Here is a 66,741-nt window from a genome sequence, read left to right on the forward strand (position 1 = left end):
CGTGCCTCCGGGTAACTACGCCACTGTCATCTGTTGCTTTGGATACAAAATAAATAAAATTCAACAGCTTCCTTATTAAGCAGTTTAATTTATAATTAAATTGCACATTACATATTCTATCTATACATAGTAACAATATGCAGGTATATTTACATTAAATATGATAAATGATAGCAATTTCAAATAAATAAGTGCATTTTGCAATGTTTACATAGCACTTTTTAATTGAATTTAAATGCACTTTCATTCAATTGAAAATCAATATAATAGTAATCAATTATAAAATATTATGAAAAAGGATGGGAAAATGTTTGTTTTAAGGTGAATTTGATATAAAATTTAAAGTAATGTATAAATAGATTACGTCTATAACACAACCACTCTTAATTTTCATTTAAAATGAATTAAATATGGATAACTATTTCTTAAGGAGAATAATTTTGTTCATTCCAAAAATATTCAATCTATTATCTTTTGTAACATTTTATACAGAATCATTTCGTTCCACATGAAATTACATAGGAAAGCAAACAATCCTGGAAAAATCTATATTTGGTTTTGTTTTCATTACCTTCTGCCATTGGGAGTTAGCAAATAGGATTACAATACATGCAGACATCAACTATATGTTTTTAAGAAATCATACACATCAAGCTCCAGCAGTTTCTAGCTAGGTAAATCTCTCATACTTTCAAGTAAACAATGCTGACACACACATAAGACTTCATGAAAACAATAGCACTCTTTTCAGCAATTTCAGAAATAATCGTTATTATGATAATAAAAATAATTATTCATTCAGAAAATGATAATTCCTATATCATCCATGTTATTTCAGATGAATACATGTTTGGTCTTCATCACCTTAGGTACATTACATCATTTTTTTTCTTTTCTATTTGACAAGAAATTGCACAAAGTTTATGCTACCAGAAGTTTTTGCTATGGCTCTTATCAATCTTCGTCATCACTTTCAATAATGTTTTTCTTCTGAAGAACTCTACGTAATGGAACATGATCATCCTCTTCAGAATCATCTGAATCTAATGGACCTTGACTGTATAGCGTAGCTGGGAACGACTCTGAAACAAGACAAAATGTTATAGTCTATTAGGACCTTGACTGTATAGCGTAGCTGGGAACGACTCTGAAACAAGACAAAATGTTATAGTCTATTAGGACCTTGACTGTATAGCGTAGCTGGGAACGACTCTGAAACAAGACAAAATGTAATAGTCTATTAGGACCTTGACTGTATAATGAAGCTGGGAACGACTCTGAAACAAGACAAAATGTTATAGTCTATTAGGGCCTTGACTGTATAATGAAGCTGGGAACGACTCTGAAACAAGACAAAATGTTATAGTCTATTAGGACATTGACTGTATAGCGTAGCTGGGAATGACTCTGAAACAAGACAAAATGTTATAGTCTATTAGGGCCTTGACTGTATAATGAAGCTGGGAATGACTCTGAAACAAGACAAAATGTTATAGTCTATTAGGACATTGACTGTATAGCGTAGCTGGGAATGACTCTGAAACAAGACAAAATGTTATAGTCTATTAGGACCTTGACTGTATAGCGTAGCTGGGAATGACTCTGAAACAAGACAAAATGTTATAGTCTATTAGGACATTGACTGTATAGCGTAGCTGGGAATGACTCTGAAACAAGACAAAATGTTATAGTCTATTAGGACATTGACTTTATAGCGTAGCTGGGAATGACTCTGAAACAAGACAAAATGTTATAGTCTATTAGGACATTGACTTTATAGCGTAGCTGGGAATGACTCTGAAACAAGACAAAATGTTATAGTCTATTAGGACCTTGACTGTATAATGTAGCTGGAAACAACTCTGAAACAGACAAAAATTTTCTACTTTGTTAACAATGTTAATGCTGATAATTCATTGAACAGTATCATATTTAGAGTTGGAACAGCTTAAGATAGTATTAATTTAGAAGATGAGTGGTTCACTAACTTTTACAAAAATGTTATCCTCTGATCTTCAGGGCTAAATGGAACCAAACTTGGTCACATATTTATACTAGTGTATTGTGTTTAAAAAAATGTGTCCGATGAAACCATCTGCCAACAAACATGGCATTAATACATCCCCACACCAAATCAGATGAAGCTGTAAAATAAAAGATCCTCAACACTGAATTTCCCTAATCATTAGAATAGTTGCCAGGGTTTCTTTTTAGTTCTGTCTGGCTTGCTCAAAAACTGTACTTTCAACACACCAAATTTGACCGTGTACAACCAATCATATCCCTTTTGCGATTCACAAGCAGCAGATAGCAATTTTAAAATTTTGATTGATTGATTGAGGTATAACCAACAACCTACCACACTTCATGTGGTAGCCTTTTCAGGCGCGGATCCAGAGGGGGGGTTCCGGGGGTTGGAACACCCCTTTTTTTTGGACGATCAATGCATTTGAATGGGGACCCCCCCTCCCCCCCCCTTGTCCTGGGTTAGGAACCCCCTTTTTAAAATGGCTGGATCCGCCCCTGCTTTTCACTATAGGATTATAAACAACTGGTGTTTATATGTATATATTTTTCTCAGTATATTGTTTACATTCCCATACTTTAGTCCCTACCTGATTGTTTGATTGTAGCCAGAGGTGTATCATCATCTTCACTTTCCTCCCCATCTGATATCTTCTGACGTTTGGTTGGTTGTACCTCTTCATCACTACTATCCCCAAACACCAGGGGGCGTTTCTGTGACTGTGATTCTTCCTCAACATCAGAATCTTTATTCTCTGTATTGTCCAGTGATATAACTGGAAGAGGTTTTCCATTATCACTGTAAAATTGAAGATAAATGTTTGTATTGTATGATTCCATGATATGAGCCTGTACTTGAAGTATTTTCATTTTCGAATTCAGCTGTTTTCGGTTATTTGAATAGCCTATTTTTCAGACAAAACTAACCAATTAATTATAAGCTGAGTATGCTTCTATCAGAAATGAAAATTTTGTCTAACCAAAAGGTCAATTGTCATGCTATGGAAATAACTGTTTTGTATTTTTATTTTTATCATAAGATAATTTGGAAATGTTTTGTGCTTCTGAAAAAGTCCCTGATGGTGGACACCACTTTGTACAGGTGAATGAATGAAATTTTTCGGTCATCTGACAATGATTGAATAGTACAATTAATGAAGAAACAAGTGAAACTGTATGCTACTGATCACTGATGATACCTAGCCCAAATATTTGGGTAAACAGGAAATTGTTGAGTGATGAATCTGAAAATGCATCACACTGAATAGCTGACTTATATAAATCCAAATTTCAGAAATCCTTATGGGGTAGTTTCTGATAAAGATGCGAAAAAAATATTCATGGAATGGACTGACTGATGGACAGATGGGCAGAGAGACAGATGTAAAATAGTAAACTCCCACTTTTATAAAGTGGGGGGTATAATGAACTTAACAAAAATGTTTGAATAGTACCTGTCGTCACTATCTGAGTCAATTAAACGTTTGATCCTCCTTTTCTTTTTTGACGAAGAATTACTGGACTTTTTGGCCATTTCTGTATTTGGTGTAGTTGCAACAGGTGACTGAGGGACATCTGTTTCCATGGCAACATTTGCTTCATTCTCTACTGGAACATTTTCATCATTTTCTAGAGGAACAATTTCTTCATTTTCCTCATCAGATTGTTCTGACTGCATCTTTGCTTTCCTAATCAAATATATACAAAAAATGTATACCGTCTTTTGGTATGTATAACGCGCACATTTATACCCTGGGTCAAGTTGCTTGTAAGAGGGGTGCGTGTTATACATGACTACAAACATTCTTTAGTCTTTTTTTCAGGTCAAAACTCTGACCAATAAATTTCAAAGTGAAGTGAACAGTACGGAATATTTTTGCAAAAACATCGATTGTTTTTTATGTTTTTACATGCATGTTAAAATTGTAATATGTATCGTATTGTTCTTAATTTGTCATGTTTTATTCAAATAAAATACATTTTATATCTTTGTTGTTACATATTTATCCTGTAAATTTGTCCATCTGTTTTGCAATCCGGAAATTTGCCATGTCTTTATTAAGACACAATAAAGCTTTTGTTGTCGGTTACATTAGCCTCTGTGTTCCTTGTTGTCATAACTTACTGTTTTTGTATGTGTTCATCATAAAGAGTTGAAGAAAAGTGTATGAAAATTGAATAAACCACGCTCGTTTTGAAAAAAATAAACCGCCATTTTTTCTAATGTATCAGGTGATCGCAAGTCATGTGGGTCAGTCATGTGACTTCAAACAGCACTAGAACACACCCGTGATATCGCGGGTCTGTGACTGAATTAAGGTATATAACTATGCGTAAGCCTTATTTTACTATTGGTATAGTCATCTGATAAAGTCATGCTGATTATATAAGATGCACAGTTTTCTCTGCTTTCAACATCATTCTGTTTGAACCCATTGACCTGGAACTTATCAATTATTGGTATTATTATTTATTTGGAAAACAAAAGGGCCTGGAAAGGAGTATTTTTTAATCAACAGCATTGTTCTTTATGAGTTATAAATAAAGTTGAAGTCTTTGATACACTGTTTTACGTCATTCCGGCTAACAAATTGAAAACTGTACCTATACACCTTATTTTAAGTCCAGATTTTTAGTATTCGTATTGTCATCTTAGAAAGTCATACTGATTAAAATACTACAATTGGGAACAATGTGACAATTATTGAATTTAGTGGTGTCAACCCTGTGATTATGACCCTTGTATATAGCAAAATCCTAAATACACTGTTTGGTGGTGAGCCTGTCAGATTTGAACGTACAAATATACAGATAAAGTAATAGGTGAATATACTATTGGTATCGGTATCTGATTAGACCCTGAACTTGTTAATTATTGGCAATATTAATTATGTGGAAAACAAAAGGGTCTGGAGTGGGGGGGGGGGTTGAATTTATTTGATTTTATAGGGAATCAATGAAGCATGACTAGAGTAAGCCCCCCTTAGGTCAGTCAGTGGGCCTCCCTTACAAAAAGTTCTGGATCCGCCACTGAACAATACTAACTAGAAAGTTTGATAGTGTAATATATATTTTTCAAGACTGCATATACGGTCCAGTCTTAATGCAAAAATGAATTTTTATGCAGGAATATACTAAAGTAGATGTGGTTCAATTCAATTTTTTTTATACATGAACATAACACTATTGATTAGACACTACTGCAATATTTCCATTTATTCAAAAGGACATATCTGTTTTAGTCATGAAAAACATGGTTTATTTATTAGCTGAAAATGGTATTTGAACTAGCTGTTAGTTATTTCCAGTACTTTTAGATGGGTACAAAGTGTATTATTTTTTGGTTCTTTATTTGTATGCTTAGTACCAATCTGACCTATGAAGTTTACATCTTTTACCCTTAGTGTGACTCAATGAGAATGCAAACATGATAAACTTAATCATAACCAGTCTGCAAATGTGTCACAGTTAAACAATACAATCTCCTAGTTCACTGAATACCCAGAAAAAGGCTTTAAATAACAGTATAAATGAAATACCTTCTTTCTCCACCACGTTTGGTCTTTCTTTTCTCTGCCAAAGCCTTTAGCATATCATTCTTTTTCTTTGACTTCTTCTGTTTCTCTTCTTTTCGACTTTCATTTTTCTGAACCTTATCATGCTTCTTCTTTTTCTTATCTTTCCCCTTTTTATCTTTCTTTTTATTCTTCTGAGGCTTTTTAGCTTTAATCATGTGAGCATTGATTGCTTCTCCGTTTTCATTAATAGTTATGCCATCAATAACTTCTTGTAACTCCTGACCATGTAATTCTGCCGGTATTCTCCAAAATGCTTCCTATATAATTATACAAATATTGAGAAAACATTGATTGATTGGTGTTTAACACCACTTTGAGCACTTATGTGCTATTTCATGGCGGTCAGTTTTTCTTATTGGATTGAGCTGGAGAGAACTACATACCTTCACAAGGAAAACGGACAATTCTAGTCGATAAAGATTGGAGTCAAACAAAACCACAACATGAAGGATTTGAACTCACAACCCCAGCGTTGACAGGTTAGTGGTACAGTATAGTTCAAATACTTAGATAATTCGGCCACTAATTGAGAAAAAGTTGTTAGATCTGTGTAAAAATTAGTAGCTCTGATTTCAATTCATTCTTTATTTTACTGGATGATATATAAATTCAAAATCGGGTTTTTGTTTCCACTAAAGACAGCTTATATGAATATCAATTTATATACATATGAAAATTTCATTGAGGTCTCTTGTATTGGTGGAAACCATAGTGATAAGGATTAGTTGATGACCTAGAACAAGACATAATAAAATTTGTAAAGGGTAAATGGGAACCCACCGTCTTGTTTGTGATTACTGGTGCCTGTGTTAATTGAATCCTACAATAAACTTGTGAAACAATAATTGCACCTTAATTTTATAAACTTAAAGTAAATATAATCTATAAGCATGAATGAACAAACCTGTGCATTTGAAGGAGGTGAGATACCAATTTGTTGTAGAAATGACAAAAACATCTGATCTTCCATGGCTGTTTCATTCTCTTCTGATAATGGAACAATTGGTACAGACACTTCTGATGCTATACAGGAGGTAAGAATGAAAAGTGCAAATCTTTTTTAATACAATGCAAACATGAGGAAAGAATGAAAAGTGCAAATCTTTATTAATACAATGCAAACAGGAGGAAAGAATGAAAAGTGCAAATCTTCATTAATACAATGCAGCAAGACACTTTTAAATACTTAATCGATACTACTCAAGGAAAACTGATTTAATTTAGCTGGAACTCCTCTGAAATCATACAAAGTTTGAAATATTTGCATACTTGCCGAGTGACATGATATTTGCGTGTAATACACGCTTTTTCAACGGTTTACACGTGTAGATTTTGTCACATGGCGTGTACACGCTTTTCACCACTTTACACGCGATTACATGCTTTTTCGTTCTTTTCATTTTTTGGTTGTAAGTGATATCGCTATTCTCCTCATTCGGCGATAAATACTGAAAATTTCGAAGTAATTGTTTGGCTGCCATATTGTTTGTTTTTCTATATGGACGATCAGCAAAAGGTAAGTAGTCTTAACAATTTTGTGACTTTCTTTCAAATTCACTTTATAAGGAAAATGTCCACAGTAAGAGGTCGCTTTCAGGGCCTGTACCGTTGTCTAAAGAGCCGATTGTTAAAAGTGAAAACGATGTGTACATACATGTACCATGAAATTGACTAGATTCAAGATTTATAAATTATATTTTGGAGTTTAAGTTTAAATGATAGAGTGAAGAGTAACGCATTGTGCATTCTATGTTGCAATGATAATATTAGGCAGGCATTACCTGTGAATGGGGACGAAGCCTGTATTATTTAAATTTTTTTAAAACATGTTGATAAAAGAAACGGAAATACCGTAACGTTTCCGATATTGGTTCTGTTGTTAGGGATTTAGTTGTGACTTTATTTAAGTTATGATGTCATATTCAATGTAAACAAAGAAACGCTGTTATTCAGGTAACATTTTTTTCATATCAAACAATTAATATGAGGCAGGCATTACCTGTGAATGGGGACGAAGTCTGTATGAATTATTTTTTTTGTAGCTTACATATTTGTTTTAAAAAAAAACGAAACGGAAGTACCGTAACGTTTCTGATTTTGGTTCTGTTGTCAGGGAATTTACTTGTGACGTAATTTAAGATATGACGTCATGTTCTATAGTCACTATTAAGTGTTACAACTTAAATTTAGACGCAACACATAAATAGTAATTGGAAAGGTACTGCCATTGCATGTGTTGTGCAGAAACTAATTATAAAATCGATTTGTACCATCGTGAAATTATGAGGTCGTTAAGAAATGAACTTTGAGATAATCTACTCTTTCCCCAAACCTGCTATAATTCCAACGTCTGCTTTCAAAATGCTTTTTAAATGAATGTGACCGTCTTTAGCCTGAAATATATGCCATACTGACATTTTCAGCATGTTAAGATAATTAAATGAAAATTGCGTCTTCCAAACAACTGTTTACTTTCAGTTTGTGTTTATCGTGACTTTCGATGTAAAAACTAGAGACAATCTGAAATCCTGGACTTGTGTCATCTCAGCCAATATAGAATAGCTTGGCCAATACAGAAAAAAATCTATATTGGCAGAGTTTACACCTTATATTGCATAGGCAGTTTTCATCATATTAAGTCCAATAACAGTGTAGTTAATTAATAATCTACTGTAATAGGGGAATTTGTCCCCATAATATGAGGCAGGCATTACCTGTGAATGTGGACGAAGTCTGTATGAATTATTTTTTTTGTAACTTAAATATTTGTTAAAAAAAAGAAACGGAAATACCGTAGATTTTCCGATTTTGGTTCTGTTGTTAGGGATTTTACTTGTGACATTATTTAAGTTATGACGTTATGTTCAATGTAAACAAAGAAAAGCAATGCATCAGGTAACGTTAATTCATATCAAAGACAAAGAATGATTAAAAATGAAATATTGGCATTGTGTCCCTTGAGTTCCTATATTTCACTAGACTACTCAAAGTCTCACGACAACGAGACCGGAAGAAGGAAGTAGATTTCAATTATAAAGAAATTGACACTGAATTCTGATCAGAACTTGACAATGTTACATTTATATTGTGTGCTGTTATAATTATCAAATAAATGTAACTAAACTTGAAACTGACAATTGTTTTGAATACATTGTATGTGCCTAGTGGTGTTGCTTTAAAAGCAACATAACAGACCACTGTTGAATACAATAAAAGTTCACAGAATAATATATATTGCTTTTTTATAATAACAAATTTGTATAATGTGAAATAATGAACATTACCACATTCATATTAAAAAGTTCGCATCTACGTCACACGTTTTCACACGCTTTTTGACATGTCATGTCATGTCATGACATGATTTCCTATTGTCAGAGGTTGGCAAGTATGTATTTGTGATATGACATATAAATGTAATGATTTGTACTTTTTATATTAGTCTTTGAAAAAATCTTTTTTCCACAGAAAATGCCAATTTTTGAGAAAAAAATCCAAATTCAGAGACCATTATCAATCTGCGTCTAATACACTTTCGGGCATTCTCAGTCCATGTACTGTCCGCTAAACACATGTACAACTAAAAATGAAAACAATGAGAAGTTGATCAGGGTAGACACTTGTTCAATTGTTCCACGATTTGGCGGGCATTTTCTAGTATAATATAATTGTATTTGTAGTACCATGCTGTATCAGCCATCTGTGATGTTAATATCAATCACTTTTAAAAAAGCTTTGTTTAAACTCTAATCTGTATGAATTACATCCTTGATATCAGTCACGGTTGCAAAGGCTTTATCAAACCCTAAGCCATATAACATATGGAGCGAGAAACACCTTCCTGAGTACAGTAGGACATTTTCAATATCACAAATTCAAGGCGATGACCAAATACGAAATTCTTCTGTTGAGTAGTTTCTGAGAAAATGATGACAAAAACATTTGTAGGAAGAACAGACAAGATACAAACAATATAGCTTATAAAAGTACTCATAGAATGGGGTATACAAATAATAAACTTCATAGAGAGGATCATGATATAAAGTACTCATGAACTTACTTCTACTTTCTAATACTCTTTTCAGGGCTCTCTGTATCCACTGTATTTGTGAGCTATAGCCTAAACAAAATTAATAACAAAATTAATAACAAAACCTTTTGTTACATATTTTTTTAAAGAAATTTTTTAAGAAATTCTAAAATAAAATTGAACTGATGACATAAAAATAACTTATGCTAAAGTACCACAAATAAAAATTGTTATGAGGCAAAAACAAATATATGTCTATTTCTCTCCTCCTTACAAAATGTATTTGGTTGCTGATGCTGAATTATCATTATTAAGTTGCCTCACTAAAATATAGCTATTGAAATATCATTTTGTTTTGCAAGTGAAGACTATGAATCACATTTCTGACGACTTTATCATTCAAATTTGTAATTATTTACCATGGCAAGCGAAAAAGTTGTCATAACTCTGCAACTTGCACATCATTAATTGTGTATGCACATATAACTGGATGTTAAGTGTTAATGTCATTTTTTTTCAGAATTGGACAAGACATGTTTTAAGAGATTGTGTAGTTCTTATTTCCTTAATAATGTCAATTTTTTTTTTAAATCCAACCTTCCAACCCTATTCTTTTGTGACTGGAGATAGTAGTAAGACATACTTGTTTTTGGTCATAGATTAATCCATATTTTCATAAAAGATAACATATTTTTACAGCTTATTAGAAATTTCTGTGCAAAGTTTGATTGAATTATTAAATGAAAATTTCAATATACCAAAGGCAAAACAACATGGTTGTTTCTATTGCGTCATAATAGTTTGGTTTAATTATAACCATAATTTTTTCCTAAAAATAAAGATAAAAAGAAAAAAAGAATTTTCACCTTTTTGAATAAGATTTTGCATAACAGCAGTCATGTCTGGAGAATCTTGAGGAGTACTGTCATTTTCTTTATCACTGTCCATTTCTTTGTCACTTACATTTGAATCTGAATTTTCTCCCTCATCTGAACTAGAATCTGGAAAACAATGAATCATAGTATAACTTGAATTACTTCCCTTTATACATTAATGCTGATAGCTGTAGAATCCAACATATCTCTGTTATTGTGTGAACTTTTATTTGTAGGTGTTAACAAGGTATATAAACAACACATACATAAATAACTTTTCAGTAAAGGCATTTTCCAATTCTGATTTAAAAAATTAAAACTTTTATTAAAATATGTACAAAAAGTCCTTTTCATGAGTTAAACTTGTGCTTTTTTTCTATGTCATACACATGTGTGTAAGTGACTTCATCGGATTAAACAAGCATTTGTGAAATGCAAAGTGGTTTTATGCAAAATTGTATGAGTGAAACTGTTATTAGTTACATTCAAACACTTTTACAGGTAATAAAATTAAAAAAATATATAATGATTTCCTTTCATTATATCAATTGAACTTGCCTCAAAGATAAATCTGGAATCACAAAAAAATTTATGAATAACTTAAAACTTCCAGTTTATATTTTGTTTTTTACAATAGAAAGCAATATTCGATTCCTGAGAAATTAGTTGATAGAATCATTCAATTCTTAACTGGAAGATTCCTCAAATTGTTCTTGAAACTTTTTTGAAAAACTGCACGAAAAGTAATGAAGTAAATGCAGTAGAACCGTCCATACAACTTCATTGATGCTGTGAATCTAGTATAAATCAAGTGTAAAAAAAGAACCCAAATTTCAAGCACACCACAATGGGTTGAGTTGAGTGAAATTTTACCTGATGCTTGTTCCTGAAATATGAAAGCCATGTGTATTTATTTTTATATTGGAACATACCGCTGGTGTCGACATTTCTCTGACTGACAACAAAACCTCCATCTTCCTCGTAACCATCTCCAGAATCACTGTCATAGTCATCCTTCTTAGATTTCTTCCCACGTTTCTTATATAACTCACTACGATCATTCACAAGTCCTAAACCTAACAACTTTTCAATAACACGCTGTTTAGAACGATGAACTGTCATGGCTGACATAATATTTCCCAATGGATCTAAAACAAAAGTTTTCTGTACAATTTGATTATCAACTGTTATGTGCATAACACAGTAATGAGGCTTTACTCTTTTTAGACTTGATAAAATAAAATATGAAATTCTTTTACACAAGTCAATTAGTCAAAAAAGAAGGAATGTTTCATTTGTTTTTAAATTGCTTTTAACTAGAAGCTATGTTATGAAATTGCGTAGAAATATATTTTTGGGAAGGAATTTTCACAAAACTTTAAAATGAGAAAAAGGGGTTTAAAATCTTTTTTGCATATATAGAAATATATTTTTGGGAAGGAATTTTCACAAAATTTTAAAATGGGAAAGGGGGCTTAAATCCAGCTGCAAGTTTGATCCAAAATCTTACAATGAAACCCCATGCTTTCATCTTAATATTAGAAAACAGTGTTTATTAACACACTGCAACATGTCAAACCAATTTCTGCCTATATTACAATTATGACAATAAGTATAAAATATTTGTCTAGTCTGCATACTGTAGAATTCTGAAGTAATGAGGCAAATCAATTCAATACAAACTATAGGAGACTTTCAATATTGAAACAACACTCTGTTGGAATAAAACAGTTCATTTTGCATTCAGTAAACAAATAAAATCTTAATAAGATCCTTTTCTCGTCCAGTTGTTCAGTTATAATATACATAAAAGACAACAGATTCAGCTAAAGCAAGATCTAGATTTTATTTTTTATGTACAATGTTATATCCTACATTAACATGTAGAATAGTCAAGTATTTAGCTGTAAATGTGTGCATTTGAATCATACACTGATCTGTACTTTGTAAGTAATGAGTAACTTCTCACTATGGTTGACGTTGGTTCATGTCTATTCATGGCTGTGCCTTTTATAGCAAACTATACAGTATCGTTTTGGCCTTTTTTGAAGCCGTAAGGTGACCTATTATTGCATATATCCACCACATTTTAGCTCTGATGAATAGTTGTCTCATAGTCAATCATACCACATCTCATTATTTTTATACTTTTCTGAATAGGAATAACTATTTTACATAAAAATCTCCATTTATTTTACCTGCTGATGATTTAAACTCCTGAAACATATTTGTAAGTTCTTCCTCATCTTCTTCTGTCCATGGTCCTGCATGTTTTCTCCTAAAAAAATTACATCAAATATCTGTTATTTTGTATTTGTAGCTTGCTGTTTGATGTGAGCCAAGGCTCCGTGTTGAAGATCATACTTTGACCTATAATGCTTTACTTTTACAAATTGTGACTTGGATGTAAAGTTGTCTAGTTGGCACTCATACCACATCTTTTATATCTACTTTATTCTGATTTGGGATGAGAGAACTGACAAACACAAAAACCAGTCAAGAATATGCCAGCTTGCTATTGACAAATGACACATTAGCTTCAGTGTTCTCCCCAGAACCTATTAGCATCATGGTAATGTGATCTACATTTCTAAATATGATGCTATCTGAATTGGTTTTCTTATAGATTGTGTTATGGATGTGATGCTATAGTTTTTAGAAATATGATGGTATTTCAAATTTCATGTAACAAGCAATTCAGTTTAACAAATTATCTTAGAAAAGGGACTTATTAAACTTTTGTGAAATATTCATAGAGATATATCGAAAGTATATGTGAAATGATATCAAGACTAAGATATTGACTTCTGACCCCTTACCCTGGTTGTTTCCTCTTCAGTTCTTTAGCACTACCAATCAAATTTTGTTTCTTTAACTCACGAATAATCTGTCCTCTGGTTTTACTGCCGTCTGATAGACGTTCCATAATACATTCAGCTATATCTTTTTCTGTAATGTATTTCTTATATTAATCAGTTTGTGCTAATTTCTAATTATGAATCTCAGTTAAAACTTTGTGTTGGAAGATCTTACTTGTAATTTTAAATAATGAATTAATAGAAAAGATTCAAGGTATCTACAAAACTTAATTTGATTTTGTCCTTCTTAAACATCCCAACAAACAAGAATGTGTCCCAAGTACATGGATTCCCCATCCGCATTATCATTTGCTATGTTCAGTGGACCGTGAAAATGGGATAAAATCTCTAATTTGGAATTAAAATTAGAAAGATCATATCATAGGGAACATGTGTACTAAGTTTCAAGTTGATAGGACTTCCAACTTCATCAAAAACTACCTCGACCAAAAACTTTAACCTGAAGCGGGACAGACAGTTGAACAGACGGATGAACAGATGAATGGACAAACGAACAGACGGACCCACAGACCAGAAAACATAATGCCCATAAATGGGGCATAAAAAATGCCATTTACTTTGACATAAAGTAAAGCCCCAGAACATCAAGAAACTCCTCTAAACTGTCAAAGAATATTTGAATGACATCTTACCATTATCTTCTAACTGACTATATTCCTCATACAGACTTCTCAGTTCTGTCTCTTGATCTTCTGTCCATGATGATGGACCCTTGCTGTAAATAAACAAAGTTCCTCAGTTTCTGGATTCATTTTATTTGTTTCACATTTTGAACACATGAAAGATAAAATATTTCACAAATATGAGATCCGGATAGTTTTGTGACCTAAGTAACTTACAATGTAACTTAGATTTAAAACTAGGAAAAGATACTAATTCAGAATATTTTTTCTATTAACAGAAATGCGTTTACAAATTGTGCATTTTACATGCATCTGTTTCAGACATAGGGATGGACAGAACAATGATCATATGCTCTTGAATTTATTTTCTGGAAGTATCAACAAGAATTTTATGGACACAAATCATCATAACGTAGACAGGAGTAGAATGGTTTTTTTCTATTAAGACAGGGTTGAGACAAGTTTTTAGACATAATTTTTTTTTTATGTTTAAACAAAAAACTCTATAACCAGTGCAAAAGCATTTAATGCATTAAGGTTCTACTAAAGTCAAAATATAGGACACTTTATAAACATCTAAACTCTGCCTGTAATTTTCAACCTATAATGAATAAAGTCCTAAACCATGAGAACATATGTCCATTTAAACAAACTTGAAATTGTTATGTTGTGGCCAAACCGGTTCTTTGGGTGAACACTAATTATTAAAAAAAATCTGGAGGCCTGCGATACAAATTAATTTGTTTAAAATTGGTATGACCGACTACTGTTATATCTAATACAGGGCAAGCTCATGTTGATTTTTCAGAAAATGTATTGATTTTCGAGTTTCATTTAATTTCATGTATCTAGGTGAACGAATATCGAAGGTACAATACAGAAATTGGACAAATATGCCATAAAAACGTATGTATGTGACAAATCAACGTGAGCTTGCCCCGCATTACATGTAAAAGTATTCATCCATACCAATTTTGAGCAAATTAAGTCTTCTCGCAGGCCTCCAGATTTTTTTGAAAATTTAGTTTTTACCCTAAGAACTGGTTTGGCCACAACATAACAATTTCAAGGTTATGACTTTAGTGGAACCTTAAATAAACTGTACCGAAACCATCCTTTGTAATGATGCTATGGATGATATTGAAACTCCTACTTTATCACAAACAACAAATGCACCTGTCATATAAGTTACTTATGACACATCTAACTATCATATAAACTATTTATGAACAAATGCACCTGTCATATATATAAGTTACTTATGACACATCTTACTATCATATAAACTATTCATGAACAAATGCACCTGTCATATAAGTTACTTATGACACATCTAACTATCATATAAACTATTTATGAACAAATGCACCTGTCATATATATAAGTTACTTATGACACATCTAACTATCATATAAAATATTTATGAATAAATGCACCTGTCATATAAGTTACTTATGACACATCTAACTATCATATAAACTATTTATGAACAAATGCACCTGTCATATAAGTTACGTATGACACATCTAACTATCATATAAACTATTTATGAACACATATACCTGTCATAAGATCCATAGCCATCTACACATTCAACTGATTCTTTGCCTCCCTTCCAGAACAGCATCTCCATGAAAATCTTCTTATTGTTCTCAGCACATTGCACAAATTTTCCAATTACAAAGTGGCCAAACTTCACTATTTCCTACAACAATAAATTAAATTTCTTATCTTTTATTCAAAATAGATGTTAATAGTGCACAGGGAAGGCTCAATCATTTAACTGAAGTATGAAACACATTTGATAATACATTACAAACTCCTTTGATAGATAAACCATTGTAAACAGCACCTTGCCATTTTAACTGATATATGCAAAACTTATTGTTTCTAAAACAAAACAATTGTCCTATGCAAAAGTAAAACTTACAGAAAACCAAAACAGAAAAAGCTTGAACTGAGAGTCAAATGGAAAATAATGCAGCTTTTCTCAAATCATCAGTTATACCCACTGACAATGACATACAGTAAAACCTGTATAAACCGGCCGGCTACGGGACCATGAAAAAGGGCCGGTTTGGACAGGGAGCCGGTTTATTCAGGTTTCTGTTTTGACCGGAAGTTAATGACTTGTGACGTCCGACATTTTGCATGAAAAAATTCTCTCTGATTGTAAATTATATCTGATAAATTAAAATACTTTCACTTCGTTTTTCATTGTTTGCATTTGCATCATAATGCTCGCGTTGTTTGGATTGTAAGACGAGAGTTTCGATTTACTCCCATGATCAATAATTTGAAATGTTGGAATGGCCGATTAAAAAGCCAGAATATTATCAAACGTAATGTCATCACTTTCGAAACGTTGTCGTACTGTGTACAATATCCATTGATTGTTGTCATCCGGGTGTTTTTCATTATCAAGGTCATTTGTTTAGGGGTTCACAACAAGGAACCAAGGATTTCGAAATTACGATGTGAACTTTTTACTTCGCGATTTTAATTTGTTTATCCAAGTTAAAACGTAAGTTCAATCCGAGATATATATTCGGTGTGTCTTTTCGTTTAATTGACACGTTTATAATGTTTTAATAAATAATACAGCTCACTACTGTACGATTGTAGGTTCACAGTTTGACACCTGACTAATTGATTATCACGAAAAGTTATATTGTATCAACAAATATGTTTTGATTGCATATCGATCATTGAAATTAATTAGACAAACCGGTTTTGACAGGTAATAATTAATGTAATTAAGAGTATTGGGACTTCAAAATAAGGCCGGAATTCGGAATACACAGGGTCCGGTTTACAAAGGGTATTTTAACAAAGACTTTGAATGGAAAAATATGGGACTTTCATTTTCGGCCGGAATGGACAGGAAACCGGTTTATTCAGGGTTCGGTTTAATCAGGTTTGACTGTAAATCTAAAACAATATGTGTTCTTTCAAAGCTGATATCTATCCCTATAGTTTTACATATTCCAAAATAAGATTTTTATGCTCTTTTTACTATCTGGGTATCTATCATACATTCTATCATTACCTTATAGCGTGCTGCCTTAGCCAGAGGTGATAAAAGTATTTTCTGAAACACTCTGAAGAGTGAAGCCTGGAAAACCATTCCCATATATCCTAAATCTATAGAGATTCTATGTAACATTTTGATGATACAATGATTGGTGTGTGTAGAATTCTTCTGGAAGTCAGCTAACAACAGTACATAAGCTTTTAGAACATCACCTTTGCAAAACCTGGAACAAATTGGTAAGTAATAATAACTAGAATTCACATGCATAAAGCAATTTCTAGTAGAATCTGTCATTGACAATTTTTTTTTTATTAATTCATCTCAGGAATTTTTGATTCTCTTACTGTGGATTCATTAGTATATTCCTGGGATACCAAAATTTTATGGATTTCATGGGTAAACATGGACTGGACTACTAATTCAAATGTTCAATGAAGTAAAAATTTCGTATTGGCTTTGATGCAGAAATAATGGACAAAACCACAAAATCAAATATCCATGAAGAAAAATGAAACCACAGAAAATGCTTTCAATTCTTTTCATGTAGAAAAAACTTTGAAATTCTCAGCATGCTCTTGATGACTTTTTCATGTTTTTTAGTAGCTGTTTCATTGACACCTTCTCCCCCCCTCTTCTATAATGAAAAAAAAATCAAGATCAAACAGTTTTCTATTGAGGGAGGTTGTTTTCACAACCCTGATGTACTGAAAGTAGCAAGAAATTTTATAAGAACTCATCAGACTCATTTACTATAAACTGAATGCACTTGAGGCATGTCAGCTAACAGGCCTTGCGGTCATAAAACTTTCGAGTCTGTTTTTTGTACTCATACTCCAAAATCAATCAATCAAAATGCTGGATTTCATGTTTTGAGCATGATTTTTGTGCTCTGAGCAGAGTGAGTGACTGAGCAAAGTTTTGTGACTTCAACCCCTGATCTCTTTCAATCAATGTATTGTACTTTATATATTTATCCTTTGAAATATTATTTTTGGTTGTGTGTTATATGCACTATCAAAGTTATTTCATCACGTCATCCAAAAATGACTTATTCAACTTTTCCTTAGAAAAGGTGGGCTGAGTTAATATTTGATTAAAAAAACTTTTCTGAAATTTCCTGAGTGGATTTCTTAATATATGAAAACATTTACTTGTTCACGAAAACTTTAAAATCAAATTCTTGCTCTGCTGTAGCAACTGATTCCATCTCTTCCTCTTCAGCTGAAACAAAAATAAATAAAAGATTACATTTAATACTCCTAAGATGTCAGTTTGGTATTGATAGAATCTGTAATATCCAAATCTGCTACATTGTACTATAAAAACTAGGACAAGTATCAGAGGGGTCAGACTCATATCCTATGTTTTAGGAACATGATTCAACGTCAATAGTTGTAATTGGCAAAATCTGAGTCAAGTGCTATATCAAATTTATAACACCCATGGCTAAGGTTGCACAAAAAAATCTTACAACTAAAAATGGTTAAAACTTTAAAGAAATGTTAATGGCTTATCAGAATATATTGTTGTGAGAAATTTTTGTGAAATAAAGGTCTGTTCCTTTAATGATGGTACATCAGATGTAACAGATTTCTACATGTATTTATCTCTAAAAAGTCATCAACTTAGTGTAGTCAGATATAACCATTAGACAATTCCACGTTAAAGTTCATATAAAACATGAGTTTTAAAATAAACACAATCTCATTTCAGTTCGATTGTTACTTTTAAATTCATAACTAACTGAAGTTTTCTATGGTTCTTATAAATCTTATTACTGAGATGCAAATTTAATTATTTGACTGAAAAATATAATTCAAACAAATATTTCACATTGCAAGCAGAATACTATATAGCAAAATTTGAAAAAACATTGTTGACCTCCAACTTAATGTTACTACAACCCTTTGCTAGTGTAACAATTATGCCATAGACTACCTTTGAAGCAAATTCAAATAGCCAATTTTTTGTTAAAGTTATAATGCACTTTACTAATTAGTGTTATCTGCACCTTGTAAGTATATATATATATATATATATATTACCAAGACACTTTGTAAAGGAAATGAAAATCATATTTTAAGAAGAATGAAAAGGAGGTCAAGTGATATAATTCACTACTGACATACATGTATATAAATATATATAACAGTTTTTGAGAAAAAGAAAAACAAAACTTCCCAGCATCATATGTATTTCAATATTTAAAAGACAAATATGCATAAAATTCAAAACAATTATCAAATATGTTTTAAATGATGAACAATAATACAAAAAAAAAGTTAAATAGGTGCCACAAGGAGAATATGTAGAACACAATCTATACAGACTGAAGAAAAGAAAGGAATATTCACATTAACTTAACCAGTTTGCCACTTTGGTGTACTGTAAGTAGTCCAAAATTTGCAAACAGGATTTTTTTCTAATGAAATGATTTTAAAATAAAGTCTATTTTCAACATAAAGTGTCAAAGGACAATTATTTTTTTAACATTATAAATGCTGCCAAAGGAAAAACCCTGCCAAAGTTTTGCTTTTTCAAATTTTTCAAGACAAGACAAGACAAACAAAGAACAGGAACTAGAGGCTCTAAAGAGCCTGTGTCGCTCACCTTGGACTATGTGAATATTAAACAAAGGACGCAGATGGATTCATGACAAAATTGTGTTTTGGTGATGGTGATGTGTTTGTACATCTTAATTTACTGAACATTCTAGCTGCTTACAATTATCTCTATCTATAGTTTACTTGGCCCAGTAGTTTCAGAGGAGAAGATTTTTGTAAAAGATTACTAAGATTTATGAAAAAATGGTTAAAACATGACTATAAAGGGCAATAACTCCTAAAGGGGTCAACTGACAATTTTGGTCATGTTGACCTATTTGTAGATCTTACTTTGCCAACATGTATTGTTTTTTACAGTTTATCTCTATCTATAATAATATTCAAGATAATAACCAAAAACAGCAAAATTTCCTTAAAATTAACAGTTCAGGGGCAGCTCCCAACAACGGGTTGTCCGATTCATCTGAAAATTTCAGGGCAGATGGATTTTGACCTGATAAATAATTTAACTTCATGTCAGATTTGCTCTAAATGCTTTGGTTTTTGAGTTATAAGCCAAAAACTGCATTTTACCCCTATGTTCTATTTTTAGCTGTGGCGGCCATCTTGGTTGGTTGACCGGGTCACCGGACACATTTTTTAAACTAGATACCCCAATGATGATTGTGGCCAAGTTTGGTTAAATTTGGCCCAGAAGTTTCAGAGGAGAAGATTTTTGTAAAAGATTACTAAGATTTACGAAAAATGGTTAAAAATTGACTATTAAGGTCAATAACTCCTTAAGGGGTCAACTGACCATTTCGGTCATGTTGACTTATTTGTAAATCTTACTTTGGTGAACATTATTGCTGTTTACAGTTTATCTCTATCTATAATAATATTCAAGATAATAACCAAAAACAGCAAAATTTCCTTAAAATTACCAATTCAGGGGTAGCAACCCAACAACGGGTTGTCCGATTCATCTGAAAATTTCAGGACAGATAGATCTTGACCTGATGAACAATTAAACCCCATGTCAGATTTGCTCTAAATGCTTTGGTTTTTGAGTTATAAGCCAAAAACTGCATTTTACCCCCATGTTCTATTTTTAGCTGTGGCGGCCATCTTGGTTGGTTGACCGGGTCACCGGACACATTTTTTAAACTAGATACCCCAATGATGATTGTGGCCAAGTTTGGTTAAATTTGGCCCAGTAGTTTCAGAGGAGAAGATTTTTGTAAAAGTTAACGCCGGACAACGGACGCCAAGTGATGGGAAAAGCTCACTTGGCCCTTCGGGCCAGGTGAGCTAAAAAAGCAAATTGTTTTGAGGAAAATTTGATGTTTTTATATTCTGTAATCTAATTACATATAAACAAACAAATAGGACAATCTAAATAGATATACCTTATCACAATTGACAACAAAAATGTTTACATTAAAGATAAGATTTTACCTTCAGCTCCTCCTTCCTCATACTCTTCAACAACATTCTCTGGAACATTATCTTCTCTTGCTGGTCCTACAATTAAGTGGAATTTATAGTTTTAGTGTGATGTAAGTGTAGTTATTTCTAACATAAAGTATGGTTAACGATAAATTGTTGCCTGGAAGATGCATTTCTTTCTCCTAGTTCTCAAATTAGAATTCCCATTCAATTATTGCGAACCCAATGATACTTTTCCACAGATTTACCTGATAGTTAACTGTTCATATCACTCATTGATTAATTCACCTGAGTAAAAATTTATCTGCTAAATAGATAGAAATAACAGGTTTTACATTAACACAAGAGTGCACACGCTGAAGTGTCTCGCCTTCTTTACTAATCATTGATATTATGTTGATAGTCCTAAGTATAAAGCTTTATTACAACTGTCTTATAAACTTAACATTAACCAAGATAACTAAACATTGACCAATGAACCATGAAAATGAGGTCAAGGTTAGATGAACCATGCCAGGCACACATGTACAGCTAACAATGCTTCCATACAACAAATATAGTTGACCTATTACTTATAGTTTAAGAAAAATAGACCAAAACACAAAAACTTAACACTGAGCAATGAACTGTGAAAATGAGGTCGAGGTCAAATAAAACCTACGCGACTGACATATAGATCATAAAATATTTCCATACACCAAATATAGTTGACCTATGGCATATAGTATTAGATAAAAAGACCAAAACTCAAAAACTTAACTTTGACCACTCAACCATGTAAATGAGGTCAAGGTCAGATGACATCTGCCCGCTAGACATGTACACCTTACAATTATTCCATACAACAAATATAGTACATGTAGATCTATTGCATAAAGTATGAGAAAAACCGACCAAAACACAAAAACTTAACTATAACCACTGAACCATGAAAATGAGGTCAAGGTCAGATGACACCTGGCAGTTAGACATGTACACCTTACAGTCCTTCCATACACTGAATATACTAGCCCTATTGCTTATAGTATCTGAGATATGGACTTGACCACCAAAACTTAACCTTGTTCACTGATCCATGAAATGAGGTCGAGGTCAAGTGAAAACTGTCTGACGGGCATGAGGACCTTGCAAGGTACGCACATACCAAATATAATTATCCTATTACTTATAATAAGAGAGATTTCAACATTACAAAAAATCTGAACTTTTTTTCAAGTGGTCACTGAACCATGAAAATGAGGTCAAGGACATTTGACATGTGACTGACGAAAATTTCTTAACATGAGGCATCTATATACAAAGTATGAAGCATCCAGGTCTTCCACCTTCTAAAATATAAAGCTTTAAAAAAGTTAGCTAACACCGCCGCCGCCGCCGGATCACTATCCCTATGTCGAGCTTTCTGCAACAAAAGTTGCAGGCTCGACAAAAACTGCTTGTGATTTCCAATATAGTTCATTGACAATAAAATAAATGCCAAAATAATAATAATGATTAAAAAATATAAACTGACACAAGCACAACTCTAGTTCCTGAGTAACTTGTTAAACAGAGCCATCTTTCACACAAAAAGTTAAATTGTGAAAATGCCTTGTCTAGATCAGAGAGAATATTGGGAAAAAAACTAGAGGCTCCCAGCAGTCATTGCTCACCTGGCAGTATGGCATAGCATTGAATGCAAAAAATTTGTTTCTATTTAAATGGAAACCGCGAGCAAAAATGATGTCTGGATGAAGAGTATACTCCTCTAAGAGGTCCACTGATTATTTTAGTTAACATGTTAATTGTTAGTTGAACTTGTCCAGCTAATTATTTTCCTGTTTTATCTGATTACAAAATAATAGGCACCCTTGTTTCCCTTCTTGCCTGATATCACCACTGTTTTAGCAGGTTTCACAACTTGTGCATACATGCTTAAATGTGCAATTAGTGCACATAACCTCCATTGTGTTACTTTATTTGCCAATTTTGCAAAAAAAGGGGGGATTTTAAAAATCAAACATCTTCTATAGATAAAACAATATTTAGTAATTTTAGTTTTCCACTTTCACAAAATCCCAAGAAGTTTATATTCTCCATATTTGTTCTGTAAATAGATAAACTGATAGTTGCAAGGTTGAACTTTTAGACAAAACCTTACAAGTAATCACTGCGAGACTTAATACATGTACTAACTTGTACTAGCATGAGAGCCACCTTGTCTAGTACGCATTATATAATTCTGAAGTATGATTAATGTAGACCTATGTCACGATTTCACAGTATATGATATTGATAATGTAAGTGTTTTTCTTATAGTTCTTGTGATTTTGGCATTGTTGGGAGGTGTCGTCAAAACAACTTTGAAAGATGATCCTTTAAACATTCATTAGTCCTGTGGTTCTAGTAGTAATGAGTAGTAACAACTTTTTGACCTACAACATCATGTGTACTGTTTAAAGGTCAAATTAGTCTTGATTGTAATCTTCATATTTACTCCCTGGTTTTAAAATATAAAAATATAAAATGCTAGTTCATATTTTATATTTGTGAACTAAATAAGAATCAATATTGAAACTGAAAATTTCCTATTGAGTAAAATAAAACCTAAAAATAATAGCTTCAAAATTGTCAAGTACCTTCTTCAAATGGTCATGAACATCTTAAACCTCTTAAGAAACACTCTTAATTAACACCAGGAAATGGCTTCTCATTTCTCATTAGAAGTACAATAAATGTTTTGTCAATCTACATGTACATTGACATTTAACAATAGCTAGAGAAAATGCACAGGTGTCTTCTAGCCTGTTTGATTTTAATAATTTGTTGCCATGGAAGCGCTGTTAAAAAAATTGTGTGTCCTGATGACTGTCTGTGTGCTGGAAGAACTTTTGACTGCTCAGATAAAGATTTATCTGTCATACCATCAGGGATATCTAATGCAGCAAAATCATTAGATCTGCAGAAAAATCAAATAGCAGATTTATCGTCCAACCCGTTTTCAAAACTTCAATTATTGAGGATACTGAATCTTGGATTTAACTCGCTCACCCAGATAAGATACAACGATTTTAATGGATTAGTGAATCTAAGAACACTCGACTTAAGTTTTAATAGGATAAGTACAATACATAAAAAATCTTTTAGGAATTTGGAGAAAATCAGTGACATTGTTCTCCGAGGGAATGAATTAACAAATATTGATGGAATATTTACTGATATGAATGGGCTGGTACGGTTGGATCTGTCGAATAATCAAATAGACAAGATATCTAGCGAATCTTTCAGAAACATGACAAACCTCCGCTATTTGTTGCTTGGATCAAATAGAATAACATCTATTGAGGTTAAAGCATTTAATGACAATAACTTGATCTCATTTATTTCACTAACTGGGAACCCTGTCATTGATGTTGATGGTCTATTCATCAAAAACAATGGGTTGTCTTTTATAGAACTAACCAACTGTTCGCTGAAAACTTTTCCTAAAGGATTACCACGTATGACCAGATTTTTGTACCTAGATCAGAACAATATCACGTCTATAACAAAAAAAGAAATTGAACCAGTTGAAAGTTTAGTTAACCTCTTCATCTCTGAGAATCAAATCCAGTTCATTGAAAGAGATGCATTTACAGGGTTAAGAGGTTTACAGGAATTATGGATCAATTTTAATCAAATAAATGAAGTACCAATACCACCTATAAATTGTAAAAAAATACATATAGACAATAACAATATCGCACATGTTAAGAAAGATGATTTTCAATTTGGGTCTCAATTGGAGACATTATCAATTAAGAATAATCAAATATCGGTTATTAACGCAGAAACATTTGAAAATTTGACAAATCTTCTAAGTTTATACTTGGGTGGAAACAGTATAACTGTGTTACCAGATAATGCATTTAAACCATTGCTTCTTCTAAAGGATCTCGGTCTGACTGGAATGGATTTTGATTACATAGGAAAAGATGTGTTCAATAAACTTAATAACTTAGATAAGCTGATAATGTCTTTTGTAATGATCGGTGAAAATGCTTTACAAGGAAATATTTTCAAACATCTATCTAATCTAAGAATACTAGACCTACAAGATAGTCCTAAACTTGTCAGCCATGTTTTAGAATCCGAGGATGTGATGAAATCTTTGTTTACAGTTGAGGATATCAATTTAATGGATAATGAAATAAAAACTGTGAATTCAAATATAATGAAGTATTTACCAAGACTACATACTATTCGATTTGAAGGAAACCAATTTCACTGTGATCTCCGTCTGCGATGGTTATGGAAATGGATTGATATGCAAAAATATAAATTTGAAAATGCTGACTCCCTTAAATGTTTTTCTCCTCCTCAGCTACGAGGAAGCACCTTTTTGAGTTTAAAATTCGACCAATTTGTTCCAACAACGCTTAAACCAGTGGTGTTATCAACAAAAGGACAAGTTATTTCAATAACAACTAAATCTCCACACGTTATATTAAATTCTACAAATCTAGGAAATGAAACTTTAACCTTTGAAATGTTAAATGATACTGTTAATGAAAATATGGATAGCTCATCTCTCCCACCAGGATATGTGCCAAATCAAAAAGATTTAGTCCGATCTCAAAACCAACAGGACAAAGACTACGAAGAAAAAATAAACAAAATTCTAATTATAACAGTGGTGACTACTCTAGCTGTTGTGTTATTTGCTGTCATTGTGACAACTGTATCGTGTCTGAAGTGCAACCGAAAGAAGGATTCTTATAATCGTACCGATACCTTCCCAGACAATGATGTAACTTTTTACGTTATAAGTGACGAAGCACCCCCACTACCCCCTCCAAACACCACAAGGAAAGACAGAGGATCTGTGAGTTCAACTCGTGACATTACTAATGACAATGTCTTTATCATTGACAATGACAGTTCATAATTAAAACAGAAGAAAAAATATACAACTATTTCATTTCAACACACTGGATTGGTCATGTTAAAATATGAATGTGAAAAGGAAGTATTTCTTTCATTGTTATGTAGAAAAAAAGTTTATCCTTCACTGAATATAAACTGCTGAAATTGGCAATATATATATTTTTTGCTATTTTGTGCATTTTTTCTTTTGATCTTTTTTTGTGATAATTTTTCATATCATGCTACTCGATTGAGATGGAAAATTATCGCTAGAAACTAAGGAGGCATGTGGCGTTGCTATAAATAAAATTGACGTCGTCGTCAATGGTAAAATAGCGATAAACAGATTATCATTGGTCATCTCAGGATCAAGCCAGAAAGTGAATCTCGTTGAGATGATCAGCAATAATCTATAAATATATTTTTTCAATATTCATTTTTATATCAGCATATCAGTGATGATTCATGTTTATAAATATACAAAACATTACACCCTATTGCATACACCATTCCTAAAAATGGAGATTTTTGTTTGCATCAGACTATTTAGTTCTCATCAGCATTTATATAAAGAACAATCAAAATCTTTTTTGTGTAGGTAAATAATATTTTTCTTGTTTGAGTTGTTTGACATTTTGTCATTTTCAAGCCTTTCATATGTTACTACATGGTATGGGTTTTGCTCATTGTTTAAGTCCACAGAGTGTTTCATAGTTGCTTAAATCCACTTCATTTATACTCTTGTTTTAAAGTTGATTACTCATCTCCTTATTTTATATAGAAGCCTCTACTAGCTGAAATATCTAACCTAGCTAAAATATTCAATTCCAAAAACAATTTATTTTTAAAATACAGTGAATAGATATAAGAAGATGTGGTATGAGTGCCAATGAGACAACTCTCTATCCAAGTCACAATTTGCAAAAGTAAACCATTATAGGTCAATGTACAGCCTTCAGCCCCAAAATAACTAGTGTAAAACCATTCAAACAGGAAAACCAATGATATAATATATATAAAACATGAGAAACAAGAAACACTTGAGAGCCGCATCAACAAACAAAAACCACTGAACATCAGGTTTCTGACTTAAGACAGGAGCAACCATGAAAACAAAAGCTGTATAACAAAGGACTCGCTAGGGATCAGAGAAAACGAAGCTTATAATTGAAGTGAACTTTAAGTTGAGCTTCAATATACATAGATGTTACTAAAACAGGACAAGAGGATGACCTAACAAAACAAATGGGATTGTACATCAAAAACTTGATTAGTTTAAACCAAGGATAACAGAAAACTCTGGTGACTGATCCATGACCTGATCAGGAAATCTTACTATTGAACAATAGACCACAAAAATATGTCAAGGTCTAATGAATCCTGTCAGTTTACATGTGCACAATACCATATAACATATACTGAAAACAATGATTCTCTGGTATCTTTCTCCCCTCTTTTTTTTACCTTTTGTTTATAGTATCTGAGAAACTGAAACAGATACAAAAACAAAAATTAACCTTGAAACAATGAAATGGTGGTCAGTTTTTATTGGCGTAAGAAGACAGAGTGCCAGGAGAGGACCACTGAGCTTCTGTAAGAAAACTATTCAAATCAAATTGGAGTTTAGCCCACCTGCCATGTGTTGGACTCGAACTCAACAACTATTCTAATGTGCATATATGTGTTGTACAGTGTTTAATTGACCTTGACCTCTTTTTCATAGGTCATTGGTCATTGTTAAGCTTTCAAGGCTTGTATATATACAATTATATAGTTGCTTAATTACTTACAGTATCTAAGAAACTGATCTGGTCATGAAAACTTAACAATGATTAATAAACCATGAAGATGAAGTCAAGTTTAATTTAATACTGTGAGACAGACATGTATACCTTATATCATCTTATTCAACAAATAAAGTTGGTCTATTGTGTCAAGTTTAATTTAATACTGTGAGAGAGACTTGTAAGCCTTTTATCATCTTATTCAACAAATGTAGTTAATGTATTACAGTATCTAAGAAAGGGACATAATAATAAAAGCTTAACGTTTACAAAGAAGCTGTGAAAATGAAAGCAAGTTTAAATTAACCCAGTTGGTGAAGTATGTCAAAGTTCTCAAAACTTTAAGTTTTTGCCTGGCAGTCATTGAAACTGACTGCTAAAACTAAAAATTGGTTGCTCTCGTTAAATATTTGTAACCTGTGTTTCCAGTTTTTATGATGTCATTGTAAATTATTTCTATAGACGCCAGTCAAAATTAATTTTTCATAAAATGTATCTTTAGATTCTGAGTTTTTACATAGTTTGTAATTAAATTGTTAATCTATGGATTGTTTTTTGACAACAACTTTTCAGTGGTCTTGCAAGAATTAAAGACCAGAGGGGCAAAGTCCAAACAAAATTTGTTTTACCATAGTTTCTTTACACAAGCAGTACAAAGACGACATCCTCTAACTGTTTTCTTACAAAACATAACTTCCTTCTTCAAGAGATGTCTTATTAGATGATTTGTATGACTTGAATATGAAAAATAAGCCATCTTCTCTAATAAATATGAATCTATCCTCCTTCAAATGATCATTACCATCTGAAACCCCTCAAAACAAACTCATGTTTGACATCAGGAAGAAACTTCTCATTTTTCACCAGGAGAACTATAAATGTTACCTCACCCTTCAAGCATGTTTACATCTAAAAACAGCTAGCTGGAATATGTTCAGTCTTATACTAGCCTATTTTACTTTAATAGTCTGCAAAACAGACATTCTATAAACTGCATTGTCACATACCAGTGAAAAAAAGTATCTTTGATAATAGTACCTTATAGACAGTACAGTCATTCTCAAAAAATGGGTACAATTACAAAATTTCAGTGTCGCCGGCAAATAACCACAAAATGCAAGCTGGACATATGTCACAGATAATCTTTTTCGTGTTCTAAGTGATTAATATGTATACTAAAATAAAATTATATTCTTCTGTGATGTATATCGTAAATATATTTGTGTGATTTTCTATTCAATATACGGAAATCACACGAATTCCGAATGTCGCCAAGAAAAACTCCAAATATCGGTGTGAATTAAAATACTTTATTTCATCTAAATCATGATTAGATTTGCTTTTTTTATTTGACACTATATTGATTTTTATCCACAAAAATATTTTAGAATCAAAAGTAATAATATACACTTTGATTTACCCATTAAACCAATGTCGCCGATAAACGTATAACCTACCGTAACGTATCTTTAGGTACAGTCAAAACATATTTATATGATTGGAAATCATGCCCAAAGTGACTTTAAGCAAAGTTGATACATCAAATTTTAAAATCCTGCCTTTAACTTTTATTGCAATGAAACGAAAAATAAAAAAAAATATTCTCTTTCTCTTTTTTTCGATTGTCGCATATAAGAATCCAACCTATGTAACGCGTATTTTGGAACGCACTAACCAAGAACAAATCAACATGATGATTATTTCATTGAAAGCACCCATAAAGCTTCTCAATAATCAGTTTTGAGAAAGCAACTCAACAATATTGTTACATATTTCCATGTATAATGTAAATAAAACTAACCTCCGTTTAAATAACATCCGTGACGCAGTTATTTATAGTTAAGTTGTCAGACTATTTTTATCAGTATCAGCGGCTGCCGACACTGCCGAAAGTCATTTTTGTAGCAGATATCATTTATTATAAATAAAACAGACAAACAAAATACAGATTTTGAGAAAAAAAATATTGTTTTGAGAAAGGTAGGTTAACTTGTTTTTCCCTATTATGTGAGCAACATTATAACGTTTAATAAACGTTATATCAGCCATTTTCTTAGATTTAAAATAGTCTACAACACAACTTGTGTAATTACGACGACAATCATAACTTTAACAGCGGTTTATGGCAAACATTTTCAAGATTATTTAGGACTCATCAATGTAACGGAGGTTATGCAAATAAAAAAAATCTAAAGATGCATGTAAACACGATCATACCAATTGAAATTCTTGTACATTGTTATAGATACCAAATCAGTTCATCAATTATCACTAATAAAAATCAAAAGGTGATGTCAATCATAGACGACATCATTGATTTACGTTACGGAGGATAGAAATTTAAGGAAAAAAAGTTTTTTTTTCTCTAACAGGACTTTACTCTTTTCAGATAACGATTTACTAAGAAAAATGTTTAATTCTGTTGTCTTGTTTGTCATTTAATTCCAATATTTACATTCATTTATATGTTTGCTGTTGGTAAGAACTGGAATTGTCCGTTATGGAGGTTTTAAATGTCGTTACGGAGGATAGAAATTTTCGAAATGAAACTATTTTGACTCCAAAACTTCATAGTTGAGTATAATACATACATTATGGTGTGAAGGAAGATGACATTATCTGTATAGAGCTAATAAAATTAAGTTGAACAGTATTCGGTTTAGGTAAAACATATTTTTGAGTGAAAGTTCATGAATCGTTACGGAGATTTTGACACGAACAAGTCAATTTGACTAAAAGAAACATATAACTTGATAGAAAACAGTTTTTAAGTTTGTAATGTCAATACATTGTTTAGAAAAGCTAGCATTAAAGAGTTAAGTGTTACTATGTATCAGCATTCAGATACTGGTTTGATAGCAACCTCCGTAACAAAGATGGGGGTGTGGATTAATACAAGCATAAAAAATACATACAAGTGATTCAAAACATAAATAATAGGGTTTTTCCTGGAAAGCTGTATTATGAAACTAAAATATTATACAGCATAACATTTCATTAGTTTAAATTTATTACTAAATAAGTTGTGAAAACTACTTATTTGAATTATTTTTTAAACACTATATTAATTCAGACCTTAAAATTGGTGTTTGCTTTCAATATATACAGAATAATACGTATAAATCAGTTTGCTATGGTGGTAAATGTAACCCATTTCACATGAGCCTGGATTTAAATCTTGTGTTTTTCTCTAATGCAATTTTTAAGATGACTTTATACAACACTAACCTCCGATACGTTCATACTTACCTTGTGTTACAAAAAATGCTAAAACTAGAAAACAACTAAAATGGTGTAAGTAAAAATTAAAAAAATGACAGACTAGATATAGACACAGAAGAAAACAACACTCTCTCTCTGCTCAGTTGAAATTTATTTTTTAACAGTGTCTACATTCGAATTGTACCCATTTTTTGGGAATGACTGAGTAGCTTTAATTAGTGCCTGCATTTTTATGGTTGAAACTGAATCTTATTACAACACATTCAATTACCCTGAACACGATTCTGTGTAGGTGGATCTGATATAGTGACTCCTGTAAGCCTTCATCAATCACATAGCAGTCAAGTTCTAAGATGTTAAGGAATCTCATGGTCTTGAAGTAAAATAATTTTAATATTTTTTAATCAAATTGAGTATGGAAATGGGGAATGTGTCAAAGAGACAACAACCCGACCATAGAAAAAACAACTTAATGTTTAGTTTACATACAGCTTGAATGTAAAAATGGACTGAAAAAAGGGGCCAGATCATTTAACAAATTGAACCATAGTTAAAAGTCCAAAATGGTGACACACAAAGAACCTTCAGTTGGCTGAAAGACACACAGTCAAGGACAATGTTTCCTGTTTGTAGACATATTGGTTAGCTAATAAAATAGAATGGATAGATGCCATTTCACAATTGCAGTTTTTGAAAGTTAATATATATATATATATATGTCAAATTGATTATCAGTGACACTTACTTGGTAGATTTGCCATGAATATTTCTCTCAGTGCCATGAACTCTTCTTCTGGTGATATATCTTCTGACCCAAAATCATCCCGTTCAGGCCATATCTCTCTGTAATATACATATATTCACATAAACATGAGTTGGATGATACAAAGGGACATTCAAAACTTATAAGTTGAAGACAAATTGAAAGCACCATGGCAGATAACAAAACAAGAAAAAGTAAGAGAAAAATTCTGAAAACACTACGAAGAACACTATATTTAGCAACATCAACCAGGTACCCTACAAGGGAATGCAAATTCTGCTCCTTTAGTGGCACTTGTCATGTTGCTCATAAATTAAGGATCTATACAATCTGGCCAACCCTGTAAAAGCATGTATAAATAATTTTGTGAATGATTGTGTGACAACAATGGCTATTCAGCTGATGTTATGTTCTATCAGTGATGTTGGTTTTGTTTTTTCATCTATAGAATAGAGAATGTATCACATTCCTGGCTTCCATAAACTACTTGAAATAAGTCACATTATGAAGAAGCGTGTCTTAGGAATAATAATTTGCTGTAATCAAACATAATTCCAATTTAATACCATCATCAGAACTATTTTAATGTTATAAGATACAAACATCCAGCAGCATGAAGGATACACAGTGAAATTGTGATCACAGCATCATAAAAATTGACATCAGATTTGTACTTGCTATAAATCCTGAACTGAAGGCAACAAAATTATCAAAAATAGGCATTAAATAAAAAAATGATAAGCATAAACATATTTGAACTAATGAACAAACTATCAGTGTTAGTTTCAAGTTTAACTTTTTTTTTAATTATTGTATTTAGGATCACTAGTAACTATAATGATATGTATAGCAATACTGCAATAGCCTCCCCTTCATTATTGTTCTTACTTAGCCAATGATAATAATAAGAGCAATAGGGTTGCCTGCATTTTTCATATCTTACTTGATAGATCTAATATAAAGAGCAATAGGGTTGCCTTCATTTCTTACCTGGCAGATCTAATAAGAGCGATAGCTTCCCCTGGTTTGTTCTCTCTTAATGCATCTTGTATCTTTATCATTGCATCAATTCTGTAATGGAAATATATTTTAGATCAACTTAAAATTGATTCAAATTAGTTAAGTTTTTTTTTTCTAAATCCCTTTCTACACATCAAATTAATGGTTTCCAGTAGCCTAATTTCAAAAACATTCTTTCATAATTCAAAAGGCAATAAAATCACGGAAACCCTCCTCTGATGGCAAAGTTATTGAGTTGATGATCACTGTATCATGAAATGAGGTCAAGATCAAGATGTAGACATTAAAAATTGTAAAACTTGATGAAGACATTGATGATATGAATCTTTGACAAAATTTCATTCAGAATTCTACACTTGACAGCTCTTACAATGCAATTTCTATAGAATAAACATTTCTAAAGGACAATAAACTCCTGTAAAAATAATTGATCAGCAATGATTTTTCCAACTCATCCAAGATTTGCTTTAGAAACATTCAGTATTAGTTTCATTTCAATCCTGCAAGAAAACAAGTCTTAACAACTAACATATGCAATTTTTAATAGAATTTATATTTCCAAGGGGCATAACTCTTTAAAATTAGTAGATACTCAATGATTTGGAACTTGTCAGAGGCATCGCTAATATAAACCTATGATTTAAGATTAAAAAAAAGCTGGGAAGATTTATAGAAGTGATAGCACTGACAATACTGGACGGATGCCCAGTATTTCTATATTATTTTATTTTCAAGGCATAGGGGACAACTACCATTATATGAGTGCTCCTTAGAAAGGAGGACCCTATCACATTCATGGTACTTATTTTGAGTGTTATATAATTCTTACCTTTGTTGATCTTCCTGAACTTCAGAAGCAGCATCAAATGGTGAAATATCAGTAGGAATTTCTCCTCTTCCTTGGAACAAGGCAGACAACTCTTCTGATACTTCATCCCATTTGTCATCTAGTTCTGTCTGAGTAAGGTCAGGAACAGGTTCTGATGCTGCAGAATTAAAGAGAAGACAACTTTTAAGTTACAACTTACATGATTACACATTTATACTTACAAAATATATTTCTGTGAGTCTTTTTGACCTGTTTTTAGATTATGCCAGGTTTTTCTTTTTCATGTAGATTTATAGCTAATGCTTTTCTTCAAGAGAAGCACCAAGGAGATTCACTTTGTCTTTACATAAGTAAAAGAGATTTTCCTCTGGTTTTACTTTTACATTAATATTCTACTGGATTATGAAAGAGACACACACTGACTGATGTTGGAAGGAGTGTGGAGTATCATGAAACTACCTATTTTTGTCAATACAACAGTCAAACAAGACAGATATAAGGTGCTGGTAGTAAGTAATTGCTGTCCACGATAGATCTAAAATGTGGTACATTAGCAAGAACATGTAAAATTTCCATCTAGGATTAAGTTACACTTCATAGAAATTATTTTTGGATACAAATAAACCAAAGGTTATATGTATGTCACTCAGAGGCTCATAAGAGCTTGTAATGCTCACTAGAATATTTGTCTAAATGTTAATAATTTAATTTTGGTTGTAACGCATCTCCTGATTGGATAACGTTGTTTTGTTTATCAGCCCATAGACATAATTTAGTCATGTGACCGTGACGTCATCAACGTTTTTTCATGGTTTACTGTGGTTTAAAATGGAATTTTAGAATTAAATTATAAGTAATGACTGTAATTTTTTTTCTGTCTATTCCAAATAACATAAAAAATGTGGTGCACACTGTTAAATAACCCGCTACGCGCATTATTCTGTGTGCACCACATTTTTTATGTTATTTCTTCATAGACAGAAAAAAAATTACAGTCATTCCTAAAATGTTTGACATAAGAATGAAAGTATTTAGTAAGGGTATAATAGATTGAGTTGTATGGAGGTATGCTATGGATGTCTATGTATGTATGTAAAGTAGGTTAATTACACAACATGGCTAATAATTCTTTCCAATTTGAAATCTTTTGGGTTGACAGTATAACAGATGCAGAATTACTACACCATAATAAGGCAAAAAAAGTTTAAAGTCCTGTAACTCTATCACAAATTGTCAAATCAAAATGGTAAGATAGTAGCATCCATAAAGTGTTATTACGCTTCAACATGGTAAAAAAAGTCATAGTTCCATATCTCCTTCCAAAATCTATCAGATTTTATAATGCTAAAAGACTATCAAAATAGAGAACTAATCTTTGATGCATACATGTAAATAGTGAGTATGTCAGTTATATAATAAATTCATGATTAAAAAAACCTTGTGCTGTTGGTTTCTTCTTTTTCTTTCCTTTCTTTGTCTTTTTCTTCTGCACAACAAGATGGGAATTTGTCTTTGTGGCATTTTCTAACATTTTCAAAAACAAATGTGTTGTTTCAATCAAGTCTTTCAAAAATGCCCTGCAAAGTATTATTGTTTCAAATGAATAAGTGATATCAAGAAATTGATTATAAGAATTGAACGTTCATTACTATTGGCGAACTCAGAATAAAATTTAAACAATAATATGACCCCAGTACACGGATGCCTGATCCACACTATCATTTTCTATGTTCAGTAGACCGTAGAGATGGGGTAAAATCTCTAATTTGGCATCAAAATTAAAAAGATCATGACAGGGAACATGTGTACTATTAAAGTTTCAAGTTGAATGGACTTCAACTTCATCAAAAACTACCTAAACCAAAAACTTTAACCTGAAGCAGGACAGAGGGACAAATAAACAGATGAACAAATGGACAGATGCCCAGACCAGAAAACATTATGCCCATAAATGGGGCATAAAAAAAGAACAATAATAAATTCACCAATGTTGAAGCAAAGCAGGTGAACCAGAAAGTTCATGTACATAGGTCTTTTTATTGTTTGGATTGTGGTTGCCGTCTCCTTTTATTCATATATACTGTGGATTCATTATTATTCATTGGATACAGGTGAACCCCAAATTCAAATGTTCAACCAATTACAAATTTTCTATAGGCTTTGTTTGTAGAGTATGGCAGTACCACAAAATTAAATATCCACAAAATGCAAGTTGTTCCTCAATCCACAAAAATTGATACCCAAGAAAATAAATGAACACAGTTTTTAGTTTACCTATTGTAATCTGATGAAGTCATGGTGGTTATAAGGTGTGCAGTATTCTCTACTTTAAATATCTTTTAGTTTGAACCTGTTCTGGTTTTCTTACTTCAACCAGGAACACATGTGACATATAGTTTTGGCATCCATATCAGATTCAACCCAGAACTTATTAATTTTTCATAGTATTGATTATGTGGGAAAAAGGGGGCTTTGAATTGTGTACTGTTAAAACACCATTGTCCTTTTTTGGTTAAAAATAAACTTGAATTCTTTGATCTGTTGTTTAGTATGTCATGCCAGCTAACCAATTTGATCTCATTATTTTTTAGCATAGATATAAAACAAAACTGAATTTGCATTCATAATGTCTCTTGTATTATTTTATAAATAAATTTGGTGTATTTACTGTCTTCTGATTGGTTAAAATTATTAGTTTTATTTTCAATGTTGTCAATTTTGATGGCGACACGCCCACTCTGACATATGTATTCATACGCCAACATGTGTGTACGTTGTTATTGTTAATATAAATAATATAAAATGTTCCTTGAGCCTTATTTTTGATAGAAATTTATTTATAATGAATGGCAATAATTTATTTTGATTTTATTGAACCATAAAACTAATTTTTGACTCTTCACATTTTACATAATCCGCTTTGCGGATTATTCAATGTGAAGAGTCAAAAATTAGTTTTATGGTTCAATAAATTCAAAATAGATAATAGCCATTCATTAAATGTCTTCTTCCATGTTAGCTAAATTTGTTATAACAACTACAGACACTGCTAAAACCAACAAATACCTGGACTGTTTACTCTGATCAAATTTCTTTAATAAAGTCAGAAATATATCCCGGAACTCCATCATGTAAAATATATTGCCTAAAATAAGAAAATATAAAATAAATTTAGTGGTTGGAATTAATCATCCCTCCAGCTATGACTGATTGCTTCCAGTGGGGAAAAAAGCTTTTAATAATTAATTGAAATCTTTCTCTTATAGTTGTGGCCTGTTTATATATTTTAGATGAAGAGATATTTCTTGTTCAATGCAGTCCGATACAAATAAGAAATACCAAAAAAATATTTTTACTTAGATCAGTGTACTGTAAATTCAGAAATTATTGCAATGTTTTTTTTGGGGGGAAAAATGCAACAGGGATAGAATTGAAATATTACAAATCCGCATTTTGAAAGTTTTTATATGAATTGAACAGGATTTTCAAAATAATTTCCGAATTTTCAGTATCCAGTATCATCAAACAATATTGGCAATTCTTTAGGTCATTGACGATTTCCTAAGATCAAATAGATATGTCATGTCCAATAATATACAAAACACTCATACTTTTTGCCTGAAAATCTTGTTATTATCCTAGGCCTCTTAGTTTAGTCTAATATATTTTGTAGTTTGCAAATAAAATTCCCATCCTTTCATTTTTCAAAATATTTACCTTTGATAACCTTTGAACTCTCCATTAATTGTGTATTTTTAGATCTGTCCATCATATCCAAATAATGCAGCAGTTCTTGGTATGCTTTCAGTGCTAAATGTACCCTATTTATATAAAAGTTAATCATTAAAATTATATATATAATGAAGTGACATATTTCTTTGTAACTGTAAAATTCTCACTGATGAAAATCATGCTATAAGTATTCCTAAAAAGCAGAAGTTGAAAGAGCAATGAATGTGAAATAAAAGGAAATTGTGTACATAAGACACAGAGGAAGCCCCTACTTGCATTTTAAGTTATAAAACGACATAACTCAAGAACAGTAACAGTGACACTACCCAAATTTCGAACTTGATCTATGGCTTTTATTTAACATTTTGAAAAAATTTCATATCATTTGGCTGAGCAAACAAGTTTTGGAACGGCAACTAATTTGGGATTTACAGAAGGACGTACAGACTGAGGTCATACTTAATGCCCACTTTGCCACGGAAAGGGCATACAAAATTTCTGGAAATGTTCATGGATAGGATGTATAGAATGCACTACATTTTGTGTATCAAAAATTGTAGTGATAAGCCTTGAAAGATTTCAGTATCAAGTCAGTCCCATAAGGTTTTGATTGCATTTCATGCAATCTTTACCTAAAAACATCACAGCCACAACATATTTTATGACAGAGGAAAAGGTATGATAAGGTAATTTTTTATAGCCTCTTGAATAAAAAAATAAAAAAATATCATAAATCAAACACATTACATTTTTTAGATGTGCATCATGCCTACACAGTGCATAAACTACCTCATTTATGAGATCTAGTCATTAATAAAAAAAAAATTCTCATAACTTCTTCTAACTTTTATCCCATCTTTTGACCCAAATAGTATTCAAATATAATTTTGATCCCACCTTTTGACCCAAATAGTATTAAAATATACTTGAACCCACCTCTTGGCCCAAATAACTGCCTCTTTCTTCTCCATCATAATCATCTCATAATACTGGAACAACTGGACTTGAATATAGTGAAAAGTCTGCACTGACATTGTTTCACTAAAAATAGAATACAGATCATTCAAATATTAGTTTGTAGTGGTAAAATATAACATCTTCCATTACATACAAAACCTTCAATTTGATTTGATTAATTATGAAAAATGCAAGGGTGCTAATGGCTTTGAAATTATGACGTTACTGATTGTCCACAATGCAACATGAAAAAGATATTTGTATCTTAGTAATGAACCATTTCATTTACCTGAGGAGAAGTGACTTAAAATAATATCATTAAAGAAGTATCTTACAATATAAAAGATTGACATAAATATTGTACTAACATTTTCAGAAAGCCCATAAATTACAATAAAGAAGTCAATGTTAGCTTTCTTGTATTTCTTTTTAAAAATTGCTTTAAAAAACATAGTTCCAGGACTTTTAAATAGTCAAAATGCACCAGATTACAATTATCTTATTATTGCAGGTCTATTCTAGTGAATTGGCATATTAGCTTGAATAACTTGCCTCACTAAATCTACTTGTTTACTATGATAACGACAAAACTCCATGAAGAATCTCATGGCCCACAGGTAATAAGTCTCATCATGATCCTGGGTTTTTTCTCTTGCTAATATGTCCTGAAAACCAGAAAAGAGACCCAATGTATGTCATAAAAGAATATTAAAGTTAATATCATTCTTACTTTGTATAATAGTTTAAGAAAAAAAAACAATTGAATGAATATTTTTTGGTGAAGTTGTAACAAAAATGCAGAGGTTTCCTTGCTATGACTATACCCATTCATAACCCAAAGTATCAGAAAACAAAAAGAATGGGTCTGACAGATCAAAAAGGTGCAAAAAAAATACACCTCACTGCTGTTGACCAAATATGAAGTCATTCTGTTTAGAAGTATTCATTCCAATATTCTATAAGATGTTCAAAAACCTAATATTTCTACTACTATGTATAACAGTGAGCCAAGGCTTTGTGTTGGAGGCCATAGATTGACCTATGATTGTTTACTATATACAAATTGTGACTGGGATGAATAATTGTCTTATAGGCACTTATATCACAACTTCCTATATATATATATATATATGGGTTCGAATCCCGGCGAGGGAAGAACCAAACATTTGCGAAAGCAAATTTACAGATCTAACATTGTTGGGTTGATGTTTAGACGAGTTGTGTATATATATATATATATATATATATATATAACATCTGTATTCACAGAAAAAAGTTATAATGGTTACCTTAACTGCATACATCAAAGGGTTGTAGCAATTGTCTAGAAACTGTGCACAAAACTCCTTCAATCCAAGACGTATACTCAATGTTGATCTTCTGCTAACCTCCTGTCCTTTAATTGGTTGTCTATTTTTAGGTTTCTTCTTTGGTTTTTTAGTGCTGTCAAATGTCATTTCATTTACATCTTTCAGTGGTTTGTGATAAATAACTTCCCTGTCACTAATAGACTTCATGTTGTGTACAACAAAGGTTCCACCAAATCGAGAATGTCTATAAAATAATTTGAAACATGATGAAGATTGTTTTTAAGATTTTAAATTTGTTTTTTGTATTTATTGAAGAAGGTTCTATTTCATGAAATTTCTCACCTCTTGATTGCAAATTGGCTGATGTTATACAATGTATCCTATACATATCCTTAAATTTTGTGAACAGGTTTCTGTTCCTTATTGTAGTACATGATATGCCAAAAAAAAAGTCTTACGCAGACTATTCATGAACAGAATATCTAACTATTCAGGCAATCTGATCCAATTAAAATCAGCAAATGAAATGAGCAAAGTCTTAAAGTCAGAAATAACAGGGCCAACATTAAAAATATCTTTCTTTCCCCTTCCCGACTGAGGTTATCAGGGTATGGGTAGGTAGGTAGGCAAATTATTTTATTTTATTTCTTGATATAATTTTTCTATATTGAATTTTTACAAAATTCAACAGGTAAGATAAGTCAAGAAAAGTGGGGTATTCCCTGTATTCAGTGTATACCCCAGTTTTCTGATGTTAAAAACAGTATACAGGGACCTCCTTTTTCCTATTCATGTTATGGTATGAAATTTACAAAAGCACACATCCTTCATGTGATAACAATGTGTAATGAAAGCAGGTGTTTAATTAGTTAAAAATCAAGCTTATTTCAAGTCTAATTTGATGCATAACTCACAACAAAACAATTCCTGTGTTCACCAATTCATACCTTGATCATCAATTATGAGATGACAAAAAGATATGTTAATGACTTGGGAATTAAAATTTAATGAATAAAAATTTTCAATAGAAGTCAACATAATTCAGTTATGTCCAGTTGCACCTGGATAATGCAGGTTGGTCAAATAATTCCTTACCAAAGATTTGTGTTTTTTCGAGTTCTAGAAACTAGAGGCTCTTTAGAGCCTGTGTCGCTCACCTTGGTCAACAAAGGACACAGATGGATTCATGACAAAATTGTGTTTTGGTAATGGTGATGTGTTTTTAGATTTTACTTTACTTAACATTCTTGCTGCTTACAATTATCTCTATCTATAATGAACTTGGCTCAGTAGTTTCAGTGGAAAATGTTTGTGAAAATCTACAAATTTTATGAAAATTGTTAAAAATCGACTATGAAGGGCAATAACTCCTTAGGGGGTCAATTGACCATTTTGGTCGTGTTGACTTATTTTTAGGTCTTACTTTGCTGAACATTATTGCTGTTTACAGTTTATCTCAATCTATTATAGTATTCAAGGTAATAACCAAAAACAGCAAAATTTCCTTAAAATTACCAATTCAGGGGCAGCAACCTAACAACAGGTTGTCCGATTCATCTGAAAATTTCAGGGCTGATAGATCTTGACCTGATAAACAATTTTACTCGATCAGATTTGCTCTAAATGCTTTGGTTTTTGAGTTATAAGCCAAAAACTGCATTTTACCCCTATGTTCTATTTTTAGCCATGGTGGTCATCTTTGTTTTGGCCGAGTTACCGGACACATTTTTAAAACTAGATACCCCAATGATTATTATGGCCAAGATTGGTTTAATTTGGCCCAGTAGTTTCAGAGGAAAAGATTTTTGTAAAAGATTACTAAGATTTACGAAAAATGCTTAAAAATTGACTATAAAGGGCAATAACTCCTATAGGGGTCAACTGACCATTTTGGTCATGGTGACTTATTTGTAAATCTTACTTTGCTGAACATTATTGCTGTTTACAGTTTATCTCTATCTATAATAATATTCAAGATAATAACCAATAACAGTAAAATTTCCTTAAAATTACCATTTTAGGGGCAGCAACCCAACAACGGGTTGTCAGATTCATCTGAAAATTTCAGGGCAGATAGATCTTGACCTGATAAACAATTTTACCTTGTCAGATTTGCTCTAAATGCTTTGGTTTTTGAGTTATAAGCCAAAAACTGCATTTTACCCCTATGTTCTATTTTAGCCATGGCAGCCATCTTGGTTGGTTGGCCGGATCACCGGACCTTGGTTGGTGGCCGGATCACCGGACATATTTTTTAAACTAGATACCCCAATGATGATTGTGGCCAAGTTTGGTTTAATTTGGCCCAATAGTTTCAGAGGAGAAGAATTTTGTATATAAAAGTTAAAGACGACGGACGACTGACGCAAAGTGATGGAAATAGCTCACTTGGCCCTGTGGGCCAGGTGAGCTAAAAACAAGGCTTCACTTATATATTTTGTTAATCCTAGAATACTTTAAGTATTTACAAATTCAACTGATGCAGTTATAACGTAAAACGTGCCCTTTTTTAAATTTCATGCCATAAATTGAAAAATAAATACACATTTAAACTGGTCTTGTTTACACAAGAGGTGAAAGCAGGAAATTCATGTATCCAACATTTTCTGACTTGTGTCCAACCTGTTCAAAGTCGAAGACAAAGTAGATTGATCTCAAAGCACGATTTAGACCATTTTTAATCAAAGATTTTATTCTTTAAACAGGAACAGAGGTAAAAGACAAAGCCAATCAAGGTGCACTCAGTGGGTTGAAAGATGCTTCAGATTTTTTATTTTCAAATATCACCCATACACAACACAAATCATGTAGCAAGGCAGTTTGTTTTCCTTGATTCCAAATCATATAGACGCTTCAATGCAAAAATGCCTTGATTTAAAACACTTGATGATTACAGCATCAGAAAGGTATGATAAAAAACCAACGCACGTTTACTACAGCATCGGAAAGATATCACCAAAAACCAACATAGCAAAAAAAATTTGGATAAGAATGGCCAATAAAATTTTTCGAGTCGCGGCCATTCTACTGGGTCGGTGGTGGGAGTGGAAACAAACAATATTTTATTTTTAGCCCAGAGTAAAAAAAAAAATTCCGTCAACCATCAATAGTAAAAGATAATTTTTGTTCTGTTTTATTTGAACACAACCTTGATTTAAAAGTTACAATTACAATAGTTTTTTTTTAAAGTTTTAGTAAACATATATTGAAAATTATAAGTCACATATAATTTCTACCTTGTACTAAATCTCTTCACATTTGCTAGTTTTTGCAATTTTTCCTGCTCTCTAACCATCTCCAACTCTCTAAAATATATATGAGTAAAAGTTCATAAATATTGTTGTATCTAAATTAAATCAAAACATATCTACTTCTTTATTTTTATCAAAATGAATAGGTCAAATTCATTCATACCATAATAGTCAAACAAGTATCAATCAGAACAGTTGTAATCTTAACTAGTTTCAAAGTCATTGACATGAATTCAATAAAATTTTTAACCCAGTTACAAATATATCTAATTTTAAAATACAGCCAAGATCTGTTTTTGTACACCTGCAAAGTTTGTGTAATTTTTTGACTGAATATTGAAATATGGACTTTATATACCGTATAGCGGGTTATTTTCCCAGGTGTAAAATTTAGTGATTTTCATTGAATAAGGTATACAAAATATTTTGGCAGTTATTATTTTGGCGGATTCAATATTTGTATCATACCTTTGCATGTGCACTTTTAAATTGGCTGAATTTATTTTGGCGATTTTGTTCTTTCCGAGAAAATAAGTGAAAATTTACACCCCGCGAAAATAACCCACTATACGGTAGTAGAAGTCAAGTTGAATTATTAAGGACACAACTAGTTTTGGGATTTTTTTTATTTATGCCTTTTTTTACGCCTAAATATTTACTAAAATGGAATTCATTTTAATGTGAAATTAGAATGGATATAACTGTGTTTTACTTTAGCTAGGCCATCATAAAACTTGATTTTACGGTAAAAAATATCTGTTTATCTAGCTCAGCCACATGTCACTAGGGAAACTCAATTTGCGACAATAAAATCTCTATTACGAAGGTCAGACTTTAAATACAATACAGTTATCTCCGTTCTAATGCCACATATAAGTATTGTCATTTCAGGGCCTTTTATAGCTGACTATATGTTGAATGGGCTTTGCTCATTGTTAAAAGCCATACAGTGAACTACAGTTGTTAACTTCTGTGTCATTTTGGTCTCTTGAGGAGAGTTGTCTCATTTGCAATCATACCACATCTTCTTTTTTTACCATTATTACATAAATGAAAAAGTGCGTCCAAACTATTACATCTTCCTTGGGATCTTAACAATTTGACGTCATAAGTGCACTCCCTATGTCAAATAAAAACTCTAGACACATTTAAACTCTTGGTAAGCTTCTGAATTGCTTAAATGCTGACAAAAAGAAGATTTTGTGGCACTAAAATTTACTTTTTTGTTTATTTTTTTCATAATTCACAATGGTGGCTTTCCTTAATTCAACCTGGTATAACGTAGAATCTAACCCTTCAAAGTATTTGTCCAATGCAAATTATCATTCAAAACGAAAATGCATTAGAATTGGTGATGACACATCATTTGCCGTCTAAACTTTATACCACCAACTCTGAGCACCAGCACACAACCTTTTAAGATGAATATTGAAGCATTTTATATTACTTTCTACAGTTTTTATTTATTTTGTTCAGTATATAACTATTCAAAGTCTGGTGTTTATTTAAGAATCTTTGAAACAAACTATTTTTATTTTTAACCTGCAAAGTAGTACCTATATAAATCAAAAGATTGCAGAGTAATACATGTAATATATATTTATTTACCTTTCATCTTTCTCTTTCTCAGTCATTGACCTCTGAACACCAGCACTTGCTAAGATTTCTGGGTTCTATAATAAAAAAGCATAAGAAGAAGTAACAACATTAAAAGAGGTACACAATTGATGAACGTTCTGACCAGAAGGCAGAACATTCAGTATCTAGACTTTGACAAATTAATTAGATATTGGCCTACAGCAAATATTAGTTGCCTATTAAGGACAGTATTACATGATGAGACATGAATTTTAATACTCATCTTGTAATAGATGATGTTCAGTAGTTGTCGTTTGTTGATGTGGTTCATAAGTGTTACTCATTTCTCATTTTTTATATAGATTAGACCATTGTTTTTCCCATTTGAATGGTTTTACACTAGTAATTTTTGGGGCCCTAGAAATCTTGCTGTTTGGTGTGAGCCAAGGCTGTGTGTTGAAGACCGTACTTTGACCTATAAAGGTTTACTTTTACAAGTTGTGACTTGGATGGAGAGTTGTTTCATTGGCACTGTGCATTGTATTGACAAAAACAGCCCATATTTGTGTAGCAGAAGCATTCTACTTTCCAACAAATAGGTAAAAGATTACATTTTCGCAATTTTGTAAAATTGTTATATTTTGGGGCCGAAAAGGGGTCTTACTGAACCTACTTCTTTAGTCAAATAATGATTGATGGCTTCTAACTTGAAATCATCAAAATTGACCTTTTCTTAAATACATATGCATTGTGTTTAAAAAAATCCAGTTTGTCAAGAAAAATATGTGTGAAAATTAAAAGTGGATTTGCTATTGAAAGACATTCTGGAAGTTATCATGAGAAATTACCTAAAAGACAGATCAACAATGGTATCTAATAATGCCCCAAAAATATTTAGAAACAAGAATGTGTCCCCAGTACACCGATGCCCCACTCACACTATCATTTTCTATGTTCAGTGGACCGTGAAATTGTGGTCAAAACACTTATTTGGCATTAAAATTAGAAAGATCATATCATAAGGAACATGTGTACTAAGTTTCAAGTTGATTGGACTTCAACTTCATCAAAAACTACCTTGACCAAAAACTTAAACCTGAAGCGGGACGAACGGACGAACAAACAGACGGATGAACGGACGTACAGACCAGAAAACATAATGCCCCTCTACTAACGGAGGTGGGACATAAAAAAATCTGGTTTAATTCAATTTATTCTTTAAATTCTAAATTTAAAGGTTTAAGGTCTTTATTAATGATATTTTCTACTGTGTTCAAGACAGTACAATTAATAATTAAATGCAGATGATAATACCCTGTCTTACTGTGACAATAATGTAGATAATTTAGTAAAAACACTTGAAAATGGCAGTGAAAAAATGATAAAATGGTTTTCACAAAATTTAATGAAAGCAAATCAAGATAAGTTCCAAGTTATTGTTATTGGGAAAAAGACAAAAAATTATAATTTAACTTTTTATTTAGAAGGCAATAAAATTTCATGTGATGAAGATGTTAAACTCCTTGGTGTAATGATAGATTTTGAACTATTTTGATAAACATATCTCACAAATTTGTAAAAAAGCTTCTAAACAACTAAACAATCTTAAATGTATTGGCAAATATCTAAACAGGTTGGAACATCTAACAGCTTACTACTCTTTCATTGTCCGGTAATTTGGCATTTTTGTAGTGAAAAAAATACACACAAAATTGAAAAAATACAGGAAAGAGCTCTCTGCTTCATATGTGAAGACTATATAAGCAGCTATGAAAATTTATTTTTGACTTCTAAACTTCCATCTTTAAAAATTCGCAGACTTAGAACCATTGGAATTGAAACATTTAAAAATGTACACAAGAAAAGTCCCAGTTATCTTCATGACCTAATAAATATCAAAACTCAACTTTATAACTTTAGATCTAAGGATACAGCTGACATACCCAGAGTTAAAACTACAAAATACGGGTTAAAATCATTTTGTTTCAGTGCTGCACAGTTATGGAATGAGCTGCCAAACCACATAAGACAGGAAAATTCTCTTACTCAATTTTCCAATCTAATACAGACCTGGAATAACCGCTCATGCCAATGTAATGCGTGCCATTGGTGCTTTGGGATTTGAGCTTAGCTTTGCTTTTTTTCCTTTTTTATAAATACTAAAATTAGCTAGCTATGATTTTATATTTTATCTACATGAACAGTATTATTTTATTTGCTTATGTCATGTATGTGCTTTTAATATCCTGCTGTAATGTATTTATGTTTGTCTTAATATGTGTGTTTTGTTTGCATGTTACTTGCTTGTGTGTAATTTATTATAAAGTTGATTTTAAAAGCTTGTGTTACTTTGTTTACTTTGTATCGACAATAAATAAATCTTTGATTTTGATTTAATTTAAATATTTGAGAGACAATTAGATTTTAGTCTTAGATACATTAACAGCAATTTCATCCTTAATACTTTTATACTTTTGTAGAAAATTGTTAGAATAGAAATCTAAATCTAAGTCACCAATTTACCTGTTCCCTGAACATTAATGAGACAATTTCTAGAATATGCATGGAGAAATTCCTTTCATCTTCAGAACTGGCTATATATAACAAGAGATCTTCCAGTCCTGTACAATGTATTGCCCATATAACCTGATCATGGACTGTAGCATCATCGTCTGTTCTCTAAATAATAAAAGTTCATTATAAAGTTAATACTTAAAATCTATGGCTTGAGAGGGTACAAAAGACCTAAGGGAGATAACTCATGAAATTAGCTGAACTTTTTATATTCCTGTCATTAGGTTCAGGTAAAAGTTTTATCAAAATTTTAAGAAAATCAAAAGAGCCAACTCTATTCTTTTCAAAGTGTTGGGTACCCCATTAAAAGAGCATTTAATTCCATAATATATTTTTCTAGTTACATATATGATGTAAATCCATAATCTGACTATGAATCATGTTTTCCTATACATAGAATATTCTAATGTACAGAATTCTGATCCAGGGAATAGTAAGCCCCATCCTGAAACAAGATGTGTGGTGCTGGTACAATATAAAGGATATACACTGTAAAATATTGGTTAACCTTTATGATAGCATCATACTTTTAAGAACAAATAAATGGATAATTTGTCCATGGGACAAAGATAATGCCCCTGCGTGTATATAACATTATGAAGGGATATAATTCAAGAAAGGTAAAAGTGATGCAGCCCAAATTAGAACTTATTATGTGTTTTGTCTTAATGATCATGAGCAGTGTGTATATGTTTCAAAACATTTGGTAAAGGCAAACTTAAGTTAGAGAATGGACACTAATTTTGAAATGTCTGGAAAGACAAGGATAACACTATGTCTCCTCCGCTGCTGTGGGGGCATGATAATTGGCTCCAGATCTGCAATCATTACAAGACAGAGAACACATTAGTAATGATCACAGATTTGGAACACAATTTTGTACATCAACCTACAAAATGAGTATGCCTTTGTTTTTGCGTTTACTGGTTTAAGGTTGCAGTCCGGAACATTCATGTTGTACCAACACTATTTCATGTTTTATTAGTTTGCTAACTTTCCTTTTACAGTCAGATCTGTTTTTGACATTGAAATTATTTCCCAAAAGATCATTTAATTATTGTCTACTCTGCGTCTTGTATCATATTCATATTTAACAATTCTTAAAATCTGACAATACAAACTACTGACCTGCTCTCTATCTTCATTAGGAGGAACATGAAGTACATTTCTAATCAATATCAAAATTCTTTCAATAAGAAGACGATCCTCTTCCTGTCTGTGTTCCCAATCCTAAAAAAAAAAAAACATGTCGACTGTGTTTGCTAAAATTTGGCCCAATAAGTTCAGATGTGAAGATTTTTTAAAAAGTTAACTGATAAAGATGGACAATGAACGCCAAGGGAAAAGCTGGCTTAACCATCATGCCAGGTGGGCTGAGAATTAACAAAAAAAGCATGCAATTTATATAAAACTGTATATTTATACAGTAGACTCCACCTAATCAGCTAAACAAATATATCGGCTTTGTAATATTATTTCAAAACACCAAACCCTCTCCTTTATGTTTAATGTTAATCTTATCTTGTTAAAGAATATCAGATATATTAGGAATATATCGGCAAATTAGATAACACTATTCAGGATTTTTTTTGCAAAACCATAAACAATCGGATATTTTCTATGTTTTTCTTACAATAAAAGGACCCAGAAGTTATGAAATTACAATCATACAGAGACGAAAATTCACACAGGTTAAAAGTCAAATATGAATAAATCATGTCATATGAGCCTCTGGAGATTGTTAGTCTTGGTTGGTTTTTTTAATTTTAAGTTCATTTGTATGTTTAGGAGTTAAGTATGACGTCCAGTTTCACTGAACTAGTACACATGATTATTTAGGGCCATCTGAAGCCCCCCTCTGGATTCAGGATTTTCTCACGGTTGGAGACCCATTGGTGGCCTTAGGTTGTTTGGTCACATTGTTGTCTCTTTGACATATTCCCAATTTCCATTCTCAGTTTTAAGTACTTACCAGTTTAAGTAAATCTCCAAGTTTCTGAGTTAAAGCATTAAACAATTCTTCATCAACAAAAGCCTACAAAGTATAAAAAAAACATCACTATACAAAACTGTATAAAATTAAAATGCACATTACGTCTTGTACATGTTGTAGTTAATAAAACAATGTCAGTTGATGATCTGATTGATAAATCACCAAAATATAATGTTGAAAAAAAGAAAAAAATAGGTACTCAATAACATTACACGATTAAGATTCTGAGAAAATTCAAGAAATTCTAATAAGGGGCTTAGGAAGAGTTGCAGACATAAATTTGGTACTCCCAACCACACAAAAAATCACACACTTTCCTTCCAGAATTGTCTTTTAAACTTTCGAGATTGATAGCCGTACAGTGACCTATAGTTTTTAATTTCTGTCATTTTGGTCTCTTGTGGAGATTTGTCTCATTGGCAATCATACCACTTCTTCTTTTATTTATACATCTAATAATGAAATGAAATTTGTTTCCCACTGAAAACTCTGTTAAACAAACCTCTTTGTAGCTTTGTAAAATGGATTCAATTTCTATGTAAATATTCCTAATGGTTTTCTCAGTAGGAACTGTATTGTTGAAACACAAAATAGCTGGTTGTGTTAAGTTTACAAGAAGTCTGAAAAAGAAGAAATGAAAGACAATGTTAAAATTTTCAAGAATATGTACAAAAAAACATTGTTATATAGATACATTTAACTGCTATCATTTATTTAAATAAAGAATTATTATTATTATTATTATTATTAAACAATTGTTAAAGAATGTAGTGATATTAATATGATATTACAAAATGTAAGAAATTTCTATCCAGACTGTACTGGTAGATACTAAATACTCTTAGAATGTGTAATTTTCTTGTAGATACAGAAAGTCTCATTAGAGATATAAAACAAATAAAAGGTAACCCAAAATTAGATATTGCTCCATAAAGTTGAACTTAAAAGACCATAGTCCATGATAGTTGACATTGTCCATGTTTTGTTGTTGTTGGAATGATGTCTCATTGGTAATATAGTGTCGCCTTGTTTATAATCTAGATCTACTGCCTTCCCTAAATTTAAATGATCACCCTGGCACTATAACTGGTTCTTGACCAGTAGAGCTCCTCACCTTATAACAGCATCAAACAGCTTTTCATCATGTGAATACCATTTAATGATATGAAGTAAATCATTCTGTACAATCTGAGCATTTCCTAACTCTCTACGGATCTCAAATGAATCATCTTCACGTTTCAGAAATCTGATGAGGTCCTTGATAGCCTCTGAAAGTATGTTTTACATAATTGAAGAAAAATATAAGAAGATGATGTACAAATGTATGATTGCCAATTAGACAATTATCCACTAGAGACATATTAAAGGACATGGATGAAAGCAACAAAAGGTCACCCTACAACCTTCAATTGTGAAAAAAACAATACTGTATAGTAAGCTATAATATATAGCTATAAAAGGCCATATAGGTGTGACAAAAAGGTAAACAATGAAAAAAATGGTCCTTATTTATCTTAATACAGTAAATTGTAAACATATATGAATGTCGTAATAAGTAACGTTCCCCGGTTGTGTTCGTGTCATATTTACAACATTCTGGGACTGCAAAAAGAAAAAAATCTATCAATTTAGTCACCCATTTTCAACACCCTGGTCAAGGCACCAAAATGTCCAGAATACAGTTAGAAAATATTACATGTTAGTTATAATTTGTTATTGATCTATAGAAATGCCTAAGTATACAAGTGACATGTAACAAAGTCTTTATGTTACAATATAAGAAATAAGAGACATTCCTACATTGTGTTCGAGCCTGATTTACAACATTGGCAGGCAGCAACCAAAACATTAAGTTACAGGCTTTAACACATGTTTCCAGGTTTGATAGCAATGACTAGCAAAACATAAGGTGCGATTTTCCAGAACATTATCATAAGTAAGATAGATTGAATTTCTTGTAATTTTCAATGACAAAACTGTTTGTAATGAAACCTGGTAACCTGAATGTCTTTTATATAAATTAGGAAATTTTTATTGGAAAATTCTTCATAAATGTTTATACTTTTCAAACAAATTTGAAGAATACTTCACTACAAAAGTTGAAAAAAAGTAGTATCTGCTAATTGTTGAAGGCTGTTTTGTGATCTATATTTGTAAATTTCTGTGTCATTTGGTCCTCATGGAGAGTTCTCATTGGCAACCATACCACATCTTATTTCTTTATACATGTGACAACAAAGTCAAGGTTAATGTCATACACTTGACCCTTTTAACATCTTTTTGTATGTATCATGTTCATGTATATATTGGAATTAAAAATTAACAATCACATACAACATAATGCAGTACAAAACATACCTAAGCAGTCTGGTTCCTTGACGTACTTGTTCCCTTCAATATATCCTAGAGAGCTACATGTAGCCTGTAATTCTACATGCATAACCATTATGAACCTGAAAATATAGAAGCTTTCACAATTAACATCTATACTCATTTAGCAGAAAATTTATCACAGTAGAGAAAGAGATGAATCCTTGTGATATACAGATAAACCAGTTACTTTAGTTAACTGAATGCACATAGCATATTTTATTCCAATTTTTTATAGTGAAATTGTAAGTTGTTAAGGGGTTTAAAAATCAACTGTACCCTAGAAAGTCGTAAAATTATAAATATCATTGAAAGGGCAGGATAAATGACATGAATAATTTCAAACAACAGATTGACTTGTTAAAGAATGATTGCAAGTATAAATTTATGTACTGTATCAATAATTAACCAGGTCCTCCGCAGGGCACAGCTTTATAAGACCACAGAGGATCTTCTACTAAGAAGGTAGAAGATCCTAGTTACCGGAAATCAACGTTGATTGGTTGGAATAGTTCAAGATGTCAAACTTTTGTCAAACTTGATGAGAATGAAAATAGAAAGATCGTTGATCCTAGTAAGGCACGCGAAAATGTAGAAAAACCATTTATCTACAAGTGTATACAGGTACCGATGTCTGACAAATACAAAATAAGCGAAAAATGAGTGCAAACAAATTGTCCGTGATCTCCTGTTTTGAATAGGCACTGCTTTCCGTCTCTATATTGCACAAAAAAATGAGTGTGTAGTAAATGTGTAGGACATTGGGAAGTCTGTTATTATGGTGGAGGAAGCCAAAGTACTCGGAGAGAACCACTTGGCATCTCTGGCCAGAAGGCATCTCAGGCCAGAACAGACAACCCGAAGAGATTTCAGAAGATTGATCTCCAGGTCAAGCTGGGAACAATAATATCAATGAACTTGTCCTGACTTAAGTCAAGAGGGCACAGCCTTTGGCTTTGATATAGGTTTCTTTTTCAGTATTATCAACTGAGAAATTCAAGACGTCAAAGCAAACAAATATTAAATAGCCTTTCTTTTTAATATCATTTATTAAGATTGAAGGTGTCAAACAACTCCCTGGAAAAAAATCAAGATTGAAGGTGTCAAACGACTGTGGAAAACAAAAATTATCAAGATGAACTGAAACAATGTCTGAGTTTAGGAGTATTGTCTATTGAGATAAAAGTAGCCTCACCGGACACAATTACGGTAGACTACTTTTCTTGAATAGTTTATACCATAGAATTTAAGATGTATGAAGGCTTTCCATTTTGCATCATATCCCACATAAATTTTTATTCACGTTAGGATACTTTACTAAGATTTGCGTGACCTCGTTTTACGGGTCAAGAGAGTCGCATATGGACGCAATTCCGAACAGCACTATATTGATATATCTTGCAGAAGAAATCAATGACAACAGTCTAGATTAATAAAGCATACATTAATCTTCATCTCAAACACATTTTCATAGGAAAATAAGATGCACAAGTTTGTTTTTTACTTTCAATTACTTGAGCAGTGGTTGCAGACGAAATGTCGGACATGTGTAAAGGAAAGATTTCTAATTTTTTTTGTTTTTATGTAAGTTCCTCCTTTAAAGGAGCACTAACTTCAAGTTTATCCATTTCGTTGGTGTACTGTTGAAGGCCGTACTTTAACCTATAATAGTTTACTTTTTAAATTGTTATTTGTATGGAGAGTTGTCTCATTGGCACTCACACCACATCTTCCTATATCTATTATCATTCATCTATGAATTTTTTTATATAGGTCAACATTTCTTTCGGAGTTCTCTGCACTTTTCAATAAAATTAACATATTTTCTTTTGACCATAAATATGGTCACAAGAGTCTAAAAAACCGTCAATTGTGGGGTTATTAGGGCAAGATAAAATACATCACGCATATGAACAGAATCAGGAGATATTTTTCTTTCTATATATTTTAAACAATAGAAGGCAATTTGCACTTACCTTTATTTTTTTTTATGTAACTTGCAGGCCAGATTGCCATTCTTATAATATTTTCAGAATGATTTTGTCATCGTCATCAACATTCACCAAGTGCACATAAATTGTATTATCATGAAAACAAGGGAATTTTAATAGGGTTTTTATTTATAAAAACATTTAGGCCAACTAAAATTAATTAGTAGATTTTCATCCAAATTTTTGAAAATAATGGGGCCGGTGGGAGGATTTTATTTTTTAAATTTTATTTCATATGAAACCCTTTTGTGATGAGTTCTTCATATATGCAAGTGTAATAATAAGCTTATATCATGTATACACAAGTATGAGGAATCGTACATAATATTTCAATAAATATATGTAATTGCGGCTTTAAAAACTTAACAACAAAAACGTGTGAGAAATACTCTCTTCAGTTAGACTACATGTACCTACACAAAATGTATTTTAGTTTCTAAACAATGGTTTGTATTACCATAAAATGAAGCAAATGCATTGGAATGCAACACAATTATTATGAGTACAGAATAAAATGAAAACTCAGAGAGTGTTGAAAATAATAGGGTTGGTACTTTATATACAAGATGAAAATATAATTATCATGTAAAACATGAACTTAATAATGAAAAAAAGTTGTTGTTTAATGAGTCTTTTTGGGTGTATTTGGACATTTGCTGTTTGTCAACATAAAAAGACAGCCATGGGTAAAGGCAAAGGGCTTGCATAAATAAAATGCGTATGTTAGTCGACTTTTTAAATTCAATAAACGGTCATAAATCTGACAAGTTCGTGCTTGTGTTTCAATATCTATAATCCAGTCATGTTTTCTGTATCAATGATTTCCACGAATCTTGTGCTTTGGGTGTCATTTACAGTTTAAATTTCCTGAGACAAAGTCATTGCATAAATAAAAAAGTCCGCAGTTTTCTTCTAATCACAGAAATTTGTGACATACCGCGATTTGCAGTCTTGGAAACAGCGTTTTTCTCGTAACACCAATATTTCATGTCATTCTCGTTATCAATCTTTACTCTCGGAAGATGATGTTGTCATCATAGAGCAGCGGAAAGGTCGACTTAAATCATTTTGGTTAGATTTACTCGAGGTACAAAACCGAAATTTGAAACAGGAAGCATTGAAAGAAACGAAATTTTAACGGTTACCGGTAACGGGAATGAACAAAATCCGGAAATCGTAAATTTTATAAAATAAAAAAATTCGGGGCGGGCGATTTCAGAGGGGCGGGCGGGGATGAAAATCTATCAATTAATTTTAATTGGCCTTATTGATAAATACAAATAAATATGATCTCAGAGGGCAAACATTGGATATTGGATAAAATACATCACGCATATGAACAGAATCAGGAGATATTTTTCTTTCTATATATTTTAAACAATAGAAGGCAATTTGCACTTACCTTTATCTTGTTTTATGTAACTTGCAGGCCAGATTGCCGTTCTTATAATATTTTCAGAATGATTTTGTCATCGTCATCAACATTCACCAAGTGCACATAAATTGTATTATCATGAAAACAAGGGAATTTTAATAGGGTTTTTATTTATAAAAACATTTATTGATAAATACAAATAAATATGATCTCAGAGGGCAAACATTGGAAATCGTTCGTAATTGTGTCCAGTCGTAATTGCGTCCTGTGGGGCTAATTGCTTCCATAATTTATTTCGTCTTTGGTACCTCCAAACTCCATTTTGGGCTTCGCAAAGGACAAGGGCCAATAACAGCTGTCAACGATCAAACTAAAAATTCTACCAATCCAAATTTCCAGGGAGATGAGTCTTCGTGTCTGTACAAAATCACACATTTGTGTTTAACTTTAATGTATTTTTAAAGGAAATATGAAAAAAAAAAAAAAAAACCAAATAGAAATTTGCAGTTACTTCATACAACGTCAAACCTTCAAATAGTCTATTTTTCTAAACATTTTCTATTATATTAATATTTTCATAATCGTTTCTTACCTTTTTTTTTTTTGTTTTCGCGGGAAATTGTTTACAAGGTGAATTAAAATTTCACTAAAAAATAATTAAAACGAACACTAATAAAAGTTTCATCATTTTTTGTCAACTGCATATTAAATCGAATATGAGAATACTCTATATCAAATTCTTAATTGTGAATAAATATATTGTTTTAGGCACACAATTTGAATCTATGAAGAAAATAAGTAATCTCATATTCTTGTTTCGTTTTGTCGAAAAAATAATAATTGTGGTTTCACTAAAATCCAATTGATAAGGTGAATCGTAATAGACTAGAACTTCCGTCAAAATTTACCAAATAGGCACTGGCTACGGTTACATGGAAATGTAACAATAATAAAAATATTATTGTTACATTGGAGACTAAATGCCGGAATGCATGGCTGGGTAAGGACCTGATTAATTACGAATGTAACAATAACTATTGAGGCTACGGTTACATAGCGTTATTGTTACACGAAAAACAGCACTGTACGAATGTACTAAATAATAAAAGTTGAAGACATTTATTTTATTTTTGAGAGTCTGACACATTTTTGATGAAACCACTCCATGCAGTCATCACACACCAGTGATGCCGCATTGTGAACGTCTGTGTCGCAGTGTGCAAATCCATTTTGCGATATTCCTTTTAGAAGATAAGGCAACCTTTAATGTTTGCCATGGTTCTGGTGAGAAATACTTTTTACTCTAGCAATGTTGATATTCTCATCCAATATTTTGGTTGGAAGCATGTGGTTTAGTTTCATGTCGTCTATCAATATGATCACATTGCCGTCCATTGCGGATTTTAAGTTTACCTCAGATTTTAGTATACAACTTAGCAGTTAGCAAACTTTGCTTTTGATGTATCAATTTTTTTTAGAGCTGTGTTTGTATATATAGCTGTATGAAATTTGTGTCTTGATATTGTTTCAGTTTCGTTTCAAACGCATCCCAAGTTTTATTTTTTTTCATCCAAACGTGACAAAATTGGTAATAGGAATCTCTTCATCCATTGTTCAATTGAAGTGTAATGACAGTAATAAGAGTAGGTGTGCAGCCTAAGTTCTCAACAAAAAACCCGCATTGAACTATATGTTTCGCTTTTGGCACTACTAATCTGAAGTTGTACCTGTAAGAACATCAAAACCATTAATACGTAAAACTATTTAAACACCATTTGTTGAATAATGATATTTATTATCTATCATTATTACAAGTATTATTTAATACATATGAAAGAATTAAGCAACACAACCATAGAAGATTTAAATTTGATAAATTGTTTGTTTCAGACTATTTGTTGGAACTGGACCATAAAGGATTATATGTGTAAGTTTTGCAATGGATTAAATAACAAAGTTGGAATTTTCTGTACGATGTGAATATATTTTATCTTAATATTCATCCTAAAACGACCATTGTTTTTAAAAACTTGTGGCCAATTATACATATTTTCCCACCATAATAATGGAACACGAATGAACGATGCGTTTGGCGATCACTTGCTTTCCAATATACGAATCAAAGTATAAACTTAATTATCGATGTGGCGTTGGATATTTCCACTTAAATTCTCCCTCGCCCTGCTCGTCCGAATTTAAAGTATTTAATCTCTAAATTTAATAGGCTATAAACAAGACAAACACAGATATAGGATTAGTTGCTCGCAGTAACATCTTATTTTCTCTTGCGATACAATATTTTATTTTACTTTATTGTACATTTTTCTTCGATTGAAACAATATATCAATACATGACGTATAACATTGTTCCTCTTTCGCATCGTTTCTTTTTCCTCGGCTAATACCTCCAACGCCTGTACGTACAATAAACACAGCAGCAACTGCATATATACCTATGTGACCAACTTCAATTCGACGTAACTGCGAGCACCTTCGATACTATTACATTTAAATGCAAAACTGTATATATATAGTACCATTTAACCCCACCCATAAAAACCGCCAAAACTTTCCTCGTGCCTTATGCACTTAGTAACATCAAATTTATAAATAGTACATACTGTTACAAAACCAGTATCCGAACTATTTATACTAGTTCCCATCTATAATAATTACTACAAATAGCAAACGGGAAAAACCCTATTTCAAACGAAATAAAATACATTTTTTCCGGACAAATAAGTTTAATTTTAGCTAAATTACGATCCTACTAAAACTATCCATCAAATTATGGTATGAGTCTTTTACAATTACATCACAGCTCCTTTGTTCTAACAGGGGTGACCAGATCACCCCAGTTTGAGTATCTTTGTTTTGCATGCTTTCCTTTGTTCTGTAACATTTTGGCGGGAATGTCAGATCCAATATAAAACTTATAATTAAATATACGGAAAAGACTATCTATCAAAATTCACGTAGAAAAAATCCAGTCAGGGCCGTAACTAAATTGAGGCAAATGAGGCAAATGCCTCATGTTAGATTGTTTTTACGGAAAGTGTCTAACAAGAAGCAAGTTCTCTTCACCCTCTAGTGTCGCCCCTGCATGTTTTTCGTGATCCATGTTTCTTTTTTACTTTTAGTTTTCAGAGTTGATGGTCTATTGTTTGAACTTCTGTGTCCCGGGTTTGTCTTTTGCTCATTTATTGTCCTACTTTATGACTATAGTCTGAGTGTTGATTTTCATTTGTAAACGTGTGGTTTTGCAATGTTGCATGCCCACCGATGTCCAGATATTGTGCGAGAAAATATTTTAAAAATATACAAGAGTTACTGCATATGCAGAGAAAAGTAAACTGATGACTTACAAATTGTTTATTCTGTCAATAAAAAACAGGAGTTCTTTTGCTAGATTTAGATGTGGGATAGCTCCACTAAAAATAGAAACTGAAAAGTATGAAAGAAAAGAAGTCCACGAGATGACATGTTTTAACTGTAGATCTATTATTGAAGATGAACTTCATGTCATTTAAAAATGCCCATTATACATGTATGTAGATCTGAGACAAATCATGATACATGAAGCTATACATTTAAATGAACGTTTTAACCTATTATCAGATGGTGAAAAATTTATATTTTTATTTAATAACGACAATGTAGCTGCTATAGATGCCAAAACCTGCAACGATATTTTATTAAGAAGAAACAGTATTTTATTTAAATGTAAATGTGTAAAAATGTGTTTATATGTATATATTGTGTCTTAAAAGTCTCTCATGAATCTTTTTAAGATTGGTGCATACAATGAAAATGTTTTAATGTTTTATGTTTTTTATAAACTTATCAAACACTAATTACCTTATGTCTTTTTATAAGAACAAATGAAACGCGGTTTCCTATCTAAAGTTGTTGTGATTTGTCTATTAAATGTAGTACATTACAACTGTAAATTACACAAAATTCTTAAATAAATAAATGTTATAATTTTTAATCTCAGTCATTAAAATAGATATATCATAAATGTATAGATTCATATCTCCAAAAATCTCTTTAATATTAAAAAAAAAACAAAAAAACAAAAAAACAAAAAAAAAAGACAATTTCCTTTATAAGAATAAATAAGTTCAGTATAGATGTACCGACAATTATACATTTTTTGAAAATGACCCACATACGACGTCGACTTTCCGAAAATGTTTCTCCATACGATTCTTTGTTGAACTAGGTTAGATATTTGTAATACTCAAACTTGGAATTTCCTGTTCTTTATTTGCTGATTGTCAAATGTTCACAATCTGATTTAAATCCGACCTTTCAGTATGCTACGTTCATTTGTCGATTAAAAAGATTGACGAAATTAAAACTTTCAAACTAAGGCCAATTAATTCGAGGTCAGTTTAAAATTGATAAAAAAAAGGTTTAAAGCATTATTGAATTTTGAAATTAACCATTAAAGGGTCAATATTTTATTCATATAATTTTTCAAAAGATTTTATTCTGCACTCTGTTCATGGTTAAATATAGCGTCACGAATTCATCTGACTTTTAATGTCTACTAAAATATCTGCAACTGAATAATATATCTTTATAGATTATACAAGTGTGGACACAGATGAGTGTGGATAGTATGTTTGGATGTTTGACAGTGTTTTATGATAAATGTAGTTCTATGATTTTCCTATATGTGTTATTAACTGTGTTGCACGATGATAACCAACCTGAGGATTAGGAGTGTTGTTTATTTTGTATTTAGTTAAGTTTTTATGTTCAAGACGGGCATGGAAGAGACACTAATTGCATTAGTTACCAAATGATTATGATAGAATATGTTCCACATCTTTGATTTTGGATACATTTTATAGCTAGGAGAGCAACACATAATAGGTTCAATTTTTCGTGATTTTTTTAAATTGAGAGATGGTATATGAGAACATGATATAAGGAGACTGTAATTCAGTGGTTGTCGTTTGTTTATGTGTTACATATTCGTTTTTTCTTTATTTTTTGTACATAAATAAGCCTGTTATTTTTCTCCTTTGAATTGTTTTACATTGTCATTTCGAGACCTTTTATAGCTGACTATGCTGTATTAGCTTTGCTCATTGTTGAAGGTTGTGCGGTGACCTGTAATTGTTAATTTCTATGTCATTTTGGTCTGTTGTGGAGAATTGTCTCATTGGCAATCATATCACATCTTTTTTTATATGTATTTGCTAACTATTTGTATGGTTCTATTTATATATCTTTGTGGTGGCTTGTCAGTATCATTAGTAAAACACTTTAAAACGTTGAATTGATCTTCAGATTAGAAGACATTTATTGGTTTTTATTAACATGATGCTTGGACCTGATGAGCTAGAAAGTAAGCTTTTGTGCTGTTTTCTATCAATTCTTTGACAATATCTCCTTCAAAGCTGGTGAAAGCAAAACAAAGTTTTGACCAATATGAAAATGATATCACCGAAAGAACCTTTGTGAGCATGCTTCAAAGACTCATAACTGCTCCAAAAGTTATCTGAAAGAATGTCAAGCATGTCAAGTGGATATTATAAACATTTACTTAATATGTCCAAATATCTAAAACGTTATATTATTCAATATGAAAATGGTATTGCAAAATTATTCTCTTTTCATTTTTTTTGTTAATATGTGGATACAAATATAAGTGATACCAATACAGTATTTGTTGTGGTAAAGTGTTACTGTTGTAATTAACATTTACTGTTACAATGTTAATTCACACAAAATAAACAAACGAGTGAAAAATGTTGAACATGTACAATGAAATATAGTTTCAGAAATCAATTAAGCCAGATAGGCCTTATAAATTTTGGTACATAATTTTTAACATAATAGAATGACCATTTACACTCAGGACCGAGTCATCAGTAGGCATTACAGATGTATTAATACAACCTAGCATCATTTTGCTAGTAGCGGGAGTAGCATTGTTGTGTAATTTTTTTTTTTTTTTAGATTTGGTCAATGGACAAATAATGTTTAATTCAAACAAAAAATAAAATGCTTTTATCTCCCTGTTACTTACATTGTACATAAAAATGATAATACTTTGAGACATCCTTGTACATGAGAGTTGTCTGTAAAATCTTTATTTCACAAAGAATGAATTGCATAACAACGAACCGAGCTCAAAGCAAAGCACTTTAATAATACACTTAGACAGAGAACTCATTCCAGTGATATGCTTTGTAATACAGGTCCTTCATGAACATCCATCAACCAGAACCATATCTTAATAACATGCCATACTACATGGTTGGATCAGAAGTCCTGAAAAAGACATGATTTTTTAAAAATTATATTTAAAGTATATATGCATAGGTGAAAACTTTCACAAATTTGTGGTATAATCATTCAGTGTCTGGCAACTATCAATCGCTTGATGCACAAATTGATATAGGTTGAGCATGAGTGCCCCTCTGTTGGAAATAAAAACATATCTCCACCTAATTTTAGTCAACTGATGAAGAAACATTCAAAACTATAAAATTTTATCTAAGACTTGTCAGTGTCTATATATAGCTATTCACCATCGCCACTGAACCAGTGATATATGTACACATATATACATGTAAGACTAAAATTAAAGTAAAATTGAGAATGGAAATGGGGAATGTGTCAAAGAGACAACAACCCGACAAAATAAAAAACAACAGCAGAGGGTCACCAACAGGTCTTCAATGTAGCGAGAAATTCCCGCACCCGGAGGCGTCCTTCAGCTGGCCCCTAAACAAATATATACTAGTCCAGTGATAATGAACGCCATACTAATTTCCAAATTGTACACAAGAAACTAAAATTAAAATAATACAAGACTAACAAAGGCCAGAGGCTCCTGACTTGGGACAGGCGCAAAAATGCGGCGGGGTTAAACATGTTTGTGAGATCTCAACCCTCCCCCTATACCTCTAACCAATGTAGAAAAGTAAACGCATAACAATACGCACATTAAAATTCAGTTCAAGAGAAGTACATATATAAGACTAAAAACTGACATTCGGTCTTTACCTTCATTCCCCAAGTCGTGTTCAAATCTGATTCATGATAAAATAAAATTCCAAAATTACAACCAATGAAATCAAAGGCGAATTAAGAGGCCCCCCCCCTCCCCTTGTCTGGAAACAAATGGTTGATTTTTTAGAGAACCACTGGAGCATGACCGGATTGGGCCCTCACTTAGGCAGTCAGTGGGCCCCCACTTATGAAAATTTCTGGATTCGCCACTGGAAATATCCCTCTAATAGACTAGCGTTTAAATCCCAGTTTTCTAATATGGTAGCTAGGTGGAACCTAAAACTAAAAAAAATTGAAAAAAATATTTTAAATATTTCAAATGCATGTACATGTGATAATATAAATTCTCCAAATTTCACTGTATTTTCCCTTTTGATGTTTTTCAACTACAGTCAGTTTGGTATGGGTTGATGTTTGATTGTTGTACATGTTATATATCGACATGAGATTTGTTTATATAAATAATACTTATATCCCTAAATTCAAATAAAATAGATGTGAGAAATTAAAGGAAACCATATGCAAATATTAAAAAAATTATTCGCATTTGTTCTGTTGATTGATAGTGGTACACATATGAAGAAATGGTGAAATCACTTATATATAGTTCTGATCAAAAGTTTAATGATAAACATGCATGGTAAATAAGTAGTAGGGTTGTTTAAAGTTTGCAGCATATTCAACTTTGAACATCTTTTTCAGGTCTACAATCCATATAAAAATCTGTATATATGTGGTATAATTTCCAAAGAGACAGCTTTCCAGAGGTTAAAATTACAAAGTAATTATAGGCAACCATACAGCCTTAAAAAGTGAGAGAAAAAAACCAGTCTAGACATGTCAGTGGCGTAGCCAGGGTTGAAATGATGTGGATGCCTTTGCCGAGCGGAGCGAGGCGAATTTTTTTTTGGACTATTTTATGCAGAAAATTATATTTTTTCAGACATTGTTCCTGTAGGCACATTTGCTCCCATAGAATCCGACACTGGTTATATAGATTTTTGTTTAATTTCAAAATACCCATCAATTCATATAATTATATTTCAAACATAATTCTAATGTTTTCTCGAAATTCTCGAAACTGAATGAAATTCATAATTTATTTATTTGATGAAAAAGTTTCCCACCAATCTTAATATTAGACATCTCATAAATGGCCCTATCACAGCGGCACTTCTGTATAAAGGAACTGAAGTGATCCCCTTTTCTAGCATTTCTCAAAAAACGGCCCTATCACAGCGGCACTTCGGAATATAGGAACTGAAGTGACCCCATTAACGCGTCGCAGGGGACATCATCGAAATACCGGGTGTCCGTCCATCCGGTCTTATTTGCACTCTCATGTGTACAATTCTTGCCAGATTTTTATATCATCAGCAATGACAATTTCGAAAATAAGTCCTAAGCTTTGACCTTTTGAAATAAAAATTAAAATGGAAATCCCATTGCATTTTCTCTAAGGCTTTTATTTCTCCATTAAAAATAAAAGGAAAAGGAAAAACATTTATTTTTATTAGTTATTGCTCTTGTTCATTTGGTTACATAAAATATGTGCAATGCAGGGGACATAGGAACTTTGTTCTTTTATTGAAAATAAAATTAATATGTGGACCTAGATAGGAACTGGAATTTTCTGATAAGCCTAGGAATGATCACACTCTTACAGATTAGTTTTTTTCACGTCGTCGTTCATTTCACAGGAAACGATATCAGGATATGGTGGTTTAGTTGTCAGTTATGTTGTTAGTCAGTTGTAGAAGCCATCGCTCCGCTAGGCTCAATTTCAGATGAAACATGTCCGAGGATATGTGCATCATTTTCTGCACTTGCCGTAGCCGACGACGTAGTCTTTTTACGAAAAAAATCGAGAACACTTTTCTGCGATATCTTGTTTTATTACATGAACTAAATTATCCTTAATAAAAGACCACGCATACTTCATCGGAAATAACTATCCTCATATTCTAACCTTTGTTACATACGGATACCTCCGAGTTTAACTGCTGCGAACATATCTTTATTTATATTTTTTTTCCTGTCAAAATGATGTGGATGCTTGAGCATCTGAGCATACATGCAAGCTACGCCACTGCATGTTAAGTAAGCAACATTTAAATTAAGAAAAGTAATGGCCTGATTTGCAACTTATAAACAACAGGTTTGGAACCCTCCCCCACAAAAAAAATAATGATTATGAGAATTACGAATTTTGCTTTGTCCTACATATCGGTCTTTTAATGTTGTCCATAAAACCTTAAAGTCTTAAATTACAATGAATCTATGTTTTTGCTTTCAGACCAGAATATTGTTGAAAAAAAGCTAAAAATTAATTGCGTTTCAAAGTCAGTTTGATTTTACACTTTTTCAAAAGTGGGGCGAGTCGGTAAACAAGTGTGGGGCGATTTTTTTCATAAAGTGGCAAAATATAGATTGGGCCGATTGGCCAGTGGGGCGAGTTTACATTGTTTGCTATCTACTCATCGTGTTCGGGGGTCAAAAAGGGTATTAATCATATAGTAATGTATAAAGTGTATTATAATTGTTGTGTGGCGTTCTAAACTAGATTTTATGAATTGTAAATGGTTTTTCGTCTAATCTAAAACAGCTGGGATGTAAAATAGTTATCCCACTCGGACTTGGTGTGTCAGTGTTAGATCACCCTCTGGCCTCCGGCCATCGGGGTGATCTTACACTGCCACACCGCGTCATCGTGGGATAACTATTAAATATCGCAGGTTATTCAGTGCGGAAAAATAAGATCATACCAATACAATGCAATTAAATATAAGTACAATAATCCTTCTGCAAACCACACTTCAACGTGAACATTACAAGTTTAATGATTTTATTTTTTATTTTTTCAGATTGAGTAATTATAGTCATTTACACGATTACGATTAATGGTATACAATTATGTAGACAACAATATCCGATTTCTAAAAAGGAGTACCTTCGTCAATTTTTGTTGATTTCGTTCCGAAAATCAATAGTGCATTGTGTCCCGTTTTTGGAGGAGGTTTCGGAAATCAAATCTTTCAATTTGCTTCCACGTTCGGAATAGCAAAGTCCAAAAATATGACTATCCTTCTAAATGAAAATACAAATGTTAGCATAGGTTTTAAGCTGACTGTTGATGTGAGAAATGATACAAGTTTTTGCAACAGATTAAAAGCACGCATCGAAAAATTTACAGCCAAATACGATGACAATCTTTTGAATTTTAATCCAGAAGAAAGTTTTAGAGTACAGAATGCCTTACAATCAACGAAATATTTCTATCATTTTAGAAATCAGTTAAGAGAGCAACTCACGTTTCGAAATGAAATTTTGAAAAGGGCAAATAAAAATATAGCAAAATTCTCAATAAATTTGAAAATATTTCTAGAAATAAAAGAACTTTAATAGGAGTACATATACGAAGAGGTGATAATTATTATGGTTAATATGGAGGACAGCGGTTTGAATGTTGCATCATCGTAATATCTTACAAGAGCTGTCAATTATTTCAAGGACAGATATCAAAATATTATATTTATTGTTGCATCAAATGGTATGTCTTGGGCGCAAAGAAATATGCCTTTAAATATATCTGTAGAATTCATATAAAACAGTGCTGTGGTTGACGTGGCAACATTGGCATCTTGCAACCACACAATTATAACGGTTGTAAGCTATGGTTGGTTGTCTGGATAGTTAGCTGGAGGAGAAGTGACATACTTCAAACGGCCAGCTAAATCAGGATCAGGCTTTGAGAAAAGAATCAACTACAAAGACTATTTCTTTCCAGGATGGATTGGGTTGTAACAAGGGAAAAAAACAAAATAAGGCATTTTTTAAATCTTATTTGAAAAAAATACCATTAAGGCAAGACTTATTAAATATAAGAAAATCACATTAAAGGAACTTTTAATTTGTAAATATGCTTATCAAAAGACGATAAATGTATCATATTATGTCATGCAATTAGAAAATTCAATTTTTTATATACAACAGTGCTTCTTAAATGTAATTTATTTTATTTTCTAATGAGCATGACTTCGAATTAAAACCAATATTTTTTTTAATGTAAATTTTGCCTGAAACTGTCGGCAAAATAAGAAAAAACCTCTGTTTTTCGAAAATTAACACAGTAGCCTATTTCTCAGTTTAAGATTTTAGTATTTTTAAATATTTTAAGAATACTTAATTTTGAAAGGTTAACAAAGAAACAGCAAAATGGGTTTGAAAGAAAGCATTCCACATCGAAAATACAAAGTGATTATTCTACGTATTTTTGTTTTAGTTTAAAGCAACTATATGCACAGGATGTTTTATATTTTGATTTAGAAGAAAAACCGACATGGCAAGAAATCACAAATATTACACCATCATTACAAACACCATTTCATTTTTTTTTATTTGTGATCGTTAGAAAATACATAACATAACACCACTAAAATTCCATCCACATTTATATTCTATTTTATGAATTTAACTATGATAAAATAAACGTAACTTTTTGTGGTGTTGATACATTCGTGCGACGCACAGTTTATAGTTCTATTGTTGTGTTCTGGTATAATGTCGTTAATTCATGGGAGGTCTCCGTCGTTATTCTGTGGTTTATATGTTTTAATGTACTATAAAGTTATTTATTTATGTATTTTTCTGTCCTGAGTGTTCTTGCGTTTATTTGTACAGTGTTCCTGTCACGTAATGTTGTCATTTTAGCGGTACTGTCAACATTGCAAGCGGGGGTTTTAGCTAGCCACAAAACCAAGTTCTTATCACCATTTTATTCCAATAAAATGTCACGTACCAAGCCAGGAATATGGCAGTTGTTGTCAAATAGTTTGTTTCTTTGAAAATTCTGTTTGATTTTGTTACAGTTAAGTGTTTCTGTTGATCCTGTTATGGTTGACGTGTTTCTTTCGGTTTTGGTTAATGACTCGGATTTGTTTCCCCTTAATCGATTTATGACTACCGTTGAACAGTGGTATACTACATTTGCCTTTATAAAATTGTATCATTCTGTTCCTTCACATAGATTTTGAATAT

General features: G+C 31.9%; 2 protein-coding genes across 3 annotated transcripts; one reads left to right on the top strand and one right to left on the bottom strand.

The window, feature by feature from the left end:
• Positions 1–912: 912 nt before the first annotated feature.
• Positions 913–55,303, bottom strand: LOC143064025 (protein timeless homolog). 2 transcript variants are annotated; one of them, XM_076236521.1, is made up of 33 exons: positions 55,266–55,303; positions 51,292–51,387; positions 50,048–50,201; positions 49,436–49,553; positions 48,913–48,975; positions 48,069–48,170; positions 46,890–47,045; positions 44,397–44,461; positions 42,774–42,842; positions 39,517–39,781; positions 38,780–38,892; positions 38,207–38,311; positions 37,256–37,359; positions 36,605–36,683; positions 34,976–35,115; positions 33,539–33,695; positions 32,680–32,760; positions 31,672–31,769; positions 21,046–21,111; positions 18,196–18,265; positions 17,060–17,267; positions 15,573–15,715; positions 14,020–14,102; positions 13,328–13,457; positions 12,707–12,786; positions 11,441–11,656; positions 10,500–10,634; positions 9,664–9,723; positions 6,508–6,626; positions 5,565–5,860; positions 3,480–3,713; positions 2,616–2,824; positions 913–1,082 (listed from the first exon to the last, which is right to left on the bottom strand). In XM_076236521.1, exons 2-33 carry the CDS (start codon positions 51,377–51,379, stop codon positions 955–957), a joined length of 4,134 nt encoding a protein of 1,377 aa, XP_076092636.1. In that variant the 5' UTR covers positions 51,380–51,387; positions 55,266–55,303; the 3' UTR covers positions 913–954. The 2 variants fall into 2 exon arrangements, with proteins under 2 accessions (XP_076092636.1, XP_076092637.1); XM_076236522.1 differs by lacking the exon at positions 913–1,082 and adding an exon at positions 1,151–1,212.
• On the top strand, positions 23,754–26,041 carry LOC143064027 (uncharacterized). The gene has a single exon (XM_076236524.1). The coding sequence runs from the start codon at positions 23,801–23,803 to the stop codon at positions 25,940–25,942; it is 2,142 nt and encodes a 713-aa protein (XP_076092639.1). The 5' UTR covers positions 23,754–23,800; the 3' UTR covers positions 25,943–26,041.
• Positions 55,304–66,741: the final 11,438 nt, after the last annotated feature.

This window comes from Mytilus galloprovincialis, chromosome 2 (assembly GCF_965363235.1).
Source record: "Mytilus galloprovincialis chromosome 2, xbMytGall1.hap1.1, whole genome shotgun sequence".
In the NCBI taxonomy this organism is placed as follows: domain Eukaryota; kingdom Metazoa; phylum Mollusca; class Bivalvia; order Mytilida; family Mytilidae; genus Mytilus; species Mytilus galloprovincialis.

Excerpts from the sequence above, each read along its gene's own strand:
- LOC143064027 (XM_076236524.1), top strand. The coding sequence starts at position 23,801 with ATGCACAGGTGTCTTCTAGCCTGTTTGATTTTAATAATTTGTTGCCAT.
- LOC143064025 (XM_076236521.1), bottom strand. The coding sequence starts at position 51,379 with ATGGTTATGCATGTAGAATTACAGGCTACATGTAGCTCTCTAGGATAT. Across the intron at positions 49,554-50,047 it reads CTGTTTGATGCTGTTATAAG|ACTTCTTGTAAACTTAACAC; the intron begins GTGAGGAGCTCT and ends CTTCTTTTTCAG. Across the intron at positions 48,171-48,912 it reads TTGGAGATTTACTTAAACTG|GATTGGGAACACAGACAGGA; the intron begins GTAAGTACTTAA and ends TTTTTTTTTTAG.